Source organism: Glycine soja, chromosome 10, assembly GCF_004193775.1.
Source record: "Glycine soja cultivar W05 chromosome 10, ASM419377v2, whole genome shotgun sequence".
In the NCBI taxonomy this organism is placed as follows: domain Eukaryota; kingdom Viridiplantae; phylum Streptophyta; class Magnoliopsida; order Fabales; family Fabaceae; genus Glycine; species Glycine soja.
The window spans coordinates 12,672,486-12,744,574 of NC_041011.1; the positions used below are offsets into that span (position 1 = coordinate 12,672,486).

Below are 72,089 nucleotides of genomic sequence, written 5' to 3' on the forward strand. Positions count from 1 at the left end.
AAATAACCCTAGCCGATATTGGCTAAAAAATAGCTTTGGCTAATGTTGGCTCGAAAAACCTAGTTGACATCAGTTGAAAAACCCTAGCATGTGTCTATTCAAAAGTTAGCCACGACCGATGTCAGTAGAAAAAAATCTAGCTAACGTCGGCAAAAAAAATCATTGGTCAACATCAACTGAAAAAACCTAGATGACAACGACCAAAAAAATCCTTGGCAAATGTTAACAAAAAATTCCCATGACCGACGTCAGTGAGAAAATAACCTTAACCAACATCATTTAAAAAAAATCTTAGCCGATATCAACAAAAAATAGCTTTGGTTGACATCGTACAAAAAAATTCTGACCGAAAAAACCTCGGCCAACGTCAGTGAAAAACAATTTATGTCGATGTTGGCCGTAAAAACTTTGGTCACCCGTAGTTGCGAGTGTTGAAAGAGAAAGAGTCGTGAGCAAAAAAAATGAGTTAGAGTGAGCATCTCCGAAAAAAGAATTTCAAATTCTATATTTTTTTAGAGAATTTGAAATCCTCACTGTTTTAGTCAATCAAAATGATTAATAAAAATACCAAAAATTAAATCTCCTTTCAAATATTCTATCCAAACAAGCTATTTTATCATGAATCATTTTAAATTCCTTGAAAAAATGAATTTCCCCTGTTGAATTACTCCATTCAAACACACGCTTATAGTCTTACTTGAGTAAACACCTCCCCAAGAAGTCAATGCACTATACCATAAATTAATCAAACGATTTTCATTGGCAATTTTATCTGCAGTTTCCAAATGAATGAAATGGCCAGTCAAAGAAAAACCTCCTAACTTTCCTGGCTGTTTGCTGTGAGTCTGATTATACCTCAATAAGACTAAGATCAGATATTGCTCACTTCTCAATTTTTTTTTAAAAAAAACCTTGTTTTTGGTTGTTAGGTTTTTCAGCTTTCTATGTACCTCAAAAAGAAAAAAATAGTTTAATTGTAATTTTAATTTGTTTTTTTAATTTGAATTATGTATAATGGCGTCTTAATATTTTAATTAATTAATAGAACCCTCTAATTTTAAAAGTAAGTACATTTTCATTGCTAATTTTCTTTTACATAAACCATCAAATTCTTATATACTTAGAATTTTTTACAAATTAGTTGAATTTATTAATTGTACATAAAGATTCTTCAACTCAAAATTTATTAACCAAAACATCAATTAGACAAATTTCACCTAAAATAAAAATTCCCCCTCTCCCAATCCCAATCTCACATCTTTTAAATTTTGTCAAATTTCAATTTTAAACTTTTTAAATTATTTTGTATCCCAAATCTATCCTATAACATAACCCAAAGGGTAAACGCTGTGGTGCAAGATCCTGTTACATTTACATGTGTAAGAATGATCTATTTAAACCCAAAGGATAAACGCTGTGGTGCAAGATCCTGTTAGATTCACATGTGTAAGAATGATCTATTTAATGAAATAATCTGTATTTGATTTTTTGGGACCATCTGGGTGGTATGTTGGGTTGTTTTTCTTCTTTTACAAGGGTACAATCTCCTTTTTGGGGAAGCTCTGGCTGCCATCATAGTCTTGGAGACTGCTAAAGACCAAAAGGTTGACATAATATTTGGCTTGAATGTGATTCTCTTTTGGTGATTCAATTCAAGGCTTAAAAAATGTGACTCTGATTCCCGGTCTCTCAGTAGGTGGTGCCTCAATTGTCTCTCCTTTCGTAATCACATAACTTTTATAAAGAATGTAACTATTGTGCTGATAATTAAGTTAGCAAAATTTGGTGTCGCTCCTAGATCTAGTTTTTTTGTGTGGAATTCTATCCCTAATTTTGTGAGGGATGAATTCTTTATGAATAAAATTTTCCTTCCTAACTACAGATTTTGTTAGTTAGTTTGTCATGAGTTTTGGCCAAGTCTCCCCATTTGTCATCCTCCTTTTCCTTTTTAATGATATTTGAGGTGTGTTTTTGTGTTGGGGTCTTTGAGGGGGGTGTTAACTTAGTTAGGATCTTTTTTTCCAACTCAGAGCATTTCTTTCTTTATTTTTATTGTGTAAAAATTTCTTTAATCAACAATAATCACGTACTGTAAGTGAGATTAATTTTTGACATCGACAAAAAAATCTATCCTATAACATTTAAATATTTGAATAAAAAAATGATAATTTGATAGTTTTTTAAAAAAGAAAGAGAATAATGTATAGAAGTAATTTTACTTCAGTTTAAAAATAAAACACTTTACTAAAATTGAAGAATCAAAATCTCACCAATATAACTAAAAGGAATACAAGTAAGCAAAATAAGCAGAAAAATACAAACAATCCACATTTCATAAATGGCCAAGCTAGAAAAGACCGAACAGTCATAGTGCAAGACAAAGACAATGGAAATAGAAAACTTGGATTCGGGTTAAAGTCAGACCGAGGCCAACGGTCTTTTAATTTGGTCTTTTTGGATAATCTCTAACATTATAATAAATCATGGTGAGTGGGTCAATCATGATTTTAATCAAATTTTATATATTTAGAATATTCTTAAAATTATGTTAAAATCAATTTTGAGGCAAGAAAATCATGGTAAAGTTGAAGCAAATAAGAGTAGTTTCTATTTATATCAAAATCAATTCTACTTGAATTTTGACTAATTTACCCTCACATCCATACCCTCATGTATCCATTTATTATTTATTTATTGATTTTAAAATATAATTAAATCCATCAAAATAAAAAATATAGTTAAAAGCCTTGCTATATTTATTTAACTTTGAATGTATTTTTTTTCTTAATCTTCTGGTTTATTAGAATAAAAAGACTTTGATTAATCTAGAATTCGATCAGGAAAAAAGTAAAATCTGATAAATAATTATTTTTGTAAAGGATCAAACTCAAATATTATCCGAATGATTCAACCTTAACTTTAACAAATTAATCACTTATGTCTAATTACTTAATTATTTTGAATTTATCCTCAATAACGTGATAAATCATATTAATAAATTTTATCTAATCTAACCCTCACATCAATGCCTTGGAAAAAGCTACCACAAGCAAATAATCAAGATTTAGTGATTTACTATATTTGGAAACTGAAAAAGGGTGATTCATGGACCCCACTTTGGATGAGTTGATTAACATAAAAAATGGGATGGCCCATGATTTCCACAAATTAGGGAGCTAGTTATTGAAAGATAGAGCAAAGTGTCATGCCTAAGTTAGCAATAGCCGCTTTTCTCCATCTCGTTTTCTTTCCCCATTCCCCATCCCTAAAGCCAAAAGTTTATTAATTAATATTTCCAAATATAATCCAAAGTTTATCCCATAAGCCCAATTGCTTTGTTCCGGTTCAGATGAGACCTTGTAAATTATTTTTTTCGTACAGGAAACAACATTTGTGTGGGTCTCTCCCATTCCTTGGAAGCAAGTCAAGGAGAGGAACAAGTGAACAACACCCATTTATGTCCCTTGCTTTAATTACTCAAGTCATTTAGCAAGACTAAATATGCCTTCTTATAGAAAACTAATAAGATAAGGTACCAAATATTGGAGATTGATCAAGACATGGGAATGCACAGAATTTTGAATGAAATTGATCTTTTCCCATAAAAAGCTATTTGCCCAATAGCCTTGCCAAAAGTCATGGGCATTAGGAGATAAGTACATAACTCCGTGGACTCTTGTAATAATTAAGCCACACCTAAGATGAAATATATTAGCACCCTTACTGTAGATAATGTCTAAGAAGAGTTAACTTTGGAAAGAACAAGCTTTTAATCCTATCCTTAGATCGTCACCTAGCCACATAAACTGTTTCTGCCGGAAGCAAATACATAAATAGAATTGTGAAATTGAACTTTGTAGTTTTAGTTGATCTGACTTCACTAATCTGTTGACCTTTATAACAACCGAACTCTACACTACATAGGTTTTAGCTTCACCATGCTGTTTAGGTTTAGAGGCGTTCTTGTCATATGGGCAATGATCACTTTGCCTAAATCTATAAATGGAGGAAGTTGAGTTACAATGATGATTGCAAATTAGGCTTGAAATTATATGTGTATAGATCGTTGAGCTTTATTTTGAAGTGAACATCACGAATTTCCGGTATTGGAAATTTTGGAAATTACGCAGACCATGCTTCTTTGGTTGACATTGTTAAATGATCAAAGCATGATGTCATTGCAAAAGAAGTCGATCGATTATTTATTAGTTAAATATTTTATTGATTGGACAACAATTATTTTAGAATGTGGCACTCTATCTACGGGTGGATAAGTGGGTTGGCTCGCCCCGCGTAAGATCCGTCCGCATAAGCCCGCATTGGTAACGGATTGGTCCAATCCGCCCCGCTTCTTACACGGACCAAATAAATTGGTTCGCCCCCACCCCGTAGACCCCGCAGGTCAAACGGGTCGGTCCACGGACCTAGTTTTAAAAGAATTTTAATTTTAATAAAAATATAATACAATCAAATTAAGTTCAATACAAATGTAAATAAAATCTCAATAATTAGTCAATTACATCAATAAAATAAATAATGTCTTAACAAAAGAAAATCCAAGCAATAAATCTAAAATATGAAATTTAAACATCTCCAACAACAAATGATTTCATATTTGAAGTAGCTTGGGCCTTCTCCATCTCCATATCTTCATGTTTTTTTCCTAAAACTCGAAATAATAATAAATATTAGAATAAAATCAAGTTAAGTGATTAAAAGACAATAATTATTACATATTATTTACCCTGCATATCAAATACTAGTAACCAATTTTTAGTATATATTGTCAACAAGAAGTCTAGTTCGATATCTTTTAAGCACACGTGAGGAGAAAAAATGTTCTTAGTCTGCTACAACTACTAAATATGATATAAGCCATTTTTTATAATAAAAATATATTGAAATATCTTTAAAAATATTTTTTTAACAATTATTTTTTGCTTAAATGATGAGAATTGATATTTTTATTACTTATGATTTTCAGATATGAAAATGATAGATTAAAAGAGAAAAAGATCGAAAAAATATCAAAAAAGAAGATTTTTAGCAGGTTATCACTTATCTTTCTTATCTTAATCTTTTATTTTTGTTATCTTTTATTTTCTTATCTTATCCTTTTTTATCTTTATCATCTTTTAATTTAAATCTTTTATTTTTATCTTTATATCTTTATCTTATCTAATATATTTCTTTATCTGTTATTTAAAAAAAAGTTTAAAGTGAAAAAGAGAAAATCAAACCTTATATAGTTGGGTCAGGATCACACAAATTAAACCTAATGCGGGCTGCGGGCAACCCGAGGACTCCGCGGGCCAAACCCGCATAGTCCGTGAGTTAAGCGGGACGGATTAAAAAATATGACATAACCATGGACCGTTTAAAAAAATTGGTCCGTAACCCGCACGGACCGCGGGCCCCGCAGGTCAGTCCATGGACCTGGGCCCATTTATCCACCCGTAACTCTATCCTCCTCCCTCCAAGTTCCTCACACACACATATAGAAAGCGTAATATAATAAAAAGAGAAGAAAATAAAAAAAATTATGCGTTGAATCTCTCCTGTCGAAAAAAACTAATTGTTAATCATTAATATTTGTTAATAAAAAATATAAATTATTATATTATATTTGAAAGATTAGAATTAAAAGATATAATACATATGTTTTTTTTCAAAATTTAAATAGATACAAAAGTACCCTTGTTGGAAGAACCAAAGAAGTATTAATAAATAAAAGGGTAAATAGTTATTTTTGTCTCTAAATAATTCGCTGACAAATGCATCATTGAAACATGAAAATACAAATTTTAGTCCTCGAAAGTGTAAAAAGTGCAACAAATATATCATACCGTTAACTTTCGTCCGTCACCATTAATAAAATAGCCTATGTGATACAGAGAGACAAATTTGTTATTGAAATGATTGTCAACGTGACCATATTTAATTGTTAGCATAGGGCATATTTGTCATATAATATTTTTTTTTTACTTTTCGTCTTCCCACTCTACTAAAAAATGTATCCCTAAAGAGATGAAAATACAAAATTTAGTCTCCAAAAGTGTAAAAAGTGCGACAAATATATCCAAACATTAATAGTAAATTGTGACTAATTATTATAATTTGAAAAAATTTATAATGATTGCAACAAATTTTTTAACAAACTCATATATTAAATTGAGTCTAAAAGAAAAAAGAATACTCGTTTTATAAACTGTAAATAATTTTTTTACACTCTCATGCTTCGTAAAAGATTCAAGTAAAAAAATACTTATTGTAAAACATTATAATTAAATTAGATCCATGAATAATTTTTAGGAAAAATTGCAATTGGAATGACACTTTTAATTTGTAAAAAACACTCACCTCCTTTGGAATGATTTTTTTAAATGATCAGTCAATAAAAATAATTGTGTATGATTTGAAAAAAGTTTAAAAATCAACAAACTTTTATTATAATTTGTTATTTGATGTCATTGAATATACTAATAAACATTCATATTTTATTATGAAAAATTTATTAAAAAACAATTAAATAAATAATGTTTGATTAAACAGAAACAATGATTTTCTTATTGTTTTACAGTAATTTTTTTTTCTTTTTTTCCTGCGTTGATAACATTTATTCAAGAGTTAACAATCAAATAATTGATTTTTTTTTTGTAGTTGAATAAAAGTAAGAAGAATTCACCAAAACAATAAAAATTCACTTCCATTGGTAATGTTTTTTGCATATTTCAACCGTTGATGAAACTTAAAAATTATATAACGAAAACAGACACTTATCGGTGTGATATAACTCTCCTAAATTTTTTTTGCAATCATTATAAATTTTTCAAAATTATAATAATTAGTCACAATCTATTATTAGCGTTCAAATATATTTGTCACACTTTTTACACTTTCGGGGACTAAATTTTGCATTTTCATCTTTTATGGACGCATTTGTCAGCAGAGTAGGAAGACGAAAAGTCAAAAAAATATTATATGACAAATATGCCCTTATACTGACAATTAGAGATGACCACGCTGAAAATCATTTCAGTGACAAATTCGTCTCTCTGTATCAGAGATGAAGTTTGGCCATTCCTACTTGGAGTGTAAGCATGTTATCCTTTATCTTTCATTTCTAAATAATGTTTACTATTTATTTTCTTAAATACTTGGGATCTAGGACATATGGATTATGGAAACTTTAGACACACAGGAGATACGAAATGGACATACAGTTACTTGGGGCAATTTGAAGTGCCTTTCTCCTTTTGAAATTTTAGTTCATGAGGCTGCATTACTTGGTTGGGAAGAACCTTAGTCATCTATCATTTATAAATTATAATACAACAAACTTGATTCTTTGCTTCATGTTAGGTACTGGGAAGGATATTGATTTCCTTCTCTCATTTATGTTAATAGAATTTTCCCCCCAACCTTTTCTATATGTATTATGGTTACTGATTACATATTCAAATTATACAACTTTGACTTGGACAGTACAAAAGAAGAAAGAGATGCTATAAGAACTCAAAATATGTAAACATATATATTAGATTCCCAAATTCATGCTCGATCCATCATGTTTCTCCAGCATTTAAAACTTAATTTTGTGTGTACTTCCCTCTTCTGTTTGTTGAGTTTAACATAATGTTGCTTTTATGCTAAATCCTTAAATGCAGAAAGGAGTATGAGAAACTCCACAGGCAATGCCGCCAACTACTAAAGCACAACAATGGGAGCTTTAAGTTAAATGAAATAGGTGAAATCAGCTATGAAGGAGATAGTGCAAGTTTTATCGTGTGAGGCTAACATTCTAACCAATATATCAATATAGATATATTTTACTAATAAAAAAGAATTCCAACAACCATGAACCACAAAAAAAAATCAGAAATGGCCACTGACCCGTTTGCAGCCCAGTAAACAAGGTTCCAGCTTCTTCAACAACAACTCGGTGAGCTGCACACGTCTTCCCTGCAACCACCATAAGCAAACATCAACGTTAAATTTTTTTTTTTTTATCAAACCCACGACCTTGCTTCACGAACCACCCCATATCTTCGAAGCTTAACCTAAAAGAAGCTTAACCTAACAACCTTATTAACGTAACCTGGTTTCTTCGAAGTGAGATCAATGTTGTTCTTCACGAACTGCCAGTTCAAGCCGAGAACTTTGAACCTCGTTCACTTCAATGTGCAGGGCTTCTTTGTCAATAAGGTTCAATGGAAGGTGTTCAATGTCAATAGGCTTCAATGCTTGAAACTGAAACAGCAAATAGGGTTCATAACAATCAAACGAGAATGGTGAAGGGTTCAATCGAAGGTTACAAGGCTGTCTATAGGGTTCAATGTTGAAGGGTTCAATGCTAGGTCTCAGTGCTGTCTACAGGGGTTCAAAGAAAAGACAATACGTTGAGGGCACAAATTATGTCTAAGCGGTTTAATTTTGATTTTTTTTGTTTAAAACTACGACGATTTTTAATGAAAACCAGCGTAAATGTTATAGCCTGTAACATTCTAAGGCGGTTTCTGATAACCGCCTTAGATTGCAAGTCGTAAAATGCAAATTATTTCAAAAAAATTACAAAAATGCCACCGTTCAACTTTTTAGAGCGGTTCCTACACAACCGACATAAATTTGGTGTCGTAAAAAGCCCCTTTTTTAGTAGTGGTAACAAATAAGTGTTTTTATTTTCACGATTTTATATTTCGAAAGTTGTTGCCTGTTGGCATATTTACAACTAACAGTGCGCGTAAAGTGTAAAAGCAGCAAACCCAGTGACTCAAATAGCTGGAGGTAGCAAACTTCTATTTCCTTTGCATCTCATGCATGCAACCAGATCACTAGCCAAGTTGATGTGGTAGAAATATTAACTTGTGAAATTTACTATATGTTGATATACATGCAACGAGTCTTTCAAACAAAATGATTACCAAATGAATAAAAAATATATAGATAGATAGATAGCCTGATTTTTGTAATGATTTCCCACTATTTTTTTTTGTTTAGATAACAACATTGACACTTCAAAATAGCCCATCACCACTATTTTGCCATCTACATCATAAACACCCCCAGAGTGAAAAAAATGTAACTAAACTGGTAAACTAGATTTGGATACCAAGACCAATACAAAAGATTATACAGCCTGAGACTGGTACATATTTCATGGACTCTGATTATGATCTGACCATGGTGTGAGATTAGCAACTACACTAAGCATCACTGTTGGATGAATTTTTTCATGAGTTGTAGAAGATGAACTTTTTCTTCCACCATCTCTGCCATTAGGACATCTAATTTCCATAAAAACCTGATAGTAAACATATAAAACACTTAAAATTTTGACAAATCCTAAGTTCATAGCAAGGAAATTATCAAGTAATATATTATAAGAGAAGCATGGAAATTTTGACAAAAACAAACCACTATGGCAGATGGCACTTTTAATTCTCGTATGTGAGCCACAACTTTCTCCACTTCATTGGAAGCTATACAACTAACAATAGAGCCATCTAAGAGAACAAGAAGAGCTTCAGGTGGACTAGGAAGAAATATTTTTGGCAATGATGGTGTCATCCCACCTCCAATAAAACAATTATGATGGACATTTTTATTTTAAAATAATCTTTAATGTTTCCTTGAGAATCAAAGAATGTCGTTATCCCTGAAATAGAAAAGAGAGAAGAAAAAGAAAACGTTAAGTACAAATGGTTGTTGTGAATTACTCCAACGAACAATGAATCTTCTAGCTAATAAAAAAAGATTATCGTTGATGTAAGTTGTGAATAATAACATTTCAAATATTTTATCGCACAAACAAATAAATTAAGAGTTAAGGGTAGAATATGCAACAATGTTTTAGGTAGACAATTAGACATTGTAAATACTTAGGCCATGCTATTTTAGATGGAAGAACATGCCATGTTTAATTACACAAGTCTTCTGGCCCACTGTTAACTCGTTGACAAGTGTACCAATTCGTTTTAAGTAGTAAAAGACTCGGAAGTCCAAGTGTCCAATCCACAGGGACTTTGGTTGTACTTAAGTGATGCAAACCCAATTATTGAGCAATTAGAAGAAGTAGAAGACATAGGGAATTGTAACTGTGAAATTTGGAATAAAGCAAAAAAGAAAAAGATAACAAGAAAATAAACAATGATAAAAATAGAGTAGGATGAATTCAGAATGTAATAATGTTGGGATCTAACATGTCAAAACTACTTGTAATGCAGTGTTAATAATTTTCTTTATCTAATAAAATCTTTGATTCCATCCACATCTACTAAGATACTCTATCTTTGGTTTTCCGCACGAATAGCCTAGTTTATTTATCCTTTTCTCCCAAATTTCTTTGTAGAGATAAAAATAACAAACCACACTAAGATAAGAGATGCAAAAATTAGGCAAAACAAATATCAATCTATTTCTAGCAATGAATTTATGTAGATATCCTTCCCTAGTTCTTTAGAAAATAACCATTTTCCAATGCATTACCCTTTAAACATTATATGGATGATCATGCCATAATAAATAGAAAAGCATAGAGAAGAATAATAGAAACAAAATTACATTAAATAGATAATAGACAGAGTTACATTACAAGAGTTTGGCCTGCCAAGCTCCCAACAATGGGGTTTTAGCCTCTCATAGCCATGAGAGACTTTACACTTCAGGGGCTAATGTGGATGGAAGAAAGGGTTGGATGACTAGAAGAAAGAAAGGGAGGAATGACTAAGAAGGAGGGTTTCCCCTAAGGGAGGGACTCAGACTTTGGATATCTTCAATAGAGAGCTCTGAGACTCTGTGTGTCTTTCCCTTCTGCTTCCTACTCCTTTTATAGGCTTAAGGTAGCTTACTTTTCACGTTGACTGCGTGCTAAGTGCACCTTTGGGCTTCCTCGTGGGCCTTCTTCGCGCTAAGCCTAGATTGCGCGCTGAGCGAGACTGTGCACTAAGCCTGAACTTGCTCATTAAGCAAGAGTACGCGCTAAGCCTGGATTGCACGCTGAGTGAGTTGCCCAATTCTTTCAATTCTTCTTCAAGGCTTTTTCTTCAGTTTTTGCATCAATTTTCCTCTAAAGCACTTAAAATCTTCTTCTTTTGACTTCTGCTAATAAAAAATTACAAAGATGTTAATTTCTTCATTATTTAATTAAGAACAATTGTAAAGTGAAGAAATTCCAATCATTATTAGCCAAAATTGACTATCAAATTAACTCAGATTTCACAGTTATCACCCACTTAACTTGGGAGAAGCCCTCTAGGAACCAATACACTGGTCCAAATCATATTTCGAGAGGTTTGCAACCACTGTTTACACTGTTTCTCAATCACCAAAAGTCCCCTAAACTATTTACAGTTATTCCTACTAACGTAAACCCACCCTTAATGGGCCTAATCAGTTGCAGTCCTAGTCCCCTTCTTTTTAACACAAACTCTTGTATTTCTTTTTTCAATTAACCTAACTAACTAATTACTAACATAACTAACTTCTGGGTATCTATCAAAGTGTTTCAGGTTAAACCAAAAATCCCATGTCACTCAAACTGCCGAGGTGCTAACTCCAAGCCAAAATGTTAATTTAGACTCATCCATATCAGTATCAAGTGCAATGCAATATGACTAATTAATTTTTTAAACATACAATTACTAATTGGCATCCATTTTGTTGCTTCTTATGATCTATTATTTATTTTATGCCATCCATTATCTTAATGCTACTAAGATCCACTAGTACGGTCAAATCATTGAAATAACTCCCTAAACTGCTAATGGAAGTGTTTGAAGCAAATCATTGAAATAACTCCCTAAACTACTAATGGAAGTGTTTGAAGCTTCCCACTGATGATAAAAGTATTTGACTTTTTAATGTGTAAAGATACTGAAAATTGATCAGGAAATTATGAAAAATGGGAGCAGCAAGTAATAAAGCAATGAAGATCATCGAGAAAGCACAGTTCAAACTTCAAACATGAAGGATGAGCACAAAAAGTTTCCCAGAATGCACATAACATAAATTTATTGAAATGTGAAAAAAACAATAAGAAGTTAGGAACAACCTCATTTGAATTAATTATACTTTTGATCACACAAATATTAAAAGTTAATTTATTAATTTATGTAAGAATCATGCAGGCTCACATATAAGATTCAGGTGAAATTATACCTATTTATAGATTTAGAAAATAGATATTGTGAACCTTTAAGGTATGATGAACCAAAGAGCTTTGCAATGTATATGCCTTTTAGCTACTGTCTTCCATATATTCAAACACCTAATGGGGCTATTGACATGTCTTTTAAAATGTCTGGCTTTTATTTCATCTACCCTCTTCTTTTAAACAATGTTAAAGAAACAACCTTTTTGCTATAAAGACTAAAAACAAGATATTTATTTGGGTATACCTTGACATTTTTCCCCCTCTCTTTGAATCTATCTATTAGTTTTGGACAAGCCTAAAAGAGATAGAAAATCCAAGGTTAGACAGTCATGCAACTAAATATTAAAAGAGGGAGTAAACAATGATATATGCAAACACATAAGTTTGGTTGAAAGAAATTTTATTAGGGAATAAGAATTAAAAAATACCCAATCTAACTATGAATCTAGTAAACCTAATAATACCCAGTGAGATAAATGGTATAAGAACAAAAATACTGAAAATAGAGAACAATAGGATATTTAGAGAGAAAATGAATTAGAAACTGATAGCATAGCTACCTCATCATACAGCTTTGATAAGATCTTAGGACGAGAAACAATCAATGCTACTAAACATTTAGCTGCTACTCTCTGAACTTTCCAGCTGACATCTTCATCATCTGTATATTCATTTGCACTCTCACTGAAAAATACAACACATTTGGGATCATTAACAAAAAGAATATCATGAAAGAATTAATCCATACTGCAGCTAAGAATTAATTTTTTGTACTTACTTAAAACTCACCGAAAATAACTTCTTTCTAATGTCACCTTTTGCATAGCATAGCCTCCCACCAAATCAATTCTCACAACATCCTTTGCTTTAGGAATTGCTTCCTTGTTTAAATCATCAATTTTGGACTCATGGACCTGAAACCAAATTAAACACATTTCTTGGAGCATACATCTACATGGAGCTACATCACCTTTCAACAATGGATGCTTTAGGATTGTATAGATTCTTCCTATACCCTTTTAAGATCTTCATGTATCGCTCAACTGGGTACATCCACATTAAATAAACGGGACCACACAATTTAATTTCCCTCACCAGATGAACAATTTAGTGAACCATGATGTCGAAAAATGAAGGAGGAAAATAAATCTCCAATCGACACAAGATAATAGAAGCCTCATTTTCCAAGTCATCTAACTTTACAGGGTTAATAACTTTGCCACAAATGGCATTGAAGAAAAAGCACAGGCGAATTATGGCATGCCTCACTTTGTTAGGCAAAATGTATTGAATCGCCACAACTAACAGTTGTTGCATCAAAATATGGCAATCATGAGACTTTAAGCCAACTAATTTTAGATCTTTCAGATGCACAAGGTTCTTGATATTTGAAGAGTATCCCTGTGACACTTTGACATGACACAGACACTGACAGAAACTTGTCTTCTCTTTTCTTAACAAAGCATGACATGCTTGAGACAAGTATATTTTCTTACGATTAGACATTAGATGTAACTATTCACCTATACCCATCTCAGCTAGATGTAGACGAGTATTCAAACCATCCTTTGTCTTGCCTTGAATGTTAAGAAGTTTGTCGATAACACTATCACACACATTTTTCTTGACATGCATAACATCAATACAATGTCTAACATCTAGATTAGACCAACATGGAAGATCCATATGTTGGAAATTCATTAATGGTACAAAATAGTATTGCACACAACTTGAATGTATCATTTCGATACTTATCAAACACGACAACCCCCTCATTCCACAACTTTGTCAAGTCTTCAATCAAGGGACTGAGTAAACATCGATGTCATTTCCTAGTTGTCTTGGGCCTGATATCATCATAGACAACATCATGTATTTTTGCTTCATGCATAACCAAGGAGACAAGTTGTAAATTACAAACAAAATAGGCCATGAACTGTGCTAAGTGCTTGAACTACCTTAGGGATTTATTTCATCAGTGGCAAGTCCAAGCCTAAGATTTCTTGCCTCTTAGCCAAAATTCGGATTCAAACAGTTAATCTTCTTCCACCGGGAGGAATCAGCTGGATGACAGAGCATTCCATCGCAGTTTCTCCCATCTGTATGCCATGTAAGGTCTTTTGTGTCATCTTCATTAGCAAAGAAATGCTTAAACCTTGGAATGATCAGAAGATACCATAACACCTTCATTGGGGGTCTTTCTTTATGCTTTCGTCATTGCTACACTCGTCATCATCATTCACTTTGTACCATGATACCCTACACTTGGGGCATTTATGCATTTCTTCAAACTCATGTCTGTACAATATGCAATCATTAGGGCATGCATGAATTTTCTGATACTTCATACCCATTGGACACAATATCTTCTTCGCCTGATAGTAACTTTTTGGCAACGTGTTTTCCTTTGGAAGAATATCTTACACTACCTGAAGCAATGAAGTGAAGCTTTTGTTACTCCACTCATATCTAGCCTTGACATTAACAAGACTTAACACCACTGACAATAACGTCAAAGACTTCTTGCACCCTGGATACAAAGGCTTCTTCGGAACACTTTCCAATATATCATACATAAGGGCATGTGCTTTCTTAAAAGACTCGTCCAAGATCACGAATCATATCCTCTAATGGATCTCCCATTTTTATGTCAATCGGTTCAGTTTGAGAGCCCTTCTGCATGTTTGTATTCACCATGCCATATCCATGTCGTATAATTCTTCTTAATTTTATCACACAGAAGATGTTCTTGTATGTCGTCTAGTACTTGTCATCTCTCATTCAAACAGTTTATACAAGGACATAAATATTTTCCATCCTCATCTTATCAACTTCTTTCGGAGGAAAATTGCAAGAACTGTTCATTGCTTTTTTCATACGCAAGACCCATGTGACTTGCATTCATCCAATTTTGATCCATCTAACTAATAACTCTGTGATACTCACAATGTTATTCCATGCACGAAAACCTCACTTTTTTCATTAAAGGTGTACCCTATCCAATACGTAAAGGTTAAGTCTCTTTTCTTAAATTTGATAGAATTTCGACAGCATTTCACATTGATCTCCAAGTACATGACATGAAAGTAGTGACATGAATTCCACCACAATCAAGTATGCACTCGGAGAACAAAGTGAAATGCATTATACTGAAATTTCATCAAATTTAAGAAAATAAATTTAACCTATACATATGAATCTACTATAAAAAAAGACTTTTCCTAAATTGTCCTAACGGACAATTCAAGATTCAATAAAACGATTGATCCAAACTGTCCGGAAGAATCATTGCATTAAATCTCAAACGGGAAACTAAGATTCACTCATAATGAACATAACTTGTGTATAAAGCAATAGTCATTAATCATATAACACAAGTTATAAAAGCATTCATAACGAAAAAGACCATGAAAGACATTCGTATCTGTTAAGATGGTCACTAACAATAACAATCAATGTCGTGATGATGATGCAAACAACAAAAGGAAAAGTGCCTACAAATTACAATTATAATTACAAAATGTTATTTAAAGGGGCTAAAATAAAAATAAAAATAAAAATATTTAAAAGACTAAAATAAAAAATTCCTATTTTATAGGAACCAAAATGTTATTTAAGCCTAAAATAAATTACAAAATTATAAAATATCTTCATAAGGTCAAGTGAATTTTATATAATTAGTTTGATAATGATAAAGAATTCAAATAATTTGTATGAATTCTTAAATTTATATTAATTATTGTTTTATAGACTAAAAAATGTATTTGAAGGAAAAAAATAGAGAAATTATCACGATGTCAATTGAATATGGGGAGTAATTATGTTCTTCCGTCAAATTTCATACACTAAAAAATGTATTTGAAGGAAAATGTATATTAATAGTATTCTAAACTTGGTGTGGTTTGAATCACACATAAATATTGCATGAAGTGAATTGTCACTAGGTAAATCACGTGATGAGTAAGTGTCTAACAAACTTTCTTGTCAAAACTTAAGGTATTTAAGCAAAGTCATCATTAGGTACACATCATCAATGATAATTCATTACTTTCTCTCTTTCACATACTGATTAATTATCATATTCTCTGTAGGTAATCACCATTGGAATGTCAAGTCACTGTATATATCCATATCTATATTATCAAATCATATTCGTGGATAGAAAGTATAATATATATATATATATATATATATATATATATATATATATATATATATATATATATATATATATGTGTGTGTGTGTGTGTGTGTGTGGCAAAAGGTTAGAACCTAAGATCTTATGTAAATTATCCAAACTTCCTATCACTAGGTTGATCCTAACGGCTCATCTAATGGTTCATATAAGGTTTAAGATTTAATGTTATAAACATAAATATTATGAAATATAGGTAAGAAATGGAATTAGAAAGGAAATTAAAAATGACAAATAGTAGGTTTAAGTTAAGAGTTTTTTTAGCTAATAGATGGAAAAAATGTGGTTAAGAAAAACTTCTCCAAATGATCAACCAAATTTTTCAATAAAGATTAGCTTTAACATTTGTAAAATATTTTGTTAAGTTTTCATTCTTCTAAAAAATAAAGTCAATACCTGTAGTCCTTTTCATCATATTTGATTAAGTGCTTATGTATTGAATAGAAGGGCACATAATCATTCTAGTTAGTACTTAATAATGTATATTTAGTGTGTTGTATTTCACAAAAAAAAATTAGTGTGTTATGTCAACATATGATTTCTAAAATTAAATAAACACTAAAAAAAATTGTGTTTATTTTTCTTAGGATGAAAATGGTAAGGATTAAAAATAATGAGTCCAAAAGTTAATCTGATGAAAATTAAAGTTTTTTTCATAGAAATGAAAACAAAAATTCACTCAATTTACTGTAAAAATAATGATTTCATATTTTAGAGGGATAAAATATAAATAAAAAATATTTCATAGACTAAAATAAAAATTTACTCAATTTACATAATCACAAACATAGTTTACGCTATTATAAATATACACATGATAATTTCATCTAGTTTTAATGCTCACAGGTTCTTAGTTAGTGGTTACTAGGTACTAACACATTGCTATTTGATTTAACTAACATATAAAAACAAAATATATATACCGTCAGAAGGAATTCTCATTTTGGAAGTTCGACTCTGTACCAGAAGATTAATATCTTACTATTGCATATCACCGTTTTTCAAATTTTTAAACATCTACACCAAATCATGCGACCATTTTAGTGTTTGGATTTCAATATTATAAACAATGAGTGGATTAAGTAAACCCAGACAAGGCTGCAGGTCGATTTCAATAAAAATATTGCAAATGAATTTATGCAATATGATTTGCAAATTAATGAATCTGTTGGACTGGTGTGTGATGCGTAATAGTGCATTAAACTGAGAAGAAGAAAGAGTGAGATGTCAAAGCATGACAATGGAGTTCCACTTCCACGTTAGTACACACACACACACACACAACACACACACACACACCCACCTTTCGCCGTGCTAGACAAAATAGAAAGAGAAAGAGAGGTACTTGACGGAGAAGCGGCGCTCTGGCAGAATGTGACGGTGGTGGAAGACGTCAACAACGGAGTGCAAAGACGTTGCAGTGTGCTGTGGCGGCGAGAGACGAAAAGGTAAAGAGTGGAGGCATGAGAGATAGTGAGGCGAAGAGAAAGAAAGTGGAGATGGAGAGGCGTGAGAGAAGGAGCTGAGATGAAGAGGAAGAAAGCACGAGAAATTAGGGCTTGTGGAGGCAACATATATTTTTAAATGTAGGTTCAAGATCGGTTCTCACTAAAAATCGATGTTAACTTATCATTTCACAACATCAATTTTTGAAAAAAATCGATGTTAATGAACTCATTATTTACAAATATGCCACTGCGATGTTAATGAACTCATGTTGTTAACGTAGCGATGTTAAAACCATTATTTCTAGTAGTGCTATCTATGATATTTCATTTTGTAACAAATAAATGTGTATCACAATTGAATGTATGAGACTAAGGATGAATTAGAAAATGAATGGATAATACAAAGATATGTGTACAATGAAACTTGGAGAATTAGAGAATGAATGAATGAATGGAAAATGGTATGATAGTTGTAATTTATTAATTTTTGATAGTCATAATTAAAATTTTGACTATTTTGATTTGTTTTTTTAATTATGTTTTATTATTTTGTGTGAAACCTAGTTGAACTATTGCGTGCCACTTGTGCTAACAGGTAGAGTTAATAACTGTGTTTTATATAATATATAGACAAATAAGGAAATTTAATTATTCAATGTTTATTAAGCTTTTTTTCATAACCGTTAAGTTATTTATTATTTTCAAAAACTGATTATTCATAATGCTATTAAATTAAAATTTTATATGCAAATTATCTTTAACAAATTAATGGTATTCAATTTTTCAAATATTATGAGATATTATTATCAATATTTAATTATATGTTAAATTAAATTTATTTAATGGAATATTAAATAATCTAAAATTTTCATAAAAAATATAGACCTAATCTAATTAATAAGAACATTATATTCCTAAGTCAGTTGAATAAAATTATTATATGAAAATGAAATGAATAATTTTATGAAAATGTAACTTGATTTTCCCTCAATATATATCTAAAAAAAGAGCTAAGGGAATAAAATATTTGTTCAATTTATTATCTAAATTTATTGGAGAGTTAAATTTGTCCTAAACTTTTGATAGAGGATGAATGCTATCTTTATACTGAGAGGTTTCTAATTCTGGAGAGGATCTTCAGTATTGAAAATATAACTATTGTGAATCTTTGATTTTATTTCTAGCTACTTTCTAAATTTATCATTCATAACTCAACATAGCCGTTAGACATAGAAAAATGAATGATAAAATAGATTTACAGATATGTTCCTTTTAATAGTATCATTTAACATGACATAAACAACTGATTTATACTAGTAATTGTGCATATTTGTATATGTATTTGGATCAATTGAACAAGTACATTTTACTTCCAGTAGACCTGGTATGTATATATTGACAAGTCTTACCTCGTATTGCTTCTAGTCATCAATCCTGTTAACTTACATATAATCAAACTGTTAAGACAAATTTATATATTTGTTTTCATCAAAACCTTAAGAGATATGTGGATCATCTAATTTCTAATAACAGACTTCGAGACAAAGTTGTCATATACCCGGTTACATGTGGATTATGTGAAAAAGCAATTTCAATTTGGCAACAATCAGGCCTCTTGGAGAAAATTCTTCCAAAAATACAAAACATAGAAACTACATAGGATATCTTATATTTGATAACAAAATCTCTCTCACAGGAAAATTACAGCAGCAAATTTGTTACAATGCTATCACTACTAAAAATATGCCTTTTTATGACGCACATTCTAAGACGGTTATGTGAAACCATTTTAGAATGTCACGCGGTGGCATTTTGTAATTAGTGAGAATGATTTTTATTTTCACGTCTCACATTCTAAGATGGTTTTGTTGAACTGTCTTAGAATGTAGGATGATGACATTTTTGTAATTAGGTGGAATATAGACGACAATGCTTTTATCTAAAGGACCGTCGTTGATTTTGTATCCCCAAATTCTTTCTAAATAATCTATCCCTAGTTATCCGGCGCACACCTCACTCAAATATCCTCACCCAGTCGCCCTTTTTCCTTCCTCACTGAGTTTGTGTGCTTGGTTCGTTCATCTACTCACTAATCCCCATACCTGTCTCCTATGTGTCGCACCGACGTGGTGTGTGGCCATCGTCAGCTAGGTAAGTGCAACCATGCTCCAAATTGTTCATCTATCATGAAAGTAATATTAATTACTTCACTATATAAAGGCACTTGTGCCTCCCATCATGACAATCATCACTGTCGGGGCCATCGCCACAAATCCCTTCACTTTACATTGTTTGAACATGCATGAAACCATAAACAAAACATCATATGCCACACTGAAACAACAACCCCTTTATGATCTTTTTTTGTGCTTCAGGACTATTTGACTACCAAAGCAAAGAAATCCTCCAAACAACTTGGAACTACAAAAGGAACCTCCATCACCTCTAGTCTTGACGGGCTTAGTAGAATTTGGGTTGCAAAGCTAACACTTTGTCTGAATGATGACAAGGGCTCTAGTAATGTGAGACTTGGAAACTCCCATAAAAAAATTGTAAGTATTGAAACCTTATTGAAAGGTAGCTAGTAAGAATTGGAATTGTTAACCAGCAAGATAGTGTGTTAGTGTGTTTGGAAAAACTTATCTAGTGACAAAAATTTATAGGTGTCTCTAATGACAAAAACAAATGAAAAAGCTTAGTACTTCATCTTATAACATTGTCGAAGTAAGAGTTACAAGAAAACTTTTGGAGAAACCATTAAAAAATTCACTTTAAATGATTTTATAGAGTCAACAACATATATGATCCATATAGTAGGCCTTACCAAGTGGGATCACTACTAGAAAATAGGATTTTAACAATGGTTATTAGGGACTTTTAACATTGGTTATTAACTGATGTTGAAAGTAATACCATTAACGTTGATTTTAAAAAACCGATGTTAACATAAAAAAGACAACATTGGTTTTTTAAATAACCAATGTTATATAGTAAGAATTATAAAAAAAAGTCATATATCTTGATATCAATGTTAGTATATACATACAACATCGGTTTTTATGATGTTGTTTGCTGACTACCAACATCGGTTGTTGGAAAAACCGATGTTAACTTATACATACAACATCTGTTTTTACTAAAAATCGATGTTGTATGTATATACCAACATCGGTTTTTACTGTATGTATATACTAACATTGGTTTTTCCAACAACTGATGTTGGTAGTCAGCAAACAACATCGGTTTTTAGTATAAACTAATGTTTTCTGATAACCGACATCGATTTTTGGTAAAAATCGATGTCGTATGTTCAGCAACAACATCGGTTTCTAAACTGATGTTGTGAATAAAACTTAACATCATTTTTTTTCAAAAATTGATGTTAATATATAAATACAATATCGGTTTTTACTAAAAATCGATGTTTGTTTTTTTAATAACCCCAAATTAACTTGCAAATTTAAAAGTAGAACCACAACAAATGATTTTCATTTTGTTTTCAAACAGTTTTTAGCATAAATTCCATAAAAAATTGATTATTTACTATGAATTAAAAGAATATTTAATGTGCATATAATATGAATTGTAAAAAATGTAAATTAATTAAACTACAATTCCAAAATTGCTTAAACATTAATTGTTTCATTTTTAACTTTCAAATAATAGGTTGTCCATTGGATGCAAAGCGCTTTCAATCTCTCTGGTTCCAATGGTTTAACATCATTGAAATACTGCATGATATAATAAAACATAAGTTAATAATATATAATACCAATTATAACAAGATGAAATACGTTTGAATTAAACAATTATCATTTCCCAGTTATTCTTGAAACTTCCTAAGATTATAGTTGACATTTAGTGCATGACGTACTACCCACACCGGTGTTTCCTTTTTGTCCATTACACTAAATACATTATGAAATTTAGATATTCAATGTCAAGCACAAATTAATCTACACAGTATTAAAATATAACTAGAAGCATTGTTTAAATGACTTACTTTAACAACAATTCACTTAGCAGCAGCCTCGGATTTACTTTGTGGAGTATCATCAAATCCTTTCAAAGCACTGTTCAATACACACATGGATGTGTGTTGTACAATTAAAATATTGATGTTCTCGACTAATGCTAATGCAAATGTATTGTAAAATAGAACTGACCTGTTAATAATTCCTTTGAGGTAGTTGTCTGGCCTATTATGCAATGAACAAAACCAGATGACAACATTTTCCTTAGGCAAAATGACGACCATTTGCCAATGTGCACTGCAATGGAGAACAATATAAGTTATTATACTATCATACATTATTTAAATTCATTTGTTCAGTTTAATTTACCCATTCAAGTAGGCTCCTAGGTACACATCCCTCTTTGAATTCTGCATCCAGTTCTTAATATAACTTTCTGATTCAAATTGTGATTGCTCAGATCTCTGTATGGATCATGGCTTGAGGAATCCATACACATCGACATTCCTCGCTTGCATACTTGTCTCAGTCATATGCCTATTATTGTTAAATTAAAGTAAATTATGTATGAATTTAAAAAAATAAGTTAGGTAATAGATAATAATGTAAACTGACTTACAAAATCCATAATTGTATAACAGAGATGTTGAGACATTGATCATCATATGCTATTTCAAACAGATCTTCATGCTTTATGTACAAGGGGAAGTTGTCATTAAACACCCAAAACACGGTAGCATCTCACATAACCTGCAACGGCTTAAGAAAAAGTTGTGGGATGGTTAATGTCATCAGATATAGGGGATCATCGACATCATGATCCGACCTATCTGTAGGTTTCGCCGGTCCCACAGCTCCCTATTTATCCAACAAAGTTAATTAACATAATTTAATTACAATGAACACTTTAATTGGAAAAAAACATTTAATGACAATGAAATACCTGTTTTTGATAAACGCTTGACAAGATGTGTTAGCCAAGCAACGAAGGTGTTAAGTGCCTGCCCCACTAACTGAACCTCTTGAGTGGGTACAGGAATGAGAGCATCTACATCTGTAACTTCCTCAACACCAACCTTGACTTGATCATGGCGCAAAGGGATGTTGTGAACAGTTGTCAACCCCTCATAAAGTCTTCCTAGAGTAACCAGGCGGGGAGGATTTTCTTCGATGTACAACCTGCATTTCTCTGAGTCACTCGTGTCTAGGTCATTCCCTGAGGGATCAACACAACTCTCCTTTGTGCTGACACGAGCAACTGAAGGACCAACCTCAAGCTCAGGAGGCAGTGTGAGTCCCTGTGATTGCATCTGCGATTGAAACTAGGACTGCATCTAGCTAAAGGGCAACATTAGTTGCTGAGTCATTTTTTCTATGATTGACTCCTCCAACTGGTCCCTGATCTTTTGTGTCAGCTACTTTAGGTCTTCAGGAGCCATGGACAAAGAAGTACGGGAGGTCCTTGGAGCCGTTCCAAAGTATTGTTTGATCGTGACACTGACTCCAGCAGTACGTACACGACTAGGGTGTTCTGGTCGCCCAATGGTAGCAGTCAGTACATCTTGACATCCATGGGTTTACTCTAAGGAATCCTGTAACAAACACATTTATTCGTTTACTCAATGACACAATAAATATAAATAATTGTAGTTGATAATTGAAAGTGACTTATAATCTTGTTAGCAATTTCCTTTGCTGCCTCAGACGTCATTTTGGCCAGTTTTCTTGGTGCGGATCATCTTCCACTTCACGTGTTGTCTGATAGGAGAGAAATGATCAATCATTGTGTCAGTGCTTTTGGATTTAGCAGCTTCCTCCAGTTGTTTCTTTTTCTTCTCATCCATTAACTTGTTTTCTAGAAATTCATAACCCCCACGAGACAACACGTGAGGGGCAGTGTTTTGTTTCTGAATGTCCTGTGCCTTCTTTCGCACATCCTTTAAAAATTAAACATTATCCAAAGTTATTATTATTGACAATAATAAGTAAAATTAATGTTTAAAACAATGAAAAATAACAAAGTTACCTCCCACGAAGGGTCTCTGCGGCTCCGACAAAATTGGGTCCACTTCTGCTTGCTAATGTCGCACTTTTTGCAAACAGTGTCATCGACACCGTCCTTGTCGGCAGCAAATGCCCATTTTGACGTTAAATTAGACTTGAGTTGTCTCCACCGCTCCCCCACGGTTTGAAGTATTTTCTTTTTCATCCTCAAATCAAATGCTTCAGGGATATCAAATTCAGCCTCACAAACAAAAAATACATTTTATTGTTAGTAAATTTCAATTTTATTGTTAATAAACAAAATGCAGCATTTAAGTCAAATACCTGAATATCCTCCCATATCAAATCCTTCTGGGTAGCTGGGACTTGTTTCCAATTCTCATATGTTACATCTACCTTATCGTGAGCGACGATCCCCAAATATGTTCTTAACTTCTTTCTGTGGGGACCGTTGGCTTTCCTAGTTGCAGGATCCACATGGACCAGGGGTCTCCCTGCCCCAATTGATCTAGTAGCTAATGATCTTAGCCGAGTCGCTTTTCTTGTCCTCTTTATGGTAGAAGGTGAATGTGATGTTGAATCAGTCAAGGGAGGAGGAGGAGGAGAGTTGGGTGGTGTATCCATTTGCCTATTAAGAAAAAAAAACATTAATTTTAAAAATGATCATAAAAATATTTTATGTTATGTAACTGAATAAACTGAAATGAAGTACATATAAAAAGGACTAACATAAGTATCAATGAGTGATGTTAATTAATTCTCCTTCATCATGATCATTACGATTTGCATGAACATTGCCAGCTTTTTCTTCTCTGACGATGTTAGGCGAGATTTGTGTGTACAAAGGACTAACATAAGTATCAATGAGTGAATCATCGTCTTCAAGTATGTACTCAGAGAAAAACTAGAAATGCATTGTACCGAAATTTCACCAAATTCAACAAAATAATATTAACCTTAACGCATGAATCTACCATAAAAACATGACTCTCCCCAAACTGTCCAAACAAACAATTCAAGATTCAATACAACGATTATTGCAAATTGTCTGCAAGAATCATTATATTCAATCTCAAACAGGAATCTAAGGTTCACTCATGATGAACATAATTTGTATAACATATATATCAATTCTCATTAATCACAGTGAACAAGTAATAAAAACATTGGAACAAACAACAACATCAAAAGTTTACAAAAAAACATTTGTACCTGTGATGATGAACAACACAGTCGAAAAATAGAGCAACAATCCAATAAAGAGCTCAATCACCACCTACATCAATCATCATTCCCAAAAACATTATTATTATTATTATTATTATTATTATTATTATTATTATTATTATCATTATTTGTGGCTATTGGTGCAAATAAACTCAACATTTGAATGAATCAAATGAGTCTCATTTTTTTAAAGAAAATTATACATTTGAATGATTTCATAGACTCAATAGATTGATTCTAGTCACTTTCTAACTCTTTTCCAAGGTGCTATTTGTTTCTCAATGACAATGACCACAATTACAATAACCAATAACTGTCATTCACGATGAAAGGACATAATATTCTAGACATCAAATCTGCATGGTATAAAAAATTCAGCTTCTTACCTCCTTTTTGCATGCAAAATCCAGGAACTGGAAGGGCAGTACGACCTAAGTTTGTTAGGATCCTGTTAAATACCTTTTGTGTTTGATCACAAGTCAAGTCCACTCTTAGCGGAAATTTAATCCATAAGAGAGTTATCACAACATCAAGCCCAAAAGTACTAGGAAATGAAAAATCATGAAAACAACACGATGCAGTAATTTATGAACACACTCCAGTAAAAAATAAAAAAATGAAGGATAGAAGGGGGAGACTAATGATATATTTGGGCATATTTTTGTGTATATTTGAAGTTGCAGGTTGCATTGTATGCCAATGGCAATGTTTGATAGCAACCAAAAAATATTAGCTTCAATCTTGATCTACTTGTATAAACAAAAGTAACATGATGAAGTACATCATGACGACAAAAAATAATTAAAATATCACATGGGGAAGACTTTTCCTGATCAATTGAGCATGAAGACTACCAAAGGTTTTAGTTCAGGCAAGTTCTTCAAGGTTATCAAATTAACACAGTTGATTAGAAAAATCAATAATTCTTCAGTATAAAAAATTTGTAATTGATGCTTCTAAACCTATAAGGCAAGAGCATGATAATATATTAATATCATTATAGCACTAGCTTTAACTCACAACAAAATGGATACACAGGAAAATACAGTAAATCTAGAACATGCAAGTTGGTACATTATCCATTTTTTATACTTAAAACTTCCTACCTAGAGCATCAATTCATAAGAGCTCCAGTAAAGGAAAATGGATCCAAAAGTTACCTGAATTAAGACCTGAAATTGGTGTAGTGAGATGTATGATAGTTGTCTTAGTGCTGGTGGGACTATAAAAAATACCTAAGCTGCATAGAAGAACATTATAGCAAAATAAATAAGTCGTATCATAGGGTTGCTAATGGTGAGTGAAGTAATTTGAGTATCACGTCCTCTTGGACAGAGTGAAACTGAGAGAAAAAGTGGCTCTGGATTTTGCATTTGGAAAGGAAAGAACGTGAATACAAAAAAAAAAAACAAAAAATAGAAGTCACAATGCACAAAGAAGAGAAAACAGTGCCCAGAAAACAAAGCCGATAAGCCCTCGAGAAAGATGCTTTGGTACCAGGGGAATGGCTGCAAGGAAAGCCATAACAAACCTATCACTTACATAATGCGATACATAACTTACCCAGGACGGTGAGCGTGACGGCGGACACAAGAGTGAGTGCGACGGCGGACACGGGGTCAGAGAAGAGCAGTGGCGACAGAGTGGGTTTGCGAGACTGAGTGCAGGCAGAAAAGGGTTTTGGGTTTTTAATTTAAGTAAAAACACAATATCGGTTTTTTAAAAAAACTGATGTTAATGAGGTCATGTTAACATCATTTTTTTAGAAATCGATGTTAACTAATAATGTTAACATCAGTTTTTCAAAAAACTGATGTTAATTAACTAACGTTAACATTGGTTTTTTGAAAAATCGATGTTAACATGACCTCGTTAACATTGGTTTTGACAAAACCGATGTTAATAAACTCATATTGTTAAGAAAACCGATATTAAATCTATAATTTCTAGTAGTGGATAAAGCTGTGTTATTACTCCTGCCCTCTACCTTAAGTTAAACAGACCTCTTACAAAAACAACCAAAATTTTCCTAAATTTATAATAGAAACTACAATTAAATCCCATATATTGTCAAACCTAATAGATTCATTAATAAAGTCACTAGCTGAGATGTGTTTATAGTTAAATTCAATTTCTATTTTTCTTTTCATCTTTCTATGATGAGATAAAAGGAAGAGTACTTTCATTTGGTATTGATAAACCATCTATTCAAATGGTTGGATGCTAAAATCAATACTCAACCTAGCTGCTGCAACAAAGACTGTGTTCTTCCTCTTTGCCGAAGTATAAGGCTAAACAATAGTAATTGATGTAGCTCCATGTAAAGCTTGTAGGCCTTGGATCTTCTTCACCAATGAAGTCCTTTGCTTCTTGAAGATCAATGGCAGCAGAATAGAGAAGGAGGAAAGGTGATTGGAGACGCCACTTCAAGGAGAAGATGAGTTAAGAACAAGCTCACCACCATAGGAAGCCATGGATAAGAACTTGAACGTAGGAGAAGATGAGTGGCGGGAGAGGGAGAGAAGGGGGCATGAAATTTATGCCTCAAATAAGGTTTGAATGTTGAATTCTAATTTCTCAAATGATCAAAGTTGAAAAAATGCACACACAAGGCCTTTATTTATAGCCTAAGTATCACACAAAATTGGATGGAAATTTGAATTTCTATTTAAATTTCATTTGAATTTGAATTTTTGGAGCCAAATCTGGAGCCAAAATTTCACTAATTATGATTAGTGAATTTCAGCTATGGTTCAGCCCACTAATCCAAGATCAAGTCCAAGATTCTCCCGTAAGTGTGCTTAGGTGTCATGAGGCATGTAAAGCATGAAGGACATGCACAAAGTGTGACTATATGATGTGGCAATGGGGTGTAGCAAACAAATGCTCACCTCCCCCTTTGGCTGTTCCAAAATTTAATTGGATTGCGCTTCTCCCAATTCAATTACATTTCTCTCCCAACACACACATCAAATAGTGCACTTAATGCATGTGAAATTATAAAACTACCCCTAATACAAAAACTAGTCTAGGTCTCCTAAATTACAAGGGTTGAAAAATCCTACATTGCTAGGGTACCCTCCCTACACTATGGAGCCCTAAATACAAGGCCCAAGAATAATGAAACCTTAATCTAATATGTACAAAGATAAGTGGGTTTATACTTATCCCATGGGCCCAAAATCTACCCTAAGACTCATGAGAACCCTAGGGCCTTCTCTTACATCTTTGGCCCAATCTTCTTGGAGTCTTTTATCCAATGTCCTTGGGGGTAGGATTGCATTAGTAACTATGGCATTTGACCACAAATAGTCCATGAACTAAGGTTGAGTTAATGAAGCACTATACCATTTTAGAGTTAGTTGTCACAATTTTCTTTTCAAGTTACTATATATATATATATATATATATATATATTGTTAGTTTCATTCAAACCTTTTTTACAACTCCATTTCGAATACGATCGATAATAGCTGGTACAATTGCCATAAGTGTAGGCTTTAACAAATTAGCATCTCCCTTGGTTCCTTACTTGATTTTACTTGATGAGTCAGTCAAAGTCATAATAGAGTTGTAACTGATGGCACAACCTATAACTAGCATAACAAACTGGACAACCATAGTAAGTTAGAGATAATATCATCAAGTACTTTGATAGTTAGAAGGCTAAGAAGAAATTACCTCTGTTGCCATTTCAAAAACATGAGCAGGGGGCAAGTAGGCCATGTACACATCCTTGCTACCCACATTAGGAATAATTGTCATAACAACTACTATTGTTGCTACAATGTTTTCATGAGTAATCATAACACCCTGTCAAATCAAAGGGAATCATAGAACTCAACTGCGCCAAATGAAAAACTTCTTTAGTAAAAATAAAAGGAAGACTAAGTAATTAATTTAGATTGATAGAACAATTAGTTTATTAGAGGGGGGTTAATTTTATAGATGGTCATAATAAAGGGTAGGAATGTCATTTTATGTACAAAATACTAATACATGAGTGGAGCTGAGAATATAAGGGGGAAAAGGGACTATCACTGTATTAATTAGAGCAATGTACAGAGTAAAAAAGCTTAGAGTGAAAGTTTTTATAGGTGACGAGAGAGTGTAAATTATAAAGGTTTGTTGTCCATATTCACCCTTCCAATAGTAAATCTAAGTGGGGTGAGAGAGGGGTAACATAGTCTTATGATTTTTCTTACTAGTATGTAATAAATCAAATCAAACTCAAAAAAGAACAAATATTATGTATAAAAATTAATAACCCACATACATTAAATTTTATTTATTAGGTCTGTTGTATAGGGTGATTGAAACAATAAAGTAATAAATTATATAGTAACAAGCTAGTGTGAAATACTCGTCCATACTCCCAAATCAGTTATTGTTGTCATACCAAGATTTCTTTTCAAGATAATCAATTATGCTCTTGTCCACCTCGAAAGCTTTGGTGAGAACCTCAGAAGAAATAGGTGGATTAGCTTTAAACAAAGCATTGGAAATAGTGATGCCTCCTACATTTTGACTGCTAAGACCAGCAATGGCGGCAACATTGCCATATCCAACATTGAGTTGGAAATGAATGAGACCAATTGGGAACACAAACACATCACCCATGTTCAGCACTTTGTTGAAGAGGCGATTTCCATCTTGATTGGAAGTCACAAATCCAATATAGAGAGTACCCTCAAGGACTATAAGGATCATAGTGCCTCGAGGGTGAGTGTGGGGAGTGTTCAAACCCTTTGGGAGCATTCTCTAAAGGGGAATTTTCTCTTAATATTCAAAGCGAATTTGAGATGTCAATGATGGGAGATTTAAACTACTTCCTTGGGCTACAAATTAAGCAAACCAACGAAGGCATATTTGTCAACCAAGCCAAGTACTGCAAAGAACTGATCAAAAGATTTGGGATGGAAAATTCAAAGCACATGGCCACACCCATGAGCACTGGTTGTTACTTAGATAAAGATGAATCTGGTCAGTCTATAGACATGAAACAATATCGATGTATGATTGGATCTTTTCTCTATTTATCTGCCAGTAGACCAGACATCATGTTTAGTGTATGCATGTGTGCTAGATTCCAATCCAATCCCAAACAATCACACTTGAGTGCAGTAAAAAGGATTATCAGATATCTCTTAGGAACTATTAACCTAGGATTATGGTATCCTAAAAACTCTACATGCAACTTAATAGGTTATTCTGATTCTGATTTTGCCGGATCCAAAACTGACAGGAAAAGCACTAGTAGAACTTGCCAATTTATAGAATACGTAGAAACTAAAAATCAACTTGCTGACATCTTCACCAAACCTCTCCCAAAGGAAACATTCTTTGTCATTAGAAGAGAACTTGGTCTTTTAAATGCTAGTGACTTAGATAAATAGGTGTTCATTGTGTTTTTGTTTTGTTGCTATGTTTGTTAGCATATGATATATGACTATGACTGAAATTTATGAATGTGTTATTAAAATTATGTTTTGTGTATGTTTTAGAATTATTTATGTATGATTTTATTTTTTCACGCACTTTGGCTTTTTGATGTTGCCAAAGGGGGAGAGAAAAATGGGTATTTTAGAAATCAAGATATTATATTTACTAAGTTTTTAAATTATGCATAAATTCAAAAAGAAAGGGGGAGAAAGAGATGAGTGAACGATAGATCAAATATTGCATATATTCTCTTGATTTCAGGATTTGTCATCATCAAAAAGGGGGAGATTGTAGAATCAAAGCTTCCAAGATTATTTTGATGATGCCAAAGATTATTAAAGATCCATTCAAACAAGATTAAAGAAATCAAGAAGATTCAAGAGAAGACTCAAGATATGCAAGAACCTCAAGAAAAGCATCAAGATAAGTATAAAAAGAATTTTTCAAAGAAAAGATTGAATAACACAATTTGTCCAAAAAAAAAATTTCAAAGAAAAATCTTTTACCATAGTTTTTACTCTCTGGTAATCGATTACCATAAGGCAGTAATCAATTACCAGAAGCCCAAAATAGTTTTATAACTGTTTTACAAAGTAGTAATCGATTACCATGAGCATGTAATCGATTACCAATATTTTTGAACATTGAATTTCAAATCTCAAGTGTCACAACTTGTGACAAAATATTTTCAAAATAATGTAATCGATTACACAATATTTGTAATCGATTACTAGTGGTTTTTGAATGTTGGATTTCAAATCTCAACATGAAGAGTCACAACTTTTGATAAAATAAACTGTGTAGTCGATTACACCATTATGGTAATCGATTACCAGTGACTGGTTTTGAAAAATTGCCAAGAGTCACAACTTTTAAAGTGACTGGTTTTTGCCACGAGTCACAACTTTTTAAAAGTGATTGGTTTTGAAGAAATTGCCAAAAGTCACAACTTTTAACATGGTTTCTTCAAGAGCCATCAAATGGCTATAAATATGTGACCATGGCATGAATTTAAAAATGAAGATTTCTCAACTTCTTTCTAAGAGTTTTTTGTTCAACACTTGCTTTGTCAAGAAAAGTTCATTGGGCAAAAGCTTGTGCTATTCTATTTTCTTCCTTTCCTCCATTATTACAAAAAGCTTTTCAAGAGACCTACTCTTGGTGACTGTTTTCAAGAGACGGTCTTCTTGGTTGCAAACACTGAACACAAGGGACCAACGTTCCTTGGGTTCATTGCAAGAAGCAGGATTTGCTTCTTGGTTGATCACTGGACACAAACGACCAATGTCTTTTGGGTTCATTGCAAGAAGTGGGTATAACTTCTTGGTTGTTATCACTGGACACAAGGGGCCAATGCTCCTTGGGGTTCATTGCAAGAAGTGGGAATAATTTCTTGGTTGTAATCACTGAACACAAAGGAGGGAAGTCCTTTGTGGTTCATTGCTTGTAAAGGATTTTACAAGGATAGTGGAAATCTCAAGCGGGTTGCTTGGGAACTGGACGTAGGCACAGGTTGTGGCCGAACCAATATAAATCCTGTTTTGCATTCTCTCTTTCCTTAATCTCTTTTACTTTCTGTTGTGTTTATATTTCTTTAAGTTTACTTCTTCTTATTTGTTATTCAAGTAACTTACAATTAAAGAAATAATTGAATCTAGGGAATATCTAAGAAAGGGAAATTTTCAATTAGGAATAGTCAACGGAATCTTAATTCAACCCCCCCTTCTTAAAATTTCTGAGGCCACTTGTTCAACAATGCCTCCTACATTTTGACTGCTAAGACCAGCAATGGTGGCAGCATTGCCATATCCCACATTGAGTTGGAAATGAATGAGACCAATTGGGAACACAAACACATCATCCTTGTTCAGCACTTTGTTGAAGAGGCGATTTCCATCTTGATTGGAAGTCACAAATCCAACATAGAGAGTACCCTCAAGGACTATAAGGATCGCAGTGCCCCGAGGGTGAGTGTGGGGAGCGTTCAAACCCTTTGGTGTGAAATCTATGTGAGCCAAATCTATGCCCAACGTGTTTAGTCCCAGTAGTTGATCAACAGACACTTGAGTCACGTTTGAACCTATATGTCTGAAGAAGTCTTCAGCTTTCACAAGCTTGGGATCTTTGTTGAACTTTCCATTCACAAATACTAAAAAATATTTAACATCATACATTGAGTAACAACTCTAAGCAATAAAAGAGATATGTATATGTACTGCTCCATGAGTGGTAATTAAATTAAATATCAGTTTTCCTTCTTTTCATCTTTTCCCTTTCTTCAGAGAACCTCATAATAAAAATGTGTAGGAGCTCAATCCACAGCACAGTACCTTCATTGTATAGTCACAGCCATAAGTGTAGTGAATTATGTATGTCTTGCCAATTTCTTTCTCCCATGGAGGTTGACACGCATAATAACAAACAAGTGTTAGTAAATTTGAAGATGGAGAGTGCTTGTGGTGAATTCAGTTTATACAGACAATGTAAGTATGCATTTTAGTGTAATGTTAGAAAATGAAAAGCAATGAAGGATAGTCCAAAAACCTTCAAATTGTAATAATAAGAAGAAAAAAAAGTCTAGGTTGACAATGGAAAAATGAATACAACATTATTCTCGTACAATTCTATGTGACTTCTATATCATGTTACATACATTAACAAGGAAGTATGCAAAATGTAGTACACTTTTTTTTTTTTAAAAAAATCGACATTTTAGAATTTTATCTTTTCTTTATTTAAATATATGGTTTAGGTTGCACTTAAACAAGCTTCAATAAGCCTAGTTTGGATTAGCTTATAAGAACATTTTCATTATAAAACCTTAGTGTTGAAACTTTTCCAAGAAAAATATCAAACTCCTAAGTTTATAGTGCTTATGAAGAAGTTGGATAAGTGAGCTCCTAAAACAGTTGGAATGCATAAATTGATTTTATCGTGTGCAAGAAGTTTGATTTATTTTATTTTATTTCCTACTTATTAAATTTTTTATCTAGACTACTACTATTGGTCATTTAAATGGCTATACGGGACTAATGTGTTTTACTTGAGGAGGTCTAGTAGTAGTGTATGATACCAATTCTTAAATATTGTTCTAAGCTTATTCACTATTACATATTAACATGAAGTCCTTGTATAATTTACTTATTAATACTGGCCATCAGAAAAAAATAAAAATAAAAGAGAGAACCTTATTGAACCTGAATCATGAAGTCCTTGTGTAATATGTTACGAACACCATGAAGAGTAGATGCAACAACATAAGCATACCTAAAACAATGATACAAAAGAAAAACATAAAAAAAGTCAAGTGAGGTTAAGAAAAGATATTAGTATGGACAAGAGAAAGAAAGCAAATAAAGTTACATTTCAAGCATCCATCCAAAAGCTTTATCAGTTTCAGGATCCTTCGTTGCCAGAGAAACATTCATCCAAGTGGGAGCAATCTTCTTGAGGAATTCCTAACATGTTTTCCACAAAAAATTAAAAAAAAGGCCCAAAATAAAGAGTATTCATTATTATCAAAGAAAATTATTTTGACCGATACCTTCCTAACAATAACAGGTGAATTCCCAATTGGATCAATATTGGTTATTGGTCCCTTCTCCTCAAGAAAGTACTTCCTTAGCACCGTTTCATACTTCTTAGGCTCAATGTAAAAGAAAGGGAATGCAGCTCCTAGCCCATCTCTGGCTAAGTTGAGTATAGGTTTGACAATTATATGATCTGGCTCTGACATCAATATGTAATTGATATACAAAACTAACAAAAGTCAAAACCAAAATCCCAAATGTCGCAACCTACCCTTCGGCGGGAGGGCGACGCGTGACTCGCGGGATGCGTGTTCCACGAAAGGAATACGCGCGGAGTCGCCACCAATGTTTATTTGAGGAAAACGTCGGAAAAACCGGAAAAGATGTGATCTACGAACTTTTAAGTGAAAGGTTCGGGAGTTGTATTTACGCACGAGGAAGGTATTAGCACCCCCCACGTCCGTCCCAAGGGACGGCAGCCTTTAATCGAATGTGCAAACATGACCTTGATTTTTATGTTCCCTTTTTATGTCTTTATATCCTTTATACCTTTTTTTATTTTTTTCTCTTTTTGTGGTCGACAAGGGTGTTTCCCTTTGCTCCTACGTATTCCTCAATTGCGATGAGGAAATCAGACCTACGTAGTTCTTTCTTATCAAGTGATTCTTTTTTACTTAAAAGGTGATCATTTTAAGGCGTTGGACCTTGAAAATGATCCATTTTACTTAGTAAGAAATTGAAATGATAAACTTCAAAAACCTATTTTTATGGACGAGCTTGACTAGGCGAGTTGATTTTAGCCTTAGTTTCACTTTAGTTATTAGTCAATTCAATTAAGAATGAGAAATCCCAAAGAGAAAATGTCCGATTGATTTTTCGCTTTATTTTACTAAAAGACGTTTTTTGATTATTATATTATTATTTTACCTCTTTTTTTTTTATTTCCAACGTGGTTACGGCACGACCGAACGGTCGGAATTCATTTTAACCGAAGTTAACGGATAATACAATTCAAACGATCGGTGGAAATTTATTTTATTTTTAGGTTAAGCGAGAAATGACTTAAATAAAATGGCTTAAGCACGTCAAAAGGGGGTATAAAAAGTAAATGAAACAAGAATAAAAATACACGAAACACAATGTGGACCACCACGGGTACATAGAATGAATCGAAAAGCTTGGTTCGAGGTACTTACCCGTTGAAGATCGAAGAACGATGAAGAACGAATGAAGAATGTCGAAGAACGGTCGAAACCTTTGCGAAATTTCTCACGGAAACGTTACGGAAACGTTTCGGAAGCGCCTCGGCTTGGATTTTCTTCACGGAAACAATTTTTCCAAGCAAATTCGAAAGAGAGAGAAGTGCCTAAGGGGCTGAACCCTTTTTCACTTCACTTTTCCCCCTATTTATAGAAAATTGGGGGAGAAGCTTGCCACCCAGCTCGCCCAGGCGAGCAGGGTTGCTTCCTCCAGAAGCAACAGCCTTCTGGAGGAATCTTCTGGAGGGCCCAAGTGGGCCTGGTTGCTATTTGCACCCCCATTTTTACTAAGTACACCCCCTGCCTTTTTTTGGTGATTCTTTTTTCGTAAAGTTACGGAAACTTACGAATTTCGTAACGATACTGGTTTTCTTTCCGTAATGTTACGGAACCTTGTGGATTACATAATCATCCCCTTTTTGACTTATGGAATATTACGGAACCTCACTAATTGTGCAACGATGCTTCCATTTGATTTCCGGTGTGTCACGGAACCTTACGGATTGTGCATCAATATTTTCTTTTGTTTTCCGGCATGTCCCGGAATTTCACAAATTGCCTAATGATGGGTGCCAAGCACCTCACAAGGACCAAACAAAAGTTGCATGTCATCAAGCAAAGGTCCCTGGACAAAATTAGGGTATGACAGTTGCCCCTCTTTACTTGTCTTTTATTGGAGATAAAAGGAAAGTAAAGATAAGACACTAATTTCGTTCCTCTCGGTTGACGAGAGTCGCGGGTGACCATAAAATTTCCGCATGCAAATGACTTGTTGTTCCCAGGGGAACAAAAGGTGCAGAAGACGATGTCAGTCTCTGCATGCTATCAAGCGTTCTGTCTTACAGATAGCAAAAGAATGTTTATACGGATAACCACTCGGGTATTTCCGCCCGTCAGCGTGACTCAAAAGTCAGTATGACAAATCTTGTAAGTGCGGAAGATGATGTAAATCTCCGCGTGTCAACGGGCTTGTCGGCCGCGATTGACGAAGGGCGCAGAATGACCATAATTTGTCTCTGCATGCCATCGGACACGACTGTGTCTGAATGGCAAAAGGGGTGCGGAATGACCATAATTTGTCTCCGCATGTCATCGGACCCGCCGCCTCTGGATGACAAAAGGGTGCAGAATGACCATAATTTGTCTCTGCGTGCCATCGGACACGACTATGTCTGAATGGCAAAAAGTGTGCGGAATGACCATAATTTGTCTCCGCATGTCATCGGGCCCGCCGCCTCTGGATGACAAAAGGGTGTAGAATGACCATAATTTGTCTCTGCGTGCCATCGGACACGACTGTGTCTGAATGGCAAAAGGGGTGCGGAATGACCATAATTTGTCTCCGCATGTCATCGGGCCCGCCGCCTCTGGATGACAAAAGGGTGCAGAATGACCATAATTTGTCTCTGCGTGCCATCGGACACGACTGTGTCTGAATGGCAAAAGGGGTGCGGAATGACCATAATTTGTCTCTGCATGTCATCGGGCCCGCCGCCTCTGGATGACAAAAGGGTGCAGAATGACCATAATTTGTCTCTGCGTGCCATCGGACACGACTGTGTCTGAATGGCAAAAGGTGTGCGGAATGACCATAATTTGTCTCCGCATGTCATCGGGCCCGCCGCCTCTGGATGACAAAAGGGTGCAGAATGACCATAATTTGTCTCTGCGTGCCATCGGACACGACTGTGTCTGAATGGCAAAAGGTGTGTGGAATGACCATAATTTGTCTCCGCATGTCATATGACCTCAGGGTCAGTATGACAGAGATTGTGGGGCGGCCGACAAAAGCAAGGCTCTTGCTCCTACGTATCCTCCAATGAGGAACTCAGACCTACGTAGTTCTGGATAACTTTGTGAGACTTGAAAAAGTCTCCACCGGAAGATGCTGACACCTCCGGAAAGGGCGCAAATGACCACATTGGCCTCTGCTCGTCAATCACACATGGGGTCACTGAATGACGAGGTGCGGATAACCGTAAGGTGTCTCCGCGGGCTACCAGCTCTTGGGTCATGACAACAAAAGGTGGTGTGGTCGACAAAAGCGAGGCTCTTGCTCCTACGTATCCTCCAATGAGGAACTCAGACCTACGTAGTTCTGGATAACTTGTGAGACTTGAAAAAGTCTCGGTGTTTTCTCCACTAAAATGCAAACATGCTTTAGCAAAGAGACAAATATTCCAACTGATTAGAGCAGCATATGCCTTTTTGAGTGAAAAACAATGCGTCTACCGGGGAAGGAGAGTATGCTGATGAAATTTTCTCATAACCATAAATGAGATTTTGGATGTTTAGCATTTCGTTTCTAAATGACCATTTAGAGGAAACACTGGGTTCGACAAAAATAGAAGAAATCCACTCAAAGTGTATCAATCTCGCACAGGTAAGTGTTTTATCCTAATTCCGAACCATAGATATGTCATGACTTGATTTTACAAATCATTTCCTATCAAATCAAAAATTACATGTATGATCATGGATCAATAGGACTTCCCTTGGGAATGGGTTCTTTTGGTGGGTTTTTTTTTTTCGGCTTTTGTGTGTTTTTTTTTGCCTTTTTTCTTTTTCTGTTTTTGTTTAGTGCGGGGCGAAAAAGTCGCCGACGCAAAGGATTTTGGTTGGTAATTAAAGGGAGAAGACCACTTTAGTTCGTGGTTTCCTTTCCTTCTTTTTGTTCATTTGGTGACAATTCTGTATTGTTCAGATATTGTCTGGTCCAAAGACCTTTCTGCACATTTCTTCTGTTTTCTTTCGATCCTTGATCAAGAGCTTTCTTTCCTTCCTTTTTACTTTCTCCCATTCTTTGGCTGGGAATTTTCTTTCTTTTCTTTTCGCTTTCTCCCACTCTTTGATTGGGAATTTCCTTTCCTCTCTTTTTTTCTTTGATTGGAAATTTTCCTTCTCTCCTTTTTTGCTTTCTCTTTGATTGGAAATTTTCCTTCTCTTTTTTCTCTTTGATTGGAAATTTTCCTTCTCTTTTTTTTCTCTTTGATTGGAAATTTTCCTTCTCTTTTTTTTCTCTTTGATTGGAAATTTTCCTTCTCTTTTTCTTCTCTTCCGAGGGTAAGGATTGACATTCTCACCCTGGGTCAAGGTTTATGGTGAGTTAGGATTTTGGCTCAAGGCTTGTAGAATGGCTAGTCATGATACATGTCAGGGTTTGGGTTTGGTTCAAGGATAAAAAGGGATGCCCCACATTATTTCCATGACACAAATACAAAAATGATGATTTGGAAACTTTATGCAAAACTGGTCATGCATGCACCTATGTGGACACTCAAGTGTCAAATTTTTATGGTCATGTGATGCTAGGGCTCAGGATTCATTTCCTCTATTTTAGTCAACCCAATGTTTCCAAAATATGTTCTTTTATCAATTTGTGCATTCATCCGAGTCCATTTCAGGTACTCGGGAAAATTTCATAGCATTCACCCTTCAGGTGTACACACATTTTTTCAAAAACTAGCTATGATCGGCGAATTTCCCAAAGAAGAGTTGGAAGTCATCTCTTTTCAAAAGCATGTCGGTTTTTCAGCTAAACAACTTATTTCTCTTTTCTTTTTCCTCTCTTTTTCATTTTTTTTATTTTTAATTTTTATCATGATTTTTGTTTGTTTTATTATTTATTTTTTTTGGACGATGTTCCTAAACGAAGAACTCTACACGGTTCCAGAATTTCAAACATCATTGATAGTAATGATATAAACACTAACGCAACAATCCAAACAAAAATGTATGCGCTGTACAAATGACAATCGAAACAACAAAAACAAACACTAGTCTCTCAAGTCAAAAAAACATAAAAATGATAAAAGAAATATGAAAGAAAACATGAATCTGGGGATCTCCCAGTCATGTAGCTCCACTCCCTCCCAAGAAGTCAAGCAAATCGGCCATCTCCTCGTCCTCATGGGCCTCCTCTCCATCGCCGGGAGCTTCTGGGGGCGCCTCTCCTGCTTGGGCCTCGGGCCAATCCCCGGGCCATGCGACCTCTGCCCTGAACTGGTCTGGAGTAGGGCATGAAAAAGAAGCGAAGCCCTGGCTCTACATGCTGAGGCTCAGCTGGTACAGACAATCATGGGTCTGTACATGTGCCCGGTGGTTGGCCGCCTGCTGGCGAACCAAATGCCGTAAATACTGCTCCATGTCAAATGACCCAGCCGGGCCAGCCTGATGAGGTGGTGGTGGCGCGCCCGCGGCCTGTGGAGCATTCCCCTGAGCCTGTCTCTGGGTGCAGTACTTCTCAATAAAAGCCCGGGTGATGGGCGGCCGAATCACCTTGGTAGGTGCCACGGGGACTCCGAACGACTGGCAGAGTCCTGTGATCAGCGCGGGAAATCCCAGGGCCCTGTTGGACTTATCTGGATCCAAAGGGTGCCTGGTAGGCGCCATACCTGCAAAAATATAGATGGCATCAGCGATTAACTGAGCCACATGGATGCTCATCCGCGTCAGGATGGCGTACACCAGCTGACACTTCGGCAGGGGGAGGTCGGAATTATGGTCGGTTGGCAGGATGTTGCTGAGCAGCAAAGTCATCCATATCTGAGTCAGGGTGGTCATGTTGGTGCGCATAATTCGCACTCGCCTCCCTGCAGCAGTCCGGGCAAAATCCTGCCCCGGTATACATAGCAACTGGGCGATGGTCTTCTCATCGAACCCATTAGACCGGTTCCTCCTCTGGCCATACTCGCACTCCTGGCCCTCTTCCAGCACCAACGGATATCCCAGGAGCTGGCCGATAGCATCTGCATCAAACGGGATCCACTGACCCCTCACCCAGGACCTCATGTCACGCACGCCCTCCTCTGTTGGCCAAGCATTGGCATAAAACTCAAGGACTACTTCTGGATCGAACTTGGCCATGGGGGTAACCAGTGATGCCCACCACCGGCGACCTATCTCCTCCTGGAAATCAGTATACTCGTCATCCCTGAGCTGGACGCGTCGCTCCCGGAGAAATGACCATCCCTTGATGGCCTCGAAGCGCTGCTGGTGTACAGCGCTCCTAAAGCGGTGACTGTCATACTCAGGAGCAGAACTAGTTCCTTCGGCCGCCTTGTCCTTCCTGGACCTCTTTGAGGCAAGCTTCCTCGGGGCCATTTTCTGCGAAGGCAAACATTTGGAAAGTTAGTTTTACCAAGAAATGCTACTCTTAAAACAAAAATGGCATACAACCTCCTCCAATAAACACAAACATCAATGTAAATTTAGAGCAAACTCATGCACATACTTCCTTACGAACATTCACTCGCACAAGATATTCTTCTAACTAAGAAAAATGCACCCATGCACAATCAAGGCACCTTCGTTACCTAGATTATTTATATGTACTTCCAAGGTGTATTTGCTACCTACATCACATGCATTTCCTTGGCTAAATTTACATACATGCATACTCAAAGCATCTTGGCTACCAAAAATTGCACACGTGCACATTCTGGTATTTCTAATACCTATGCATATACAAAATTTGTGATGAATCTTGGCTATCTACACAATAAGGTGCTACATTTCATGCTTTATTCAAGTATTTTTGCTACCTAAAGCCGCATGCAAATTCAAGTATATTTCCTTTTGCTGACTAAAATTGTATTCAAATTAAAAGGTATTTCTGTAAGGCATTTTCTTTACATAACATGCAACATATATATATTTTTTGTGAGACATTTTGACTACCAAAAATTACATGTACATACATCCAAGTATTTTGCTACCACACCCAAAGTGTAAATTGCCAAAGGTATTTTGCTACCTATTCTAAACCTACACATTTATGATGAGCAAAATTCCTAAACATCTAGGCGTAGGGAAATTATTGTAGCGTGGCTCATAGCTGATTGCCGGCCAAAAAGGGTAACTTTACCCAATATGCACCCCCTCTTGCGTTCTTTTGCATAAAAACTTTGGTTCCTAGGCCTAGGATATATGTGGGGCAATTACTCTAGCCCTTTCGGAACTGAATGCATGTCCCAAAAATAGAAAATATGTGCAAACCAAAATGCCCCATGGGTTGTTTCCCTATGAAAATCACGCGCTAATGCCATTGAGGCATTTCACCGAACACTTGGTGGGCGCGCGTTTAGGCATTAATAGCAAGAGAACGGGGACAATGTGGCATGTCCCATTGCTTCAAAATGCATTATAGGCCTAGGGCCATCTCATACAAACCCCTAATTCAAACCAATCAAGCAAGAAAACAAACCAAAATTGCCCCACATATTTGAGCACATTCCCACAATTTAGAGCACCAAAAGGAGATCAAAATACACCAAGGAAAAGCTAGAAAGCTTAAGGATGGAATACTTACTTGTTGGTGATGAATAAAAGCGCAAAACGGAATCGAAGAATGCGAAAAGTAGAGATCCTAGGGCTGCAAACTCGTAAATTCCGTGGGTATGGCTTTTGAAAGGGGGGAAAAGAAGTTTTTGAATCCAAAAACGTCCCCCCTTTCGTCACTTTTATATTTTGGTGCAGGGGTTGCTCGCCCAGGCGAGCTAACCTGCACTTTTTTTTTTTTTGAGAGGAACATTAACCATGTCCCCTCCTTCCTTATGGGTCAGTGTTTTGCCTATTTGAGCCTACTCAAGTTAGAATTAGGCATTAATTACTAAAAACAAACAATGGTAGTAAAATACTGCGAATCCAAAGGATACTGGGCTGCCTTGCGCGGCGTTCTCTGCTTGTTTAGCGCAGAGAAGGGGAAACGATCGGTCGGTTGTGACCCCATCCCCACTTGCATCCGTTCCTAAGTACCTGCAAGTAATAAACAACCAGGTATGGCCAATCTTGACCGCGTCGTTGTCTTACCTTGATTGGTTTCTACTGTTCATGTTTTGTCCCCACCCCAGAAGGTAGCTCAAGATGATCCTGCCCCTGTTTTACCACAACAATATGCATGTGTATGCGTATGCATGAATGTTTTCAAACGCAGCAAATTTTAGTGAAAGTTGGTTTAGGTTCAATTTTAATTAAGCGCTTGGGGCATCCCATGAACTGAGCAGAAGGGCTCAGGTGATCACAAATTAACGCAAGGTTTGAAACCAGCGTGAGGGCTAAAGCCTCGAATCCACGTTCATTTCTTTGAAAGATTGTAACGAGAGATACAGTAGACGGGGAATCCCTGGGGGAAATCCAGAAAACACATAAAGATAAAGAACATGCAGCGACATCCTTAATTGCCCCAGATTCTAAGCATAATATCGCTTGACGACATCAGAATTCACGGGTGAAGGTAGCTCTTCGCCATCCATGTTGGTAAGCACCAGGGCTCCTCCGGAAAAAGCCCTCTTCACAACAAAAGGCCCTTCGTAGTTTGGGGCCCATTTTCCTCGATTGTCCTTGACAGCATGGGACATTTTCTTTAGCACAAGGTCTCCCTCATGGAACTTGCGCAAGCGTACCTTCTTGTCGAATGCACTCTTCATTCTTTGCTGGTACAAGCGCCCATGACTCATGGCCGTTAAGCGCTTACCCTCAATGAGGTTGAGCTGGTCATAGCGCGTTTGAGCACACTCTGACTCCTTTAATCCGGATTCTGCCAAGATCCTTAATGACGGGACTTCTACCTCAAACGGTAACACAGCCTCTATCCCATATACCAATGAGAACGGCGTTGCCCCAGTTGACGTTCGCACTGAAGTTCGGTAACCATGTAACGCGAACGGGAGCATTTCGTGCCAATCTCTGTATGACACGGTCATCTTTTGGATAATCTTTTTGATATTCTTATTGGCCGCTTCCACGGCTCCATTCATCTTTGGCCGGTAGGGTGTGGAATTGTGATGCTGGATTTTAAACTCCTCGCACATTTCCCCCATCATCTTGTTATTCAGGTTGGTGCCGTTGTCCGTGATAATCTTCCTTGGCAAACCATATCGGCAGATGATCTCTTTCTTAATGAACCTGACCACCACACCCCTCGTGACATTGGTATAGGAGGCCGCCTCGACCCACTTGGTAAAATAATCTATCGCTACGAGGATGAAGCGATGACCATTCGAGGCCTTGGGCTCAATGGCCCCGATGACATCTATTCCCCACATGGAGAAAGGCTAAGGGGCGGACATGACATTCAGAGGATGTGGTGGAGCATTGACATTATCTGCGAACGCTTGACATTTGTGGCATTTCCTCACATGGACACAACAATCACTTTCCATGGTAAGCCAGTAATAACCTGCTCTTAGGATCTTCCTGGCCATAGCATGCCCGTTGGCGTGCGTTCCAAACGAGCCCTCATGGACTTCCTCGATCATGTGATTTGCCTCCCAGGCATCCACACACCGCAGGAGTGTCATGTCGTGATTTCTCTTATACAGTATGCTTCCGCTCATGAAGAAACCGGCTGCCAACCTTCTCAATGTCCTCTTATCAATGTCGGTAATCTCTGGCGGGTATTCTTTGCTTACGACATATCGCTTGATGTCGAAATACCAAGGCTTTCCGTCCCGTTCCTCTTCTACTTGGCAACAATGCGCGGGTTTGCCACGACACCAAAATTCAATGTAGGGTAGATCCTCGTGCGGCGTTAGCTGGAACATAGACGCCAAAGTAGCAAGCGCATCCGCCATTTGATTTTCCTCGCAGGGAACATGATGGAAGGAGATCTCATCAAAGGTCTTAGCCAATTCCTTGATATAGGCTTTGTAGGGTATCATCTTGGGATCTCTAGTTTCCCATTCCCCTCTCAGCTGATGGATTACCAACGCTGAGTCGCCGTACACCTTGAGTAGTTTGACATTGGAGTCAATTGCTGCCTGGACGGCTAGGGCACATGCTTCATATTCAGCCATGTTGTTGGTGCAGTCGAATCCTAGCCTGGCTGTGAAAGGTACACATTGATTGTCCGGAGAGACCAATACTGCCCCAACGCCGTGGCCTAGAATGTTTGACGCTCCGTCAAACCATACGGTCCATTTGTCCCGATCTTCGTCCAATTTTTCCTCAAACAAGGCCATGATGTCCTCATCCGGGAATTCAGGATGCATGGGCTGATAGTCGTTAAGAGGCTGTTGAGCCAAATAATCTGCTAAGGCGCTTCCTTTTATCGCCTTTTGGGTGACGTAAACTATATCAAACTCGAATAGCAGGACTTGCCACCGGGCGATTCGTCCCGTGAGAGCTGGCTTTTCAAAGATGTACTTAACCGGGTCCATCTTGGATATCAACCAGGTAGTATGGCTCAACATGTACTGCCTTAGGCGATGGGATGCCCATACTAAAGCACAACACGTTCTTTCGAGCAAGGAGTAATTCATTTCACAGGTCGTGAACTTCTTACTTAGGTAGTAAACAGCGCGCTCTTTCTTTCCGGATTCGTCATGTTGCCCCAGCATACACCCCATTGACTCGTCTAAGATTGTCATGTACAAGATGAGAGGCCTTCCAGGTACTGGTGGCATAAGCACGGGAGGATTCATAAGGCACTTCTTGATCCTTCCAAAAGCCTCTTGGCAATCCTCATTCTAGCGATCAGTTTGGTTTTTGCGTAAGAGCTTGAACAATGGCTCACAAATGGCGGTGAGCTGCGATATGAATCTGGCAATATAATTCAAGCGTCCCAGGAAGCCTCGGACTTGCCTCTCAGTACGGGGTTCTGGCATCTCAAGGATGGCCTTCACCTTTTCGGGGTCTACCTCTATCCCTTTCTGGCTCACGATGAAACCAAGCAATTTCCCTGATTTGACCCCAAAGGTACACTTGGCGGGGTTCAACCTTAATTGATATTTCTTAAGCCTTTCGAACAACTTCCGCAGGTTGACAAGGTGCTCTTCCTCGGATTTAGATTTAGCAATTATGTCGTCCATGTAGACCTCGATCTCTTGATGCATCATATCATGGAACAAAGCTACCATGGCCCGTTGATAAGTTGCTCCGGCATTCTTGAGTCCAAAGGACATCACCTTGTAACAGAACGTCCCCGACAGGGTGACGAAGGTAGTCTTTTCCATATCCTCTGGCGCCATCTTTATCTGATTGTAACCGGAGAAACCGTCCATGAAGGAAAATAAAGCGAAATTGGCCGTGTTATCCACGAGGATATCGATGTGTGGCAAAGGAAAATTGTCCTTGGGACTGGCCCGATTCAGGTCCCGATAATCCACACACATTTGTACTTTCCCATCTTTCTTAGGGACCGGTACAATGTTGGCAACCCATTCTGGATACCGAGCGACGGCCCGAAAACCAGCGTCAAATTGCTTCTTCACTTCTTCTTTTATCTTCAAGGATGTTTCGGGCTTCATCCTTCTCAGTTTCTGCTTTACCGGGGAACACTCGGGATTTAGAGGTAATCGGTGCTGTACAATGTCAGAACTCAAACCGGGCATATCTTGGTATGACCAAGCAAAGATGTCTTGGTAGTCCCTTAGCAGGATTATTAATTCTTCACGGATAGGTGCGGTAGTACCTGTGCCTATCTTTACTTCCCTTTTTCCACTGCCAATTCCCAAGTCTACTAGTTCTGTTTCTTCTTGATGAGGCCCCATTTCTTGGTCCTCATGGGCGACCATCCTTTCTAATTCTGGGGGAAGTCCCACATCCTCGTTCCCTTCATCTTCCGTTTGATTCGTTTCTTACTCGAAGTTGATAGGTGGGTCCCAGGTATTAGTACCTTCGGGGGACTCGTCATCGGATCTGCCGTTTCAGAAAAGAAGTAAGCATGCAAATGGATGAGAATGGGTAGAGACGTAGGAACAGATGAAGAAAGATCCTTGTATTATAAATTTAAAAAACAAAATACACAAAGCCTTAACCAAAAAAAACTCTAAAGCCTAGGCCCAACTATAGAGCTTTTAAAACCGTAAAGGTTTACATTATGCTCGCTACGTAAATGTCGGGGCGTTCCTCCACTCGCCAATTTCCCAGCTGGAAATCAGAAGGGCATGGTCGTACCAAATCCAATGTACTCGGAACATCATCCTCGTATATCGCGACCACTTGACCTTCGTCTCCCAGACCCGCGCTTATAAAGCTTCTACTTATGTGGCAGGGTGGGCTTCCTTCACTTTCTTGTCTCAACCGCGAGCTTTGACCCCCACTCTTCCTTCCCGCGATGCTTCTCTTTACATCAGCCGTCGTTGTCTTTGCCTAAACCCATTCCGGGTTCGTAACCGTTCCCCAACATAACTCGGGCCATCATTACTGCTGCATCGGACAGGCAAGCTTGCCCAGAGAAGGAATCCACGGAGGAAATGCTTACCACCTCGAAAGACTGGAAAGCGGTTTCTAATGACTCCTCTGCGGCCTCCACATAAGGCATAGAGGATGGGCAGCTCACCAAGATGTCTTCCTCGCCTGATACGATGACCAGATGCCCTTCCACTACGAATTTCAACTTTTGGTGGAGTGTAGAGGGAACAAATCCCACTGAGTGGATCCACGGGCGCCCCAACAGACAGCTGTAGGGGGGGGTTAATATCCATTATTTGGAAAGTAACTTGACAGGTGTGAGGGCCTATCTGTACTGGGAGATCGATCTCTCCCCTAACCTCTCGGCGGGTGCCGTCGAAGGCACGAACCACCATTGAACTCGGCTTTAAGTGGGAGGCATTGAATGGTAATTTCTCCAAAGTGCTCTTAGGCATCACGTTTAAACTGGAACCATTATCGATGAGCACTTTGGCTACGATATGGTCCATACACTTGACTGATACGTGTAAAGCTTTATTGTGCCCTCTCCCCTCGGCGGGGATTTCTTCTTCGGCGAAGGCGAGATAGTTGTTGGCAGTGATATTATTGACCAGCCCTCCGAAACCTTCTACCGAGATGTCTTGGGCCACATGGGCCTCGTTCAGAAGTTTTATTAGCAGAGCCCGATGAGGCTCGGAGCTCATGAGTAACTCCAACAGCGAGACCCTGGCCGGAGTTTTGTTGAGCTGTTTGATAACCTTGAATTCGCTCTGCTGAATTATACGGAGGAACTCACTGGCTTCTTCTAGCGGCACCTCCTTTTACCATCTTTTTTCTCCGGAAGACCTTTCGCCGGAATATCTTTATTCGAAGCGCGGGGTGCTTCACCATCTTGTTCCTCCACCACTTTTCCTTTCCCTTTGACGTTCGCGGGTTGGACTGGTAGGTCCGGAGGCGCAAACACACGACCGCTACGGGTCACACCACTCAGTCCCGTGATATTTGTTACCTTAGCCGACAACGAGCTGACATCGGTGGCTTCTTCTTCCTTCTCCCTCGGAGGTGTATAACTCCATGGGACTGCGTGGCTATTTTGGTATGGGAAAGGAACAGGTTTAGCTGCTAAGGGGTGTCCGGGTTTTTGCGAAGCTGTGCCCTTGGTGAAGTATATCACCAAGGGTTTGGGCTTCGCAACACTGCTCCCATCCTTGGACTGCATGCATATATGCTGCTCTTCTCTTCCTTCACTACCAACTTCCAGTCGACCTTGATCTATCATCCGCTGTAACAATTCCTCTACTCCCAAACACGTTTCCATGTCATGCAACTCGCCGAAATGCAGCAAACAAGAATCCTCCTTACGCCCACTATGGGGAATCACACCTCCCTTTTGTAGGGCCTCAAAGATAAACCTCCTAGGGGTTGCCACATCCTTTAAAGGTTTAGACCTGCGCGGCCTATCGGACTCAACGGCGTTAACCGCTCCCCCTCCATGATTGGCGAGCGGGTTGGTTCTCACATTGGGCCGATCCTCTTGGAAAGTCAGCCATCCAGCATCTATCAAATGTTGGACCTTGTATTTAAGGGCCAAGCATTTTTCAATGTAATGCCCCGGGACACCCCCATGGTACTTGCAAGTTGCGTTAGGGTCATACCACTTTGGGAAAGGGGGTTGGAGGACCTTTCCGGGAGTTACCACGGCCAAATGGTTGGCGATGAGGGACGACAAGAGGTCTTCGTACGTCATTGGGAGTGGGGTGAATTCTTGAAATGGCCTCGGAGGGAAGTTCCTTGTTGCGTTGGAATTACCGGCCGGGCGAGTTGTGTTCGGAGTTGGAACTTGGGGAGCTTCCCTCTGGGTGGGTGCCTTAGGCTGCACAGGTGTTGAACTGGAGGTGTTCCCGGTATGAGCCGAGAAGCTTGGGTGATGTTGAGCGTACTGATGGGTACCATGAGGTGTCTGCGGGGGTTTGACCCACGCGGGTGTTGAAGAGACTGCATGGGCATCTCCTTCCTTCCTTTTTGCCCCCGTTGTCCCGATTCTTTTGGCATTCGCACTCGTGGATGAAACGTAATCGAACTTTCCTCTTTTCAACCCTACCTCGATTCTTTCCCCGGCAAACACTAGGTTCGCGAAGCTGGATGGCATGTAACCTACTAGCTTCTCATAGTAGAACACTGGCAGAGTGTCTACCATCATGGTGATCATCTCTCTTTCTACCATGGGAGGAGCCACTTGTGCCGCTAGGTCTCTCCACCGCTGTACGTATTCTTTAAAGGTTTCGCCCTCTTTCTTGAACATATTCTACAGCTGAGTGCGATCGGGAGCCATATCGGAATTATACTGGTATTGCCTTAGGAAGGCAGTAATCAGATCCTTCCAAGTACGGATACGGGAAGCTTCCAAATTAGTGTACCAAACTACCGCGGCTCCGGCCAAGCTATCTTGAAAAAATTGTATTAATAGCTTCTCATCCTTAGAGTGTGCGCCCATCTTGCGACAGTACATCTTGAGATGGTTTTTTGGACAAGTTGTCCCTTTATACTTGTCGAAGTCTGGTACCTTGAACTTCAGGGGGATAACAACATCGGGTACTAAGCAAAGATCCGTCATGTCAGCGAACGGATAGTCCCCAAATCCTTCCACGACTCTCAATCTCTCCTCGAGGAGATCGAGCTTCCTCCTTTCTTCAGTTGCCGGGGGCGGTCCTTCCGTGGACAAAACTATTGGTTGTGTCGTGATGTTGGGCTGAGGCAACATGCTGGGTGCCGGCCCTTCGGGGATCGGGGGATAGAACTCGACATCCCTTCGAGCATAGTCTTGAGGGTCTTTGTGGACCTCGTCGGGCTGTTGAGGAGGTTCTCTTTCAAGGACGGGAGAAGCAATATGACCCGCATCGTCTTGCAGGACGGGTGGTGAGTAGTTGGGCGGCAATCCATAAGGGTAAGCCGCTCGGTTGTATCCCAGATGAGGGTTGCCATCGTGCCCCAGTGTGTCCCTTCCCCGTCCTACTATGTTTGAGGGAAGATGATGCGCAATTGCCAAGAGAGTTGGGTCTGCTTCGGCAGCCGAACTGACAGCGGCAGCGGTGGCCACGTTTTTCTCCATAAGCTGCCTCATTCCTAACATGGCCTCCATCATGGAAGCCATCTGTTCTTTCAGAGCCGACATGTCGGCTTTCATCTGTTCCTGTGTCTCCTCTTGATCACCCATCGTTCTAGATTTGGATCTGGTGCGATAGGGATGCCTTGTGGCGCGTTTAGTTATGGTGTTTTTCCCTAAAAAACCAAACGTGAGGAGTGGGTAAAGAAAGAAAGAATGCATGCTAGAGATAAAATGCGGGAGTGATTTGATTCGCACAAGCTTTTTTTTTGGAGTAAAAACATGGGACCAACTCATTTTATTTCAAAAAGTCGTATCTAGTCAAGGTCTGAGAGACCATACAAGTTTCCTAGCGATTTCTAATTATGTGGGTCATTAAGTCTATCATATGCTGACAATAGCCGAGAAGCCCATGAATTTCTTCGGGGGTGGAGTAGGTGTCCGCCATCACCTTGGCCTTGGCTAACAATCGGGGAAGTTCTTGACTCCCGTTCAAGGTAAGAGCAAACCGATCCATCCACATGGTTGCCTCTTGGTGTAAAGAGTCGATCACCCTTCCTCTAGCCTCTTTTTCCGCGTATACTTGGGCATACTCGTCCGCGACCCTATGCTCGTGGGTCGTGGCTAGACCTAACTCTTCTTGGTACTTGGCGATGATAGCTAGCATGTTGGTCTCCGTCTCGCATAAACGCTGAGACAAGCTCCTTTTGGACCTTGAACAGGCAACTAACTCCTCTTTCAAGACCATGCTATGTGCTCGCAACTGGTCCTTCTCTTCCCTTCGCAGCTTGAGTTCACTGTTGCTACCCCATAGAGCTCCGCGAAATTTGTTACGGCCATACTCTTCCTTGCGAGCCCTCTTGGTCTCTTGCGGTAGTTGCATTCTCTTCCCGTAATCCGGCACACTCCTTCCGGATATGTGTAGCGGCCAACTTGAACTTCTCCTTGGCAAGTTTCGCCTTTCCTAACTCGCTTTTGAGAGCTTGGACTTCTTCGTCCTCTTCCGGTGCTTCAAAACTCTCTTCGCCGACGACTTTTAACTTGACGAGCCAATCTAAACCTCGTATATGAACTTTCAGCCATTCATGGTAACCACCAATGATGCCATTACGAATGCTCCTAAGTTCTTGATCTTTCCTTAACGGGGTTTCCCATGCCTTATGGATTCTTTGTATAGCCTTGAAATTTTGCGCGCCGAAATCCCTCACAAGGAAAGGAGACATGCTTTCTTCCGTCGGTGCTCCCCTCATGGGGTACCCTAGTTGTCTTATAGCGAGCGCGGGATTGTAGTTAATACAACCCCTCGTTCCTATCAGCGGAATGTTTGGGTACCCTCCACATGAGAAAAGGACTCCCTCCTTTCCTTCCTTCCATCGGGGGAACCAAATGATTGTTCTACCTCCTATCCCAGCCAAAAGCTGGTCCCAATCTATTCTTCTCTTTTCAGTACACGAGTGATGGCTCTGGAGCGGACATGGCTGCCTCGTGTCTTGCTGGAACAGGTGTGAAACCAACCAAACACAGAGGGCGGGCAAGCAACAGATGATCCGTGCGCTACTCTTTTCGCACCTTCGGTTAAATGTGTCAAATAAATCTGCCAAGACAGCTACCACCGGACTTTCCTTGTTATGGTGGTATGCAAGGAAAGCGTCGATTGCTGCTAGGTCCACCAAACCATCTACGTTTGGAAAGAGGACGACCCCAAAAATTAGCAAAGCTAACACATCCATAAACGGGACCCAATCTCCTTGATTGGCCATACCCCTCGCCTTGTCTTCTAGGTACTTCCGTGGTAGGCCCGCTATGCCGTTTCGAGTCTGTTTTATGCGGTCCAAACCTCTTGCTGAATCCTTGACCACAGTTGCAATTCTGCTCAAAGAGGGGAGACACCCGGAGGAAAGGTATGGTTTTCTTCCCCCGAGAGGACATCCTAGAATTTCCTCAAATTCTTCAATGGTTGGTACCAATTGGAAGTCTCCGAACGTGAAGCATCTCAAAGGCTGGTCGTAGTATTGGGTGAGTGATGCAATGGCTTCTATGGATACCTCTACTATGGTCAACTCTAAGATCTTTCCGTAAGTCTTGCGGAAGGCTTGCATTTGGAGAGGTTCCATCAACCGCCCTAATTCCTTGATGCTGGTGGTATCTAGGCCTTTAACCTTGACTTGGTAAAACCTCTTGCCGATTTGATTTGTTCTCATGCTTACTAAGGTGAGACAAAAAGCTGGTGCAAATCAAAACTCCGATATCTCATGGGTGGAATGGATGAATGCATGAAGGAATGCATATGACACAGATGTAATTTAAGAATGCGGGTGCCCGGGACATTGTCTCCTTCTTAGACACAACATCTAGGGTAGCAAAGTGCCCCAACGTATGTATTTAAAACGGTGACCCGGAACCTCCGTTGATTTGTCTATAGAGGGGATCAAGACAGAACCCACATGCGATGCATATGAAAGAGGCGTAATGCGGGAATGTACATAGTATGACAATATTCACTGAACATAAGCAAAAGGGTATATGATACTTATGCATGGCAGTGTGAAAAATGGCACGCAGCGTATTTGCTCCGTGCCCCTATTTAAGGGACCTATAAGGGAGAGAACTAACTAGGCATTTAGTGATAACCCCCAAGGTAGTCATATCTCTCTTGATGGTTTCTAGAGGTATTATCCCCTTCGAAGAACATACAGCAGCAGTAGGGACTACTAGCAACAATATGTTTTCAAAGAGGAAAACTCTAGATGAGGGTTCACTGTAATCAAGCAAGTCGGAGACCTAGCATGATCACAGATTCACCTCCACTCCTTATGTTCCTATGAACCCGGGTATAGGGCCCTTTTTCAACTCACAGTGTGTGCAAATAGTGTTGGTGTTTGTGTGCATCAAATGAATAAATATTTACCTCATGCATACATTTTAAAACGCACTAAAAGCAACAAAGAGTTTATATACACAAGAACATAATGAAGGGAAACCAACAAAGGGGTAAGTCACGGTAAAACATTGCACAAGATTAAATGGCCTAACTCTCTAAAAATAGTCCCCAGTGGAGTCGCCAACTGTCGCAACCTACCCTTCGGCGGGAGGGCGACGCGTGACTCGCGGGATGCGTGTTCCACGAAAGGAATACGCGCGGAGTCGCCACCAACGTTTATTTGAGGAAAACGTTGGAAAAACCGGAAAAGATGTGATCTACGAACTTTTAAGTGAAAGGTTCGGGAGTTGTATTTACGCACGGGGAAGGTATTAGCCCCCCCACACGTCCGTCCCAAGGGACGGCAGCCTTTAATCGAATGTGCAAACATGACCTTGATTTTTATGTTCCCTTTTTATGTCTTTATATCCTTTATACCTTTTTTATATTTTTTTCTCTTTTTGTGGTCGACAAGGGTGTTTCCCTTTGCTCCTACGTATTCCTCAATTGCGATGAGGAAATCAGACCTACGTAGTTCTTTCTTATCAAGTGATTCTTTTTTACTTAAAAGGTGATCATTTTAAGGCGTTGGACCTTGAAAATGATCCATTTTACTTAGTAAGAAATTGAAATGATAAACTTCAAAAACCTATTTTTATGGACGAGCTTGACTAGGCGAGTTGATTTTAGCCTTAGTTTCACTTTAGGTATTAGTCAATTCAATTAAGAATGAGAAATCCCAAAGAGAAAATGTCCGATTGATTTTTCGCTTTATTTTACTAAAAGACGTTTTTTGATTATTATATTATTATTTTACCTCTTTTTTTTATTTCCAACGTGGTTACGGCACGACCGAACGGTCGGAATTCATTTTAACCGAAGTTAACGGATAATACAATTCAAACGATCGGTGGAAATTTATTTTATTTTTAGGTTAAGCGAGAAATGACTTAAATAAAATGGCTTAAGCACGTCAAAAGGGGGTATAAAAAGTAAATGAAACAAGAATAAAAATACACGAAACACAATGTGGACCACCACGGGTACATAGAATGAATCGAAAAGCTTGGTTCGAGGTACTTACCCGTTGAAGATCGAAGAACGATGAAGAACGAATGAAGAACGTCGAAGAACGGTCGAAACCTTCGCGAAATTCCTCACGGAAACGTTACGGAAATGTTTCGGAAGCGCCTCGGCTTGCATTTTCTTCACGGAAACAATTTTTCCAAGCAAATTCGAAAGAGAGAGAAGTGCCTAAGGGGCTGAACCCTTTTTCACTTCACTTCTCCCCCTATTTATAGAAAATTGGGGGAGAAGCTTGCCACCCAGCTCGCCCAGGCGAGCAGGGTTGCTTCCTCCAGAAGCAACAGCCTTCTGGAGGAATCTTCTGGAGGGCCCAAGTGGGCCTGGTTGCTATTTGCACCCCCATTTTTACTAAGTACACCCCCTGCCTTTTTTTGGTGATTCTTTTTTCGTAAAGTTACGGAAACTTACGAATTTCGTAACGATACTGGTTTTCTTTCCGTAATGTTACGGAACCTTGTGGATTACATAATCATCCCCTTTTTGACTTACGAAATATTACGGAACCTCACTAATTGTGCAACGATGCTTCCATTTGATTTCCGGTGTGTCACGGAACCTTACGGATTGTGCATCAATATTTTCTTTTGTTTTCCGGCATGTCCCGGAATTTCACAAATTGCCTAATGATGGGTGCCAAGCACCTCACAAGGACCAAACAAAAGTTGCATGTCATCAAGCAAAGGTCCCCGGACGAAATTAAGGTATGACACCAAGAGAGAACGAGAAAGATAGAGAAATGGATTCCAGCTTGGAATATGGAGATTAAGGTTAAACAAGTCATATTCTTCTTTAATATCTACTTCTTGAAGCCACTACATAAATGCCCATGGTCTGTTAAGGACTATGTAACCCTGTTATAGAGTAGAGATGAGTTAGAATTCATAAGAATAAGGAATAAACCAGTGATTTTGATCACTGAAAATGTGCCTTACAATTTACAAACAAGAAATTGACTTAAATTAATACGATTTTAGTCCTTCAATTATTCAAACCCATTTATGTTAGGAACTAGCCTCTCATAATCTAAATCTGGAACAAATATGTATACATTTCCAATAGCCATTTTTCCCCCTTTAGAAATCTTATAATTTGGATTCAAGACTAACCTAACCTTCAAAGATAATTCATGGGTGAGGATTCTCCCTCACTTATGCAGACTATTTGGTCGTATCACTTATCAATGCGAGATCTCTAACACATTCCCTTCATGCTGAGGATTGGACATCTCAAGTGTGAAGGATGGTCCATTAATGAGTGCTCCTATAGACCCAACAACTACCACTAGGATACATACAAAGATGTCCCCACATATATACATTATTTTGTCTATATCACTGGTTAATAAGATCTCTAACAAAGAATAAGTGAAATCATTCAGAAATTGAAGCAACCGTATAAACATTTCCTTTCTTTCTTTATTCTTTCATTTTGAATAGTCATAGTCATAGTAGTAGAGAAACATAACCCAACCCAACCAAAGCCAACAAATAACCCATAATCAAAACAGCACTTGAAGTTACCAAAAAGTCAACCTACGACCATTCATAGTTGTTGGATACAAGTTTAAAACTTTTTCACACTGTTAGAGCATTCCAACTAAATCCACACAATTTTTTCCTCCAAGAATAAGTGCATTCACACAAATCACCCAGAAACTCAAGCACCAATATAAAAATTTCAATTTTTTTATATAACTTTTTGCATAATCAGATCCACAGTTGTGAATTTCTAGCCTAAAACTTTTTCACACTGTTAGCCCATTCCAACTAAAATTCACACAAATCACTCAGAAACTCAACCCCCCACATAAAAATTCATTTCTTTAATATACCTTTTTGCATTATCACACCCATAGTTATGAATTTACAACCTAAAACTTTTTCACACTGTTCGACCATTCCAACTAAAATTCACACAACTTTTTTCTCCAATAACAAGTGCATTCACACAAATCACCCAGAAACTCAACCCCCCACATAAAAAAATAAAATAAAAAATCATTTTTTAACAACCTTTTACATAATCACAACACACAACCAAACCCATAAAAACACAATTTTGCAAGAACCAATTAAGAGGAATTCAAATTCAATTTAGAACCCTAAACCAAAACCAAAATCAAAACCAAACCTGATCCATTCCAACAGGCAAAGGCTAAGCAACAAAGTGGGGATCTCATCCATGAACTAGTCTGACTTCCCAGAGTGCAGGATCCTAGTGAACCCCCCATCCCAAATTCATCTCCTATTTCATCCCTTAACTTCTTGAACCAATAGTACATCACCCTGCACTGCCACGTGTTGTAGACAGAGTCAGAGGCAGTGACAACAGTGTGGAACAACAACCTATTCTTTACATTTTTTGGTGAATAGGTTCTTTTTTAGATAAATAGAGAGGCTTTCCATTTTCCAAATTGGAGCATGGATACAGAGACACATATCATGAAGAGATGACAATCAAGTTAGGCATGTAGGGTACTCAGTTAAATAAATGTTGTACAACTTTTGTTTGCTTTAATAATGAAATGAACATGATGAATGGTAGGTCATCTAAATAGTTGGAGAACAACAAGATAATGGAAAATGCGGCAACCACTAACACAAAATTGTAGACATTGGCCAGAGACAAATTTTGACGAGTTTAAACATGGGAAGAATCCTTTTGTTTGAAGGATGACATTGGGGTCAATGACATGTGTTATTATGTTTGTCTCACAATTACATATATATAGATTCCTATATTTGACAATAATGCATGATAGATATTTTGGATCAGAGAGGATAAATTGAATTATTGTCACTTAATTCGTTCATTTTTGTTTAATACCCTGCATCAGTGCTAATATAGATTTCTTTTCTGAATATATATGCATTAAATTCTATTAACTGACTAAAGAAGGTGGAAAATGCCAACAAGGATAACATATTGAACAATATAACATGAAGAGCTACATTGAAACTCTATTCAAAATGCATAAGTTAACTTTCTCAGCCACACATATTGCCTCTTATTGGTTGTAGGTACTACTATTTCAGTGGCATAGGAAGCTAAGGCGCTTTTATGTTGTTGTTGCTTGACTGAAGATAAAGTCATAAAATTTTTGTTGCTATTACCACACTCATAGTTATTGTTACAAACATCTTTGGAGATATGTATCTCATTTTGACACTTAATTAGATATTAGATTTTTGTTCATATATGACTATTCTTTAATATTAAAATTATGTGCATTCTGAGTGCCAGTATCACAGAACACAAAACATAGATCGAAGTTGGATTAAAGCACAACGCATAAGTGACGACTATCAGAAGGGGGTTGAAGATTTCTTGCAATTTGCACAACAAAATGCACTAGAATTAGTTGTAAATTATTTTTGTCCATGTGTTAAATGTATAAATGGGAGACTTCAGTCATTGAATGACATTAGATCACATCTTATATCTGAGTGGTTCAGTATGACTTATACAAATTGGATATGGCATGGTGAATTGCCACACATGTCAACAGCCCCTCACACTGAGGCGGTAGATGTACAAACCGAAGATCGTATGGAAGACATGATACGCGATCCTGGCCAAGAGGGTTTTCGGCAAGCTCATCCACCTTATTATGAAAAATTACAAAATAGATTCCAAGCAGCCATTGTATTTGGAATGCACAATCTTCACTCGATTATCGGCGGTACTAGCTTTGGTGAACTTGAAGGCCAGATTTGGGTGGAGTGACAAAAGCTTCACTGAGTTTCCTATGATATTGAAAAATATGATTCTTAATGAAAACATGTTACCGAAGAGTCACTACAAGGAAAAGAAGATATTATGTCATGTGGGTATGGAGTACCAGAAAATTCATGCATGCCCTAATGATTGTATTCTGTGCAGAAATCAGTTTGCAGAAATGCACAAGTGCCTGACATGTGGGGTATCACGCTACAAAGTGAATGATGGTGAATGCACTGATGATGCAACCACAAACAACATTTGTCCAGCAAAGGTTTGTTGGTATCTTCCAATAATACCAAGGTTTAAGAGATTGTTTGCTAGTGCAGATGATGCAAAAAACCTTAGATGGCATGCATATGGCAGAATAATTGATGGGTTGCTCCGACATCCCGTTGATTCTCCACAATGGAAGACAGTTGATCGCTTGTATCTGAAATTTGGAGAGGATCCAAGAAACCAAAGGCTTGGTCTTGCTTCAGACGACATGAATCCTTTTGGTAACTGAAGCACCAGCCATAGTTCATGGCCTGTTTTGCTAATGATTTACAACCTTCCTCCTTGGTTGTCCATGAAGCAAAAATACATTATGTTGTGTATGATGATAGTGGGTTCAAGACAGCCAGGAAATAATATTGATGTCTATCTTACTCCCTTGATTGAAGACTTAAGAAAATTGTGGGTAGAAGGGGTTGATGTGTTTGATGGGAATGTTCAACAAACCTTCAGGTTACATGCAATGATATTTTCCACCATTAATGACTTTCTGGCTTATGGGAATTTTAGCAGATATAGTGTGAAAGGACACCATGCATGTCCTATCTGTGAGAAAAACATGACTTACATCCAACTAAAACATGGAAAGAAGACAATATATACAAGGCACAAAACATTTCTGAAACCTTATCACCCGTATCGGCAATTGAAGAAAGCATTTAATGGAAACCATGAGATTGAAAGTGTGTCAAAACCTTTAGTTGGACATGAAGTTTATGATCGAATGAAAGACATTGTAACTATCTTTGGTAAGACACAAAAGAAGGATGCATCTGAGAAGAACATTTGGAACAAATGGTCAATATTCTTTGATATTCCTTACTGGTGCAATCTAGACGTACAACATTGTCTGGACGTTATGCATGTCGAGAAAAATGTGTGTGATAGTTTAATGGGCACCCCTCTTAACATTAAAGGCAAGACAAATGATGGTTTGAAATGTCGTTAAGATTTGGTTGACATGGGTATACAAGAGCAGTTGTATCCATAATCACAAGGTGCATAAACAATTTTCCCCCCAGCATGTCACACAATGTCAACGAAGGAGATTTTTTTTTTTTGTCGTTGTCTCAAAAATCTGAAAGTCCCACAAGGATACTCTCCAAATATCAAGAGCCTTATGTCAGTTAATGATTTGAAATTGGTTGGCTTCAAATCTCATGATTGTCATGTCTTAATGCGACAACGGTTGATATTGGCCGTTCGTGGTATCTTGCCTAAAAAAGTTAGGCTTGCCATAACTTGCTTGTGTTTTTTCTTTAATGCTATCTATAGCAAGGTTATTGACCCTAAAAAATTGGATGATTTAGAGAATGAGGCTTCCATTATCCTTTGTGAATTGGAGATGTATTTTTCGCCATCATTTTTTGACATCATGATTCACTTAATTGTTCATCTTGTACAGGAGATTCATTTGTGTAGGCCTATCTTTTTATGTTTTATGTATCTAGTTGAGCACTACATGAAGGTGTTGAAAGGATATACAAAGAATCAATGTCGAACAAAGGCAAGCATTGTTGAAAGATACGTTGTTGAAGAAGCTATTGAGTTTTATTCAGAGTATATAAATACCACTACACCAGTGGGGCTTCCTCAAAGTCGTCATGACTCCACGATTCAAGGTAGGGGTACACGAGGATTCAATGTTGTAACCATGGATCGATAGCAGCTATCACAAGCTCATCTATACGTATTAAACAACATAGTAGAGGTGATCTCGTACATAGATGCTCACAAACAACATGCCACAGATACTTACCGAAAAATGAGCATGATGAAGTTGTGGCAAGAGCACAATAGAACTTTCATCAATTGGTTTAGACAAACAATCTTCGTAGATGACAATGCTTCAAACACGTTAAGATTGTTAGTTGTTGGTCCAAAGGGTTCATTGTATGTAATTAGAAAGAGGTATGAAGGACTTTCTTTTGTAAATAAAAAAATAGTTTCATAGTCATCAATAATTTTTTTATTGCTTTTGAACTAAATTAAACCATTTTACAAGTTTCTTTTGGTTCCTTGGTAGGATTTCTGCCATACCATAATCTTGCTTCCAAGTGGAAGTTCTTAGCTTTTGAGTCATGGTTAAAACAGAAGGCTTAGATCCATCAATATACAAGCAAAACTCAGGCAGTATTACAAGTTTTGATGCTGAAATTAAGAATTTGTCTCCTGATTCTCCATCATCTCTGGAGATTGATGGTAAAGTTGAAGATTAAATTTGCTCCCTTGATTGAAATTGGAAGATCTTCTAAGGATTTATGACAAAGCGAAAGTTAAGTTCTTATCTTCATTTGTTGGGCAGGTTTGGTATTCAAAACATAAATGCACTGCCAAAATATATTCCTTTAGTTTTACCATAAAATATGGAACTTGAATATTATCGATTTAAGGTGTATGGTCTAGATTAGTTCCTCTGAGAGCATGTCCTCAATTCGGTATCTTTCTAAACTCTTATGTATTTTCCTTTATATCTTTGGTTGCTTATAAGAGAGTGTGTTTTTGTAGCTGTTGTAGTACCTAAAAACAATTTAATTTTTTAGTAGAATCTAGTCTATGTGCCTCGTTATAATTCCATTAAAGCTTTGCAGTAGGGGGGCCTACCAAGTGTGAGTATGAAAAATGAAAAGTAAGAAAGGTTAATCTTGATTATACAATCATACACAACTTGCCCAAATTGGTTTTACTTGAAACTAATCCTGACCATCCATGGAAGATTTAATTGTTGGAACAAGTGGCCTCAGAATAATTAAGAAGGGGGGTTGAATTAATTATGAACGTGTCTTGACTAATTAAAAATTTATCCTTCTTAATGTTACTAGATTCAATTAGGTTTTACTACTAAGTTATGAGAAAGTAAAGAACAGAAACAATAACTTAGACAAAAGTAAAGCGGAAATAAAAAGTGCACAGCGGAAAAGTAAGGAGTGAAGGGAAGAAGAAAGCAAACACAAGTTTTATACTGGTTCGACAACGACCCGTGCCTACATCCAGTCCTCAAGCAACCTCTTGAGATTTCCTTTCCTTGTAAAAATCCTTTACAAGCAAAGAGCCACAAAGGATGTACCCTCCCTTGTTCTCTTTGAACAACCAAGTAGATGTACCCTCTACTTGAAGCGAACCACAAAGGATGTACCCTCCCTTGTGTTCACTATTACAACCAAGAAGCTACCCGTTTCTTACACAGAATTCTCAGACGGTTAGTTCTTTAAATTCAGTGTTTGGGCAAAGAATTCTCATACGGTTAGTTCTTTGAATTCTTTGTTTGAGGAATCAAAACAATTCTCAAATGGTTAGTTCTTTGAATTCTTTTGGCAAGAGGGAGAAGGAAAGAAGAAGAAGAGAAAAACAGAAGGATAGCACAGTTTTTGTTTTTTGCAGAATTTTCCTTCCTTCAAGGAAAGATTGAACAAACACTTAGAATGAATTTGGCAAAGGTTTTGCAAGAGAAAAGCAGTGGAAAGTTCTGTGTAATCAAATGTTTTTCTGTGTTATTGTATATTGTATTGTATTGTATTTAAAATGCATGCCAAGGTCTTATATTTATAGAACCTTGATACCTTTTGAGAAAACCATGTTAAGAGTTATAACTCTTAACATTTTCTTCAAAAACATTCACTGGTAATCGATTACCATAATGGTGTAATTGATTACATAATGTATTTTATGAAAAGTTGTGACTCTTCACAATTGGATTTGAATTTCAACGTTCAGATTCACTTGTAATCGATTACTAATATAGTGTAATCGATTACACTATTTGAAAATCATTTTGGAACATTGCAAAGTATTGAAACCAGTTTGAAAACCATCCTGGTCACTAGTAATCGATTACTACCAAATGGTAATCGATTACCAGAGAGTATAAAAACTCTGGTAACTTAGAAGATTTTAGAAAATCCTTTTTAAAACAAAAAATGTGCTATTTGATGTTTTTTTGAAAAATACTTTTTACTACCTACTTTGACTTGGCTTGATGCTTCTTGATTTCTTCATTTGATTCTTGAATCTTTGAGTGGAATCTTGAATGCTTGATTCTTTAATCTCGAAACAACTCTTTGAGCTTTAGCATCATCAAAACATCTTGGTGAATCATCATGGTAGCTTTGCTTCCACATTAATGGTTAACATTGGCTTTTCTTTTGCTTTTACACTCCACATTCAACTAGAATTTAAATCATCATCTAATTAATTATTTATTTATGGTAAATCTATGATGAAACCTTCCTCTTATTTTCTATTACCTTATGCTGGTAACTGCAGGAAAAGCTTTGGAAGACTTGAGAGCTTCTCTCTTTAATCAATTTCGTTCCTCTGAAGGTGCAAAGTGTCAACAACAGTGCATATATGGTCCAGGCATTGCACTTTCATTCAATTTTCTGGTTGCAGTTGGTACTATTTTCATGAACAAAATGGTTTGTTTACTCTCTTTTTACCTCATATCTGGTTAAGCTGTGTTTTCTGTTGAAATTTAAAAGTATTATGATTTTTATTTGCTGACTTTCTTGGGTTTTTCTTGTTTTGTTTCAGGTGCTTCAAACTGTTTAGTTCAAATTCCCTATACTTTTTACACTAATTCACTATGTATTGAGCTGGTTCTTAATGGCAATACTAAAAGCATTTTCTTTTCTTCCAGCTGCTCCTTTCTCAAAATTAACTTGATTGTCTACTTTATTTACTCTTGGATTTGTTATGTCTCTATCCACTGGCTTTGCTAATGTCAGCTTGAAATATAATAGGTAACCCAAACTATTCACATTTATTATTTGAAATATTTTTTTATACTCTCAATTTAATTTCTATATCTTCAGCATTGGTTTCTATCAGATGGCAAAGATTGCAGTGACACCATCAATAGTTTTAGCAGAATTTGTATTGTATTGTATAAGAAGAAAGTTTCTTTCGCAAAGGTATATGCACTCACTTGGTTTTGCATGCATTTCTAATAATAATAAGTAGAATTGTACGATTCTAGCAGGAATACAAACTTTTATATAATAAAAACATATGAAATATGGACATGTTTTGTACTATGAACTTCTTTAATTATAACATGGATCAAGTTGTTGATGAAATCCTTCGATATGAGGCAAATTGTGCAACCTATTTATAAAGTTTGTCTGTTTAGTGAACACCCTCCTTTATGCTAACATCTATATTACACCTGCATATTTGTGGAAGGTAAGTAAATCTGATAGTAGATTTAATGTGATTTCACACGTGACATGATATTATATGTGCTTCTGAGGTCCTATGAATGCATTTCAAAATTATGGTTGACTAAAGGAGTCTTGCCACTGGACCATATTATACTGTTTGTGATTTATTAAGCTATATTGTATTGCTTTAGGAACCCTTAGCTTCATCCTTTTCAAATGCTTTGCTTGATTTAGTTGGCCTATGCTTTCTGGCTACAAATGATATGTGAACTCTATATTTCAGGGCAATTGACTTATGAAGTTTTGTGATGTATCGTTTATATAGAGCCGGCGGGGGGGGGGGGGGGTCAATTAATTTGTGGTTTTGTGATTTTCTCCTTAGGTTTCGATGCTTGCTAGAATTTTAAAACTTTACAGGCATTAGCATTAACAGTGGTATCTATTGGTGTTGATATGGCAATTGTGACTGATCTTCAGTTCCATGTATTTCTTGCTTGTGTAGCATTGGCTTGGATTGTTCTCAGTATTGTAAACAAAATCTTGTGGTCTAACTGTAGCAGCAAGAGAACTGGACTGCTTTGTTGTGAGTAATTATTACAACCTTTATAACTTTCCTCCTCATCTCCCTTGTCACTCTTTGGTTCTTATGTACATCAAAGGATTTCTTTCTATCAGAACCACACCTATTACTTTGATTTTTCTGGCTGCTATGTTACCCTACCTAGACCATCCAGGTGTTCTCTCCTTCGATTGGAACTTCAGCAATAGTATGGTGATTTTTGCATAAGCTATTCTTGGATTATTGCTTCAATGGTCTGGTGCTTTAGTACTAGGGTAAGTCAGATTTCTAGTTGTTGAATAATTTTGATTTTATTTGGGAGAAGAATTTCAATTTCTTGTAGAGTAGATAGAACCTATTCTGTTGAATTTTATATATGGGGATCCGACATGATTATCATTTTATTTGTTGTGTGTATTATAGAACACATTGTTGATGTTTGTATTAAGAATGTACTGACCTCCAAAGGCCTAACCAAGCATAAAGTGGCCACTCTTGTTCTATTATAGACTAAGATACATTAATGCTGAAAAAGAAATTAGCTTTCTTCCCCCCCCCCCCCTTTTTAGGGCAGGGCGGGGTGGGTTACAATTAATTAGCTGAGCCCAAAGAGTTGAACCAAGAAACCATGATATGCGTTTGATACAACCTTTGTTTCTTCTCCTATCTTTATAATTTCTTGAGGCCTTGTGAATGTAGTACATTTCTCATTCACTTGGAAGCTAAGAGTCTAAATCACTGTTATGGTGGGTTACATTACTGGTTACTTTTACAGTTTTATGAAATATTTAAACCATGAAACTTTTTTTTTTGTTTGGGCCATCAGTATTTGGCTTATAGTTCTAAATATTCTTAACTCAAACATAGTTGCTCTTTTTTTCAACTGCTATTTTTTCTTTTCATTCAAGTTTAGCTCAACAACATCTCCAAGTTACATATTGTTTTAAATTCATTGAACCATCTACCTAAGATCCCAATGAGTAAAAATATTTTTTCAATTTGTATTATATTTTAGTAGTACTGTAGACTACTAATGTTTTCCAAATGTCAGAAGTACTCTTGCAACCTGATAATTACTAATAGAGTGATGACCCATTTACTTTCAACTAAAGTTTACACTAAATGCCTTGCATGATTATCTGCTGAAATTAGTTACTAACATTGTACTTTATGGCCAAGTTTACAACACCCGAATTAAGAGTCAAAACCTTGTAAACTTTTTCATTTTTATAATTTGACAATATTATGATAGATTGTTTACTGAGAATTTTGGAGTAGCAAATTTATTCAAGTCATTCATCATGTGTATTTAAGTGTTATGTTTTGGATGCTATTTCTAGGTAACATTAAGAACGTTATTGCATCTGGCTTATGTTTGGCTTAATTCATTGTGGTTTACTAATCTTTTTGAGGGTTGGTTTTACCCTGCAATTTGCAGAGCTACATCTGCCATCTCCCACGTCGTCCTGGGGTAGTTTAAGACCTGCGTCCTCCTTCTAGGAAACTATTATCTCTTTGGATCCCATCTTGGCAAAATCGGTATTTGTGGTGCATTCACAACTATTGTTGGTATGTTTGTTTACACTTACTTCAATATGAGGCAACAATCAAACAAGCCATCTCCTCGACAGGCTTCTGTTTCGCCAAAATCTAAACTTGCCAATATGAAGCATGTTACTTCTTCATTAGTTGTTTTGATAAATTCACTATTGCTAGGTTGTGGTGTATGTACTTTGTTTATTTTTAATTTTTGCCATCCTTGGAGGAGAAAATAAGGAAAGTGTCATTATCATGTGCTCAAATATCCATGTTGATGTCATTTTTAGCTCTAGCTTGTATATATAGGGCTTTCTTTAATTACACATGACTAAAAAGTTTGAACATTTTAGAAATTATTACGTGGCAATTAATGTAAATGTATTGGTTTGAATTTGTAATATAGGTGGTGGTGAAAATAAATAAATGACTTGTAAAAAAAACAACACTTTCTAGGAAGGTTTTGTCGAAAAAACATCTTAAAATGTGATACATTCTAAGACGGTTTTCGAGATAGAACCGTGTTAGAATGTGATACATTTTAAGACGATTTTCGAATAAGACCATCTTAGAATGTGACACATTCTAAGACAGGTAGGGAACCGTCGTCATAGATGCATCGATATTCTACGATGTCCACTACGACGACAGTTAATAATCGATGTCATATCACTATTATATAGTAGTGTATAGACCAAATGGAAGCAAAGCAATGACAAAATTTGGAATAATCATGATGTTCCATACCTTCGCATAGTGAAGAGCCTCTGGGCAATGGGGTACGAAGTTTTTTATGATGTTCCACCAACAATCGCAGTGCAACTTGCTCTCCTTCACCTACAAGAATGGCAGCAAGCACGTGGCTCCAATCATCATCGTCCTCAATTTCCTAATTCATTGGTGAGTTTTGTAAGGAGGCAAGCAAATTTTGTTGCGTATTCTTTGACTAGGATATCAACTTTGTATGTTAGCTCTGAGATCTTTATTCATGTTTTTTCTAGTTTGTGTCTCTTTTATTATTATGATTTAAATAACATAAGTATCTTTATATAGAAAAAAACATAATTTTCTTGTTTATTATTTTTTAAATGTTTTTTTAATGAAAACACGACCTCTCCTGTTGTGAAGTAATTGAAGCTCCCCGCTCTTGTAGAAGAAAAATTAAGTCACCAGATCGGGCTAATGTCGTATCATGGTATGAAGGAATTTGAGTAAAAATAATTGAAATTAAGGTATGCCATCTTCAAAATCACGATTTTTCTTGAGAAAAAAAAACAAAAGTTGTGTAGTAAAATACGACTCCAATTCAAGGTCGTGTATCAATACAAGAATTCTTTAAAATTAAATTAAAAAGTAAAAAAATAAAATTCATATTTTAATTTATGACTTTAGTTTAAAGTCGTGAATTAAAACATCACTTCAACAAAATTAAATTAAAAAAAATAGAAAATTATATTTTAAAACAGGGTTTTTTCATTCAAATTCGTATGTGTAAAATATGACTTATGACTTATTTATTTATGTAATTTTTTGAAATTTACTATTTTTTTAATTTTTGAGAAATAAGTTACCCCTTTTGTGTAAGAAAATCGCTGGGACAAGATCCTTTTATACGGATTAATTCCATGTGTCTTTTGGCTTAGGTAAACCTTACACTATAATGATCCATGGGATTGGGTAACCTAATTTATCTTCCATCATTATAATATAGAACTCAAGAGAACCCCAACAGCTAATTACCCATCAATGGGGGACCTTATTATTGAATTATTGTGACCACCTGTTTTTTGACAGGCTTAGGCTGCTTCGCATAAGCCACAAAAATTAAGAATATAAAGCACAAAAATGTTGACTTAAATACAGAAAGAAACTATAATATATCAGTTTTTTGATCATTCAGAAAGTAGATATATATATATATATATATATAAACTTTGGATTTTTCACTTAAATTTATAAAATTTTGCAAATTAAAATTTTAATTTACCAGAACCGATCACATGTCGATGGGATGTTATCATATTTTAATAAATATTGATATATTTAATTCCTGCACACATTTTTTATGATTATTTTTACAATTTATTTATTTTTATCTATTTTTGTTATGTCATCTATTTTATTTGATACTTTTTTTCTTTTATCTTTCTTTTAATTGTAAAAATTAATAATTGTAAAAAAAGAGTTGAAAGAATAGATTTTTTGTTTTGTTAACCTGGCGCTTTCAGAATCCAGATCAGAAATACCGACTTAGCACATCCAATAGTTGGTGAATTCCTCACTTGAATCACCTTAAAAGCCCAACTTCTCTCATAGTTATATAATCATATATATTTTGGATGTGTTCTTATATACCTAAACCATTTTACGACTGATCTCCCCCACAATTTATTTATATTAACATGCAATATTTGTCTCTTTCGAACGAAGGTTTGTGGCGGGCTTTCATAAATAACAAACTTTACATCAAGAATAATTAAAAATTAAAACAAGTTGTCATTATAAGTGACTATGCAATGCTATAATATTTGTTTATCATGTAGTTTAATATTGTATTTTAAACGGAAAAAGTTCCATGATAATTACAGTCTAATCATTTTACGCATAAATATTATACATTTAAAAAGAAGTCATTTTTTTATTGCGTGAAAATAGACTAGGTTAGACTTTGGTGGGCTTAAGCCTAATCTATATCATAATTACTAAGTTTGTGCCTAACCTATTTACTTGTTATATGTTAAGGGTTTAGCTTTGATCTAACTTGTTTAAAAGTCTATTTACATGGTATGTTTTATAAAAGGCCTATAAACTAGCCAATAAGCCTAATAGAACCTAAATAGACAAATACACTTATCAAAGTTATTATTAATGTTAATATTAAGAATTATATATATATATATATATATATTATAATATTATATTTATTATTATATAAACAACTCAGGCCAGGCCTTTAGCAAACCAGATCGTAGGCCCCTAACAGGTCACCTAGCTTATTTCCTCCCTTATAATTTATTCAACTAATTAAACATGCATTTTTTTAAGGGGAGTTGAGTTTAATAAAACATGTTAGGTAATTAAACATGTCACTAAAAGAGGATATTCTCTCCTTGTGAGATGTTTTTCTCTCCCTGGCAAGGTTTCTTTGGGCATGTGAGACGTGTTTTTCTATCTTGATTGTGAGGCAATTGCTTTTCTCGACGATCATGGAAGAAGTCAACATGGAAAACCTATCATTTGAGGCTAAGGAAGATCTGGTTATGACAATGAGGAAGATTGAGGATGTGCAAAATCTATCCCTTTGTCTAGTAGGGCGTTTCCTCACAGAGAGAGCCATTTATGTCCCCATCATGAAGGAACGAATGGCAGAAGTTTGGCAACCTCTTCGTGGAGTCTCTATTAGAGATATGGGAGTCATCACCTTTCTCTTCCAATTTTCCCACCTATAGATATCCAAAATGTCATCAAAGGGAGTCCTTGGTCTTTTGACAAACACTTGATGCTTCTAAGTGCTATCAAAGATGGTGAAATCCCAAACGATATTTCTCTCTTCTGTTAGGTCTGGATGACCACTCTTCTCATCTATCTTGGATTTTGATGAATAATAATAAACATAAATTATTGATGTTCTAATGAGTTTTTGAAAAATGGATAGGATTAACGTGTTAAAGGATTTAACAATGATCGACACGTATCATCCACACTCCAAGAGAAAATGTTCTGTTAATTATTTAACTAGTGTCCAACGCGCTAAAACCAAAGAGCATTCACTCATTATGACAATTAGTGTTATACACTGTGTTTTGTTAACTTTCGCATATAGCTAGTAAGAGACTCACACATTCTTTTTGAAATGATCAACATTGATCAAAAAGTCTGTGATAGCTGAAAAAAGGAAGTACACGTGTTCTATCTTATACAAATTCATTTTGACTCTCTTTATTTTGAATTGCTAACATTTGAATTTAAGGAAATGACATAATATAAGATATTCATAGAATATTCCTTTGAGGTTGCTTTCGTCTAGGACAAGGAGCACATGACGATGTTTGTACTATCGCTCATTTCCTCGCAAATTAGAGCATGATATGTAGCCTTATCTTCTAGTGTAAGGCAATGGTCTTTTCAAGAAATCAACACTGATCTCAAAACAAATCTTTCACTGAAGTCTATAAAAGACAGTCCCTACTAAAAAAGATGTAAGCAAAAATCATTACAAAAAAAAATGAGAGACTAATTTAAAGTTTTCATTTATTTATCTGTTTCGAAGCAAAGTTATCATGTATTTGAGCTTTATTGTTTATTCGCTCATTGAGTGTTATTGAATCCTTGTATTCATTCAAACTATTGTTTGTGAAAGACATGAGTGACTTAGTGTTAAACAATACTTTGGTTTCTTAGATTTAAGTGGTATAAAGAATACTTGTATAGCTAGGAGTGACAAGTTAGAATACTTGTTTGATAATCAAGTTTTGATTAGTGGAACCCTTTACCGTTGAGTAAAGGAGAACTCAACATATCTCAGGTTCAGTGAACCAATATAAACCAAGTCTTTCTACTTCTCGCCTTAAAAGTTTATAAACGTTCTAGTAGTACTCTCTGTCACTTCTTTTATACCAAGTATTTATTTGAAAAGTCATTTTAAAAAAAAAATTATTAAGTCACTGGACGATCAAACTTGTCTTTATTAAAACTTGTCTTCTCTTTAGTGGACAACTTATCATACATATACATATCTTTCTATATATGTGCTAAAAGTTACAAAAAAAGTTATTATCTTTGATATACACACTACTCAACCCCCCTTCTAGTGTGATTGTTGTTATTTTAGTTGGTATCAAAGTTTGGCCTTAAGGGTTGAGTATTTGACAATACTAAGGAAAAGATCCAGAATATCAAAGATATGGAAGAAGGATTTTCTACCAATAAACCACCGTTGTTTAGAGGTATAAAATATGATTACTAGAAGGAGTTTATGATAGCTCACTTTGAATCCATTCATATAGATCTATGGGACGTGGTGAAAAATGAAAATTATATTCCATCTGATGATTAGCTGAATGAAATTCTTAGAGGCCAATGGAGTGAGGAGCAAAAACTCAGATTCCTGCTCAATTCCAAGGCTCAAAATGTGATGTTGTGTGCTTTATTAGAAGAGGAGTACCCCAAGGTATAACTTCAGAAGTGTCAAACAAATGTGGGACACTTTGGCTGTAACATATGAAGGAACGTCACAAGTAAAGAGGATCAAACTTAGTCTCCTCACTCGTAAGTATGAACTCTTCTCTATGAAAGAAGACACACAAAGTATGTTCAGGCACTTTCAAACCATTCTCAATGAACTAAGATCCTTAGGCATAACTTATGATAATTATGATCATATTGATAGAATTTTGAGAAGTCTGTCTAGAAAGTGGAAACCGCCGGTAATATTGCTAATAACCTTAAAGAATCTTGATTCTATGTTCCTTTAGGAACTTGTTGGTACCCTTAATGTTCATGAACAAGAACTTCAACAGGACAAGGGACAAAAAAATTCTTTTGTTTTCAACTATCAGAAGAAAAAGAAGACGTCATTGTCCAAAAAACAAGTCTTGAAAAGTTCGTTCAAAGCTCTTAAAGTTGATGATTCTTCTAATGATGAATATGAGGAAGACTTTGATGGAGATGAGCTCGCCTTCATTTCACGAAAGATCTGCAAAATTCTTTCTCTCTCCACAAGAACGTGACATGTTGCATTTTCTCTAGTTGTGAGACAACGATCATATCAAGACAAGCACAAATCCCATAACAAATCTATTCTATAAAGCTATAAAAGGCGACCCAAGCTATGCTATCAAATGTAAGAATATGAAGAGAAATACGAGCAAGAGCATTTGAAATGCAAATCATTCAAGTCATTGGAAGATATATTACAATGCTTAATTAGTTAATCATTTGCCTAACAAAGTTATGCATTGTATTTGAGCTTAAGTGTTTATCCACTTTATTGAGTGATTTGAATCTGTGTATTCATTTGGCATATTTCATATTATGATCATAAACCTTTTCCGTGCACACAACATATGGAAAAAAAAGGTTCATCTTTGTAGTCATTAGACTCTTACCAATTTAATCCAAGCATCTTGATCTAAGCACCAAACAGACTAGACCTACTAATCTTTTCTCTTTTGAAATGATTGTGAAAAAAATATATCAACTGATCAAGTTTAACATAGTTTCCTTTACCATTTATAGGGAAACAAATTAAGCTTGAATGTGAATTAAAATTGAAGTTACTATTCAGACATAAAACATAGTTTACTTTTTCATTTAATTGTATTGGAAGCCATTTTTATGGACGAATTTGGAAGATCACTTGTTTACTACCACAGTTAAACTAAACTAAGGATCTCTAGTTGTACAACATTCTTACAATTAGTTAGTGCAAGAATTTTAGCAAATGGAATAATGATTGTTATAAAGAGGTTAGACATGATAAATATACACAAAGACGAAAAACTAAAAATAGAAAATAGATATGCACAAAGGCATAGAACTGAACAAAAGTTTGCTTGTACATGACAAATATGCCTAAGGAATAATTGAACAACAATGTGCTTATACATGATAAATATGTATAAGGATGTAGTCTCAGATGTTTGTAAAGGTATTTTCCATTATCAATAGTTTTGACATATGTAACTATGTTCGAACACTTGTACTCAATACAATTTATAATATTATAAATCAGAATTAACACCTATATTGTTATGTTGTAATTACTTAACATAAAAAATGAGTTTATTTGTTTTGATTCTAGTTACACAAAATATCATAACTTTCAACTACAAAAGAAATGCACAAAACAATTTCAATTTATAATTCTTCAAATAGTAGCATATGCACAAAATTCTTCAAACAATAGCAAATGCATAAAGTAGTTATAGCTTCAAATTCTTCCAAATAAAAGCATATGCACAAAATAGTTATAACTTCTAATTCTTTAAGCAATTTATGAAAAAAATGAAATATTTCATTAATATTCATTCATCACTAAGTGACTCCTATAAAATAAAAGTAAAGACAAAATAATATCATAAGCTGCACATAAAGATAATTTTTTGGTTGATAAAAAATATCATACAATCAACTATCTAGTGAAACTAAATTGATTTTCAGTTTCTTGATTGAATTCATGTGGTAGATGTGTCAAATTGAATGTTGCACAATCCACTTGACTTAAAAACTCAATTTCCTTAAATAGTAAACATTAAAAGTTAAAATAATACTTGTAATCAAGGAAAAAGAAAAGTTGTTATAAATATAACTTTATATATCTCAAATCTTTGACTTGGTAAATGTTTCTCAATTTGATTTCTTCATAT

The 72,089-nt window shown here is 36.3% G+C and overlaps 1 protein-coding gene and 2 pseudogenes across 1 annotated transcript; 1 reads left to right on the plus strand and 2 right to left on the minus strand.

The window, feature by feature from the left end:
• Positions 1–29,379: 29,379 nt before the first annotated feature.
• Positions 29,380–32,615, minus strand: LOC114371418 (germin-like protein subfamily 1 member 7). Its single transcript, XM_028328872.1, has 2 exons — positions 32,201–32,615; positions 29,380–29,513 (listed from the first exon to the last, which is right to left on the minus strand). The coding sequence occupies exons 1-2, from the start codon at positions 32,613–32,615 to the stop codon at positions 29,380–29,382; spliced, it is 549 nt and encodes a 182-aa protein (XP_028184673.1).
• Positions 32,602–56,594, minus strand: LOC114371419 (annotated as a pseudogene).
• A 2,955-nt stretch (positions 56,595–59,549) lies between these two features.
• Positions 59,550–70,451, plus strand: LOC114371420 (annotated as a pseudogene).
• Positions 70,452–72,089: the final 1,638 nt, after the last annotated feature.

What these genes read in the sequence shown, in the direction of transcription:
- LOC114371418 (XM_028328872.1), bottom strand. Translation starts at nt 32,615, where the DNA reads ATGTATGATGTTAAATATTTTTTAGTATTTGTGAATGGAAAGTTCAAC. An exon ending in TAGCAGTCAAAATGTAGGAG is followed by an intron (nt 29,514 to 32,200) that starts GCATTGTTGAAC and finishes AAAATGTAGGAG; the next exon opens with GCATCACTATTTCCAATGCT.